The sequence below is a fragment of the Eulemur rufifrons genome, chromosome 7 (assembly GCF_041146395.1).
Source record: "Eulemur rufifrons isolate Redbay chromosome 7, OSU_ERuf_1, whole genome shotgun sequence".
Taxonomy (NCBI): Eukaryota; Metazoa; Chordata; class Mammalia; order Primates; family Lemuridae; genus Eulemur; species Eulemur rufifrons.
In genome coordinates this window covers 88,873,982-88,946,070 of record NC_090989.1, presented here as the reverse complement: position 1 = coordinate 88,946,070, position 72,089 = coordinate 88,873,982, and the positions used below count along the sequence as shown (strand labels likewise).

Sequence of the window (72,089 nt, the reverse complement as noted above, 5' to 3'; positions counted from 1 at the left end):
TTTTAAGGAGGTGATGACATAATTTGTTTAGGTTTGCATAGTGTCATTCTAAATGCAGGCTGGAGAATGGATTAGATGAAGGCAATATGGATTCCTGAAGATCAATTACGATGCTATTCTTAGAAAAAATTTTGAGAATGTACTGTGTGTCAGGAATGTACTGTGTTGCTAGATGCTAGAGATAGATTCATGCACAAGACCTGTAAGGCTCTCATAGAACTGAAAGCATATTGATTCTTTCAAAGACAAAACATATATGCATTACTAAAAAAGATATTGGTACTTTAATATATATAAGATAAAATATAAATATTGATAATAATAATAATATATTAATGGAAATAAAACTTTTGATCCTGGTTTTGTTGCTAATCAGTTACCTGACCTTGGTAAAGGAATGTAACCTCTACGTTACTGGCCTTGGTAAAATTCATCTGTAAAAAAAAGAATGAGACTAAGGAGCTGAGATTTTTTTTCCACATCTGAAATTTTACTAATCAAATTACATAATTTGAAATTTACATAATTTGAAATAATGGCCTCATCATATTTAGAAACCTCTTGCTCCATCAAGGAAAGCTAATTCTATTTTTCTAAGCAAAACTTTAAGTGCCTTGCAAATCTGTGTCAAGTGATTTATAGCCTAATGGTTCATATGAATAAAGCAACAATTCCTATACTAATTACTGACTATTGAAGTGTACAAAATAGCTTCTTCTGGCTCACAGTGATTATAATTTCTAAAGCTTGTTTAACAGTCACAAATGACAGGTTAGAAGATGCTATATTATAACCAACTTGGAAATATGACATTTTAATTGGAAAATGTTAATAATTCCAAAAAGGACAGAATTTCATGGTTATTCATTAAAACTGTTGAAATAAAAATCTTAAATGGTAAGTTCTTTCAGGGACTAAATCTTTGTAATTGCACCTAATGCCACATTATATACACCTATGTACTTTATAAATGCTTTGAGGGGTAAGGGTGGAAATATAGAAGAGAAAAACAATTACATGAGATCTATGTGACATTATAATATTAATGTTTAGGTACAGTAAAACAATCCTCTGATGAAAGATTTAATCTTACTATAAAACAATGTTACTACTTGATGATATAAAATTTCACATTTTGAAATAAAATCTAGAAATTATAACATATTTTGTCATAACTTTAGGTAATAAAAACAAAGCCCACCACAATAAATGTTGGCCAGATTGTCTTGGCAAGAAAGTTAATAATTTTTCAAATATACCAGTTCTCATTAGTAGATTATTAATAGGACTAACTAGAAAGGTGTGAGAAATCTTGTTCACTCTGATTTGAAGAGTGATTGCATTGGCAGTGTGCATGTTTGTGAATGAGGGTGGCTGAGAGGTAGAGAAAGATATTCCATACCAAAAACTAACTTTCCTAAATTCCCCATTCTCTGTTGCCCTGAAGGAGTAAAGATTTTAAAAGAGAGAGAGAGAGAGAGAGCGAGAGAGATATGGAGATGGAGAAGAGAGGGTAGAAAAAGGGAACATAAATAAAGAAAAAGAAACAAACTGAAGAGGAACAAGCATGAGATGGGAGTCAGGAAGCATGGTTCAGAGTGTCACCCAACTGGGAGAAGGAGATGGACAAGCTGATCCTCCAAAGGAAGAATCTCAGTAGTTCTATCCTCCACGTCACAAATTATTTTATTGCTTGGGGAAAAATACACTCTTTAATATACTAAGTACTTAAATTTAATTCAATTCCTTCACTATTTTGTGTGTAAAACATGTTCATTAAGCATCTTAGGTATTGTGGGAGGCACATAAGAATTTTTGAATGGTTCATTCTTTCAAGAAACTTTTCATTGCAATAAACTATGTATATCCCATACAAACTTTCAACAGCTTTTGTCCTCTTGACATCTGAATTCAATAACGATAATATTTCCAGTGAAGGGACCTAGAAGAAGAGGCTAACATTTAAATAAGGAATCTTGGGCTAGGACCTGCATTGGAAAGGGACAGAAATCTGACCAGAAGCAGCAGCAAGGGGGCCACATCTTCCAGACAAGAGGAGACAGCTTGGGCACAGCAATGTTTCCCTTAAAGGAGAAGAGGGAGTGTAGAAGTAGGAACAGTGCTCCTTCTGGTAGGAAAACAAGACAATGGAGGTCTTGCCTGCATCGACCTTGGTGTGGTGGGGGCGGGGTTTGTGGCTGGGGTTGGGTGGGGCAAAGGCAAAAGCAGCATAGGTGCCCTTGCTCCTGAGCTCGGAGATGAGAAGGCAGCGTAGAGAACCATCAGCTCCATCAGGCAATTACAGGGCCTCAGCTGAGATATCAGTACTAGTAACAGCGGAAGCAACTGCAGTAGTAGTGAAAGTGTAGTAATACTAACAGTTAACATCTATTGAATATTTACTATGTGCCAAAATATGTTTTAATTACATATATTTTTATTTTATTTTATTGTTTTTAGAGATAAGCTCTCACTCTGTCACCAAGACTGAAGTGCACTGTGACCTCAAACTCCTGGGCTCAAGCTATCCTCCTGCCTCAGCCTCCCAAGTAGCTGGGACTACAGGTGCATGCCACAACACCCAACTAATGTTTTTTTTTTTGTAGAGATGGGGTCTCGCTATGTTGCCCAGGCTGGTCTCAAACTCCTGGTTCAAGCACTTCTCCAACCTAGGTCTCCCAAAGTGCTGGGATTACAGGCTTAAGCCACCATGCCCAGCCTAACTACATCCGTTAACTCCTTTAATCCTTTGAGATAAGTACTATCATAGCCTTTTATAAAAGAAACTGAGGCACAGAGAGGTTAAATAACTTGCTTAACGTCATATGGCTAGGAAATGGAAAAGCCAGGTCTGCAACCCAGGGAATCTGGCTCCATATTCCAAAGCTATAGAGCCTCTCAAGCAGACAAGGGGAGGCCTATCTCAAGAAGTGTTCTGGGACCCCAGTGTGTAAAACCTCTGCAAAACATGGTGGTCCAAGGAGGAAGAGGCCCACCTGGAAATGACAACATGTATCTGGTGCACTGCAAAAGGGGGTGGCTGGATTAATGGCTAGGGAAAGAGACCAGGAAGGGGGATAAGAAGTGGGGAGCTATTCAGGCTGAGAGACTAGATAGACTATAGCTCGGCCCCTCACCTCCACCCCCATTCCCCAAACAGCTGGTGGTGTTGTCATACATATAATTGTAAGCATGCACTGTGTAACTTTTTCAATTCAAGTCTCTGAACAATTAATACAACAACAGTAATACGTAGAGAAGGAGTATTCATGGCTACTAATTTAACAATCTAAAAAAATGATGTAGAAACCCTAGCCTCTGATATAGGAAATTAGATATAGGTATAAATCAAACTACTGAAAAATCTGCTTATCTTCCTTCCTTCCCTCTTTTCCATAATATTTATTGAATGCACAAGTGCCAAGTGCTAGGGTACAAAGATGAAGAGGATATGGTTCTGCTCCCTATCCTTGAGTATCTCATATTTTAGTAGAGGAGACAGCCATGTTAACCTATATTGACAATACAAGGGGACAGGAGGCATACTGACATATAAACAGTGTTGTGCTCCTACACAACAGAAGGAGCAGTTAACTCTCCATGGGATAGTCAAAGAAGGCTTCGTCGAGCTGATATTTGAGTGGAGTCTTGAAAGAATAGAAATTTTCATGAAGAAAAAGGGAGGCAGGACAGGTGGAAAAGCAAATGTAGAGGTTTATGAAAGGGCCTGGCATGTTGGTGGGCTGATGAAAATTTCAGTATGACTGAGCACTGGGTTATATATGGTGGAGGAGGATGTGGTAGGAAATAAGGCTAGAGTCATATTGGGAAGGATTTTCTACACTGTACTAAGGAATTTGGGTTTTTTTCTTTTAAAAAACTCTTTTTCTTTTTACTATAAACTCAACCAAGTAGTATTTATTAGGGAATTTTGACTTTGTTCTGTGAGTAGTGAAGAAAACATATATTTTTGGTTTCATTTTGTTTTTAAGCAGGGAGAGACATAGTCACGTTTGTTATTCTAAAAAAAGATGATTCTGCAAATGATGACTGGGAATAGAGAGAGATTAGTTCCCGAAAGACCAACTAGAAGGCTGTTGCTGTCATAGTGAGGATGAGAAATAATGAAGGCCTAAACTTGGGCAATGGACTGAAAGAGGAAGTTTCAGATTTTAGAAATATTTTTCAGGTAAAAGTGAAAGAATGATGTTGCAGGGTGGCCATGCAGGGAGACAGAAAGGATGAAGGGAACAGGAAGATGACTGAGAGGTCCAACTTGGGAGTCTGAGTGAACAGGGATTCTGTCACTCGAGAGAGACATACAGGAGATAAAAGAGAAAGGGATGAAGAGCTGGGGGAAAATAAGGAATTGACTTCAGCACATGTAGAGTTTGATATGATCGTGGGTCACAGGAGTAGAGACATTTGGTAAATAGTTGGCTTTATAGAGTGAGTTTCAACAGATTCTCTCTCTGTCAGGTGCACATCACCACGCCTGGCTAATTTTTCTCTCTTTTTTTTTTTTTTTGTAGGGACAGGGTCTCCAGGCTACTCTCAAACTCCTGGGCTCAAGTGATCCTCCTGCCTCTGTCTCCCACCTTGGTCTCCCAAAGTGCTGGGACAGCTGTGAGCCGCTGTGCCTGGCCTAGAATGGAATATTTGAAGCTAACATTTCAGAGCTAAAGAAATTCTAACTGTAAAACATTTAGGATATGTCTGTCAGAATGGATTGTTGAATTGAGGTTTTGGGATCCAAAGAATTCAAGGAACTGTGAATCTAGTTGGCTGGTTCCTCAGTAAGGATACTGGAGTAACCTGGGGTGAAAGCAGGTACTGGGGAAGGAAGGAAGACAGGAAACTACAGTCTTCTGAATTAGGAAATGGTTCTATTTTTTTTTTTAATGATATGGCTATTTTTCCAGTCATTCAGATGGGTATAATAATTTTATATTTTTGCATATTTTTGATTCTTCTCTCATCCTCTGTATTTAATCAGCTACCAAACCTACTCATTTTTCCTGCTCTATATCTCTCCAACCCATCTTTTCTATCTTAGTTTAAACTATCATTTCATGTCTGTTCCAGTTCAACATTATTCTCACTGGTCTTTCTTGTCTTTCATAGCTCCATTTCAAGTGAAATTCTGTTGCCATATTGTTACTGTTAAAAAACACACAGACTATATAACTTCTTTGCTTCAAGATTTTTAATTGATCTTCAGTGTTTTCAGCATAAAGTTTATCACAACACTGGAGCTCCTCCTGAGCTCCTTCTAACCTACTTTTGTTTAGTTATCTTCCAGTCTTCCCTTCATGTATATTATGAACCAGACACACAAAACCATTTATTGTTTCCTATATGTATCCTGAACTTTTTTTTTTTAAATTTTTTGAGACAGTGTCTCACTCTCCTGCCGGGTCTAGAGTGCTATGGCGTCAGCCTAGCTCACAGCAATCTCAAACTCCTGGGCTCAAGCAATCCTTCTGCCTCAGCCTCCCAAGTAGCTGGGATGTGCCACCACGCCTGGCTAATTTTTTCTGTTCTTAGATGTCTGGCTAATTTCTGTCTATTTTCAGTAGAGACTGGGTCTCACTCTTGCTTAGGCTCGTCTTGAAGTCCTGACCTCAATCGATTCTCCCCTCTCGGCCTCCCAGAGTGCTAGGATTACAGGCATGAGCCACCAATCCCGGTCTATTCTGCAAGTAAACAAGGTAGTATTAGAAATTTATTTTTTTAAAGTTCAAGGATAATATGTCATTCAATTCAATTGCCTATGCCCTATAAATACAATATTAAAAAATTATCATAATGCTGATCCTGAAACACTATAGCACTTGAAACAGCTCCTGAATCAGAAAGACTGTTATTTTCATTATTCTTTTGCATGTATTCAAATTCTGTGAAAATCTATGTGTAGAATAAAGTTTCACTACAAATAGTGCTCTTCCATTAGAAGGTAAGTGCCATGAGGACAAGGTCCATGTTTGTCTTGCATAGCTGTATTCTTGGCGCTAGCATAGTGCCTAACTGGGTGCTTGTTACTGAATGAATAATTTGTGACTAAGTTGACCAGAATATTCAATCACCCCAAACATTGTTGATATACTTGGATCTAGCTTATACATTCTGTAAATATTTATTTGGTACCTACATGTGAAGATCACTGTTTCTTAAAGAGCAATGTGTAACATTTGCCTTTGCAGTGCTGGCTTTTTAAAACTGCAAATACCTAAAGATTAGGGATCATCTTTTACTTTACCAGACACTTGCAGTTTGCTAGGTTCAATTAAGTGGCCTACAAGCATCTTATGCACACGACTGTCTGAAATACTCCCATCTACATTTCTTTCATTGAGCCTTCGGACAGATCTACATTGGATTTTATTGACACTCATCTATTTTTTCTGGGTTCTAATGCAGGCTATAATATTTACTAGGTGACCTTGGGTAAGTTACTTAAACCTTTCCAAAAGTTTCCTTATTTGTAAAATGGGGCTAACGATGCCTCCTCATGGTCTAAGGATTAAATATGGTAAAGTGCATAGTAAACTATCAATATGTGTTCATTTTCTTTCTTTTTTCTCTTGCGTTGTAATTATTTGCTTACCTGCTAATTTCCCTCACAATATTGTGTGGTCTAGAGAAGCAGACATCTATGTTTTATTAATCTTTGTACCCTCAGCAAGCACAATGGCTGTCTTACAATTAATAAATGTTTGCTGAATAAATGAAGACCCAAGAGAGTGAAAAAGGTGGTATTGCCTATTTATTTGCTAGTCAAATTTGCCCCATATCACTTAACAGAAATCAGGTACAGCTTTTGTTAGGCTAGCTGAAATTTCATGTAGTGATACCATACATAGTCAATCATTTAGACTTAGGTGGCAAGCCTGTTGAATCAGGAGCAGTGCACAGAGGAAATGGGGCTGCTTTCCACAGTACCTTAATATATTTTCAGTAATGAGATTCTTGGAATGCTAGGCACACCATGTTTGGATATGCAAGCATATTTCAAATGGAAATTTCAATTACTGTTTTTTTTTTCTTCTGCCCTAGTGGTTATCACAGCATCAGAATGAAGGGCTGACTGTAAATATTGACAAGCAGGGAAACCAATAATCACCAGACTGCTTTCACTCACTTTGAGGACTGCATTACAAACTTTTCAGGCATTCTAAGGTTTTCTGATAAAATCAGGAAAAATTGTGAATTCCCATGACTCGCTTGATATGTTCTTAAGTGTTCCACTGCAAAGTACATGTTTTCCTCTTCTTATCGGGATTTAGGGTTCTGGCAATGGATTTCCCTTTTTGCCTTAATTTAAATCCGCCATCAGGTGGTAACTATGCAAAACCCATCTGGTGGAGACAGATTTCTTAAGAGATTGTGTTACATAGTATTATATTTAGAAAATGAAGAAAATAATTTTGTTTTCATAATAGCAATATTAATCACAGGAAAAAGTTGATAAATTCTTGGCTAGACTTCAGAGGAAAGCAAAAGTTCTCACAGTAGGAGGATGGGAGCAGCCAGGAGGCAATTTACTCTGGCTCCAAAAGATTCTACAATCTTGAGGCGCATATATTTAATTTATTCAAATACAAGATTATATTTAAAAAAATCCGAGAAACACTAAGAATTTATTCTAATCACCCGTGATATTCCCTAGACCAGAGCGCAGTGCTTTACATACAGCAGGATCTATTTTTATTACTTGTAAAAATTTTCTCCACTTTTGCAGGAGTATGCGGCAGGATTTAAATAAGCAGTTGCTGACTTGAAGTCCAGCCGGGAAGCCCGCCTTGCAGGCCGGCCCCTTGGCCCTGACACGCGCCAAAACAACCACCAAAGTAAAAATTCCTTAACTCAACTTTAAATACATTCCTAAAGCAGAAAGTATTCCGGCAGTAAAATCTTACAGCTCACAGCGACCGGTGGGAAAAAAAAAAATCATCTGCGGAGGCACAGATTTTAGCTTAAACGATTTGTTAGCGCTTTAAAAAAAAAAAAAGTTACGGTTGGGTAGAAAGAATCCACCCAAACTTTCCTCAGGAAATTGGATGTTTACTGAGTAAACAAGCGGTAGTCACAGAAACACCTGCAGATTCCTGAGAAGCTCAGGAACCACCACCGCCACCTCCTGGCCACATCCGGGCATTTATCTACAAACTCCTGACGCAAGAGCCGTTTGGCTTATTTGAAACACATGCACAACCAATCAATCGGCGCCTGCGGGGAGGCGGGTGGAGAGCAGCGACCAATCACCGTCCCTCTGGAGACTCCAGCCTATGGGAAGGAGATTGACATCACGCGCCAATCGGCATGGCTCTTAGAGAGAGCGGCTCGGTTTTTGAATTGGCTGTGGCGGTCACCGGCGAGGAATGGCGGTACCTGTGAGAGAAGTCGGACTTTGAAGAGCTGGAACTCCCAGGGCTTTTTTTGAGAGTGGTGAGGACTCTGTGTGTGAGTGAGGGAGGTGGAAGTGGTCGAACACCCCCAGAACCGTGGGCTTCTTTGCCTGTGGTCTACATCCCCGCCCCGGTGACCGCGAATTCCGGAGCAGCCCAGCTCAGGCCTCTGGGAACTCCGCCACCCTTCCGCCAACAGCCGGGCCGTGACGCGGAGGGGGAGCCCTTAGTCCCCAATATTACTGAGCATCTACACCCCACACCCGGTTGGATCTCTTTAAGGAAGAGTGTGTTTGAAGGGAGGGAGTTGGGAAAGGGATTCTGGCAAGCTGCGCACAACTCTGCGGCTCTGGGGTCCGGCATTTGCAGCCTGTAGTGACTTATCTCAGTATATAGTGGTTTCACTGTAAGATTCATCTTGGCCTTTCTCCAGAAAGTTTGTAACAGCCAGAACATTACCCACCGCCCCGCTTCCAGGAGCAGATATGTAGTGGTTAAAAGCACAGCCTCTGGAATCAGCCAGGCTTTGAATCCCTGTTTTACCACTTACTAACAGTGTGACTTATGGGAAGTTACTTAACCTCTCCATTCCTAGGTTTCTTTATCTATAAAATGAAGATAATAGTACCTGCCTTTTAGGATTGCTGCAAAGATTAAATAAGTACAAGTAAAAGGTTTAGGACAATGTCTGCCACATACTAAGGGTTAAATAAATGTTAGTTGTTAATCACGTTATTGTTAATAACACTACCAGTATACCCAGGATTGCATTTTGGTCCCTCACTCTGGAAGGTGATTGCCTAAAAAATAAGTAAAAGAAAACCTAAAGTGAATATTTGTTTAAATGACAAAGTTTATTTTGGGGATAAAAGGGGGACATGTGTTAATAGTGTATTTAGTCAGAAGCTCCTTGAGTCTGTTCTTGGGTGAGTAGTAAGCTGTATAGGTTTATGAACATTGATTATGTTGTAGTTTATTTTAGTTTTTTTTTTTTTTTGGAAACAGGGTCTCGCTCTGTCACCTGGGCTAGAGTGCAGTGGTGTCATCATAGCTCATTGCAACCTCAAATTCCTGAGCTCAAGTGATCCTCCTGCCTCAGCTTCCTGAGTAGCTGGGACTACGGGCCACCACGCTCAGCTAATTTTTCTATTTTTTGTAGAGATGAGGGTCTCAGCTCTTGCTCAGGCTGGTCTCAAACTCATGACCTCAAGCAATCCTCCCACCTTGGCCTCCCACAGTGCTAGGATTATAGGTGTGAACCACCACACCCAGCCTGTAGTTTATTTTGAAAGCTTCTGGAATATCAGAATGTGAAAAAAAAGTGATTGGTGTATTTGTTTTTGTAATCGGACTGTTGGATGTTAGCTATGTCATTAACTTACCATTCATCTCTTTTTCTCCATAAATTTTGAGGCTGTTTTGGCAATAAAGTGATCATATACCATATCATTTTTAGAGACAGGATCTTACTCTGTCACCTAGGCTGGAGTGTAGTGACATGATCATAGCTCACTGCAGGCTCAAACTCCTGAGCTCAAGTGATCCTCCTTCTTTAGCCTCCTGAGTAGTTGGGATGCATGCCACCATGCCTAGCTACTTTTTAAAGTTTCCTTTAGGGACAGGGTTTTGTTCTGTTGCCCAGGCTGGTCTTGAACTCCTGGCCTCAAGTGATCTTCCTGCCGTGATCTCCCAAAGCATTTGGATTACAGGCGTGAGCCACCATATCTGGCCAACAATTTTAATTATTATTATTATTGTTTTTTGGAGACAGAGTCTCACTCTATCTCGTAGGCTAGAGTGCACTGGTGTCGTCATAGCTCACTGCAACCTCAAACTCCTGGGCTCAAGTGGTCTTCCTGCCTCAGCCTCTATAGTTGCTGGTACCACAGGTGCATGCAACCATACCTGGCTAGTTTTTCTATTTTTTTGTAGAGATAGGATCTCGTTCCTGCTCAGGCTGGTTTCAAACTCCTGAGCTGAAGTAATCCTCCTGCCATGGCCTCCCAGAGTGCTAGGATTACAGACATGAGCTGCTGTGCCTGGCCAATTTTAATTATTAATTAGCTGTTTTGATGGTCTTTAAAGAGGGAGGCATAGGAGAAAAATGTAAACATTTTCAAATGGTGTTTTTGATTTATTAAAATCTCCGCCTGCTTTTCTAATCCTAAAGCAGGTTAGCTTATCTCTTGACTTTATTATTTTAATGTTCTTTTTAGGGAACTTTGAATGAAAGTCTTTTTAAGGCTTTTTCTTATTCATTGGAAATGATTGAGTGTAGAAGATACAAACAACAAAAAACAATAAGGGCTGCATAGAATTTATTGAGTCTAAATTAAGATTTTACAACTATTGGAGATTTTTTGAAGAGCCTTAGAATAATGATTGACATGGATGTATGGTAAGACAATAAGAAATATTCACCTTGTGAATATTACATGAGAATTAATATTCAACCATTTTAAGACATCATCTATTCAGTTTTCATTACAACTGCATTTGAGTTGTACTACTATGTCTATTTCACCTACGTAGAAACTGAGGCTTAACCTACTAAAGTGCAGAGCTGAGACAGGAAACTGAGTTGCCTGGCTTTGAAGTGTGTGACCTAACAACTGTGCTTCAGTCTGTTAATGTGCAATTTTCACACTACTTATTATCACCATTCAGAAATGATACTGATGATACCTTATTATTTCTCCATAGCATATAATTTAAACTACTACTTTGCTAAGAATCTGGAAGAAGACATTTGTATATTTTTTAATCTGAAGAAGTAGATCACACATGTACTTCTAGATAAAGGTGGGGCCTCCTTTGTATTTGCCTGATATTTTAGAAGTTAACTTCAAGGTAATCAATTTATGCAAAAGCTTACAAAAATTTGAACTGATGAAAGCCTATTAAGCTTTTTATTTATTCCCTGCTTGCCTAACTTTTAAAGTCCTGGAAAATTTAAAGGATTTTCTTTTATAGTCCAGAATTATATTGGCATTAACGCGTGCATAGTGGTCTTGTTAAATCTTTTAGAGGAGAGATATTTTTAAAGTAATATGAAAATACTGAAAGGACCAGTCTAGTTATACATGAGAAGTTCAGAGACATCCACAGAGTAGGAGTCAAGAGTGGTGAATTGAGGGCTTTGAAGCTGTGCTAGTGAAGAGTTGAGCACTATTTATGTAAATAGTGTGATTTGCATTTGGAAAATGCTGAGAAATTCGTTGTTGCTGTTGCATAGATTGTATGGGGATTGTGGGAGTTACTTATAGGTGATGCAGCTGAAAAGGTAGGCTGGGACAAAACTGTAAACTTGATGGGAAATTTAGACTTGGTTCTAAGGAGGGGTACTCGTGGAAGGTGTTAAGCAGGGAAATGATATGGTCACATTTGTTTTTAGGAGCATAACCCTGAAAACCAGGTGGAGAGTGATTTCTGAAGAAACTGATAATAAAGTTGTTTGGAGCTATTGTATTAGACCAAGTACCACTGTGGCTTTGGGCATAGAGAAGAGGGGCCAGCCAGGTCCCAGAGATACTTAATGGCATTGATAGGAGTTTTGAGGAGGGGAATGTGGTACAGGAAAGAGTAAGGAGGAATCCAAGTTTTTGGCTGGCATTATTGGGGTGGGGGTATTATGGTGATATTATAAATGAATATAGGAAGAGAAATAGGATGGTTGAGGGCAAAGGTGTGGAGGGAGGGCAGAAGGTAGGTTTATTACATGTCAGGTAATGTTCTGTGTGCTTTTGCATTATATTATTTTTAGTATGTTCTTGTGGGTCAGGTGTTAATGTTTATTTTTACAGAAAGGAAACTGAGGCTCAGAGAAGTTGAGTGACTTTCTTTGGTTCAGTATTAAGAAAAATGGGTAATAATTTTATAAATTCTAGGTATAAAAGTAGGGCTTCTAATGCTTATTTTTGCCTAATGATCATGTTTGTTTAATGCATTTTTCAAATTTTATTTTTTTAGTCAACAGAGAGAATTGAAACAATGGCTGAAAATAGTTTATCATCATGCACTGGGAGGACTAGCTTGGCAGAGTCATCCATTTTTGATTCTAAAGGTACTGAAACTTCCAAGGAAAACTTATTTATTGGATCTGCTTCATATGTTGAAGGTAAATGTACTATCTGCTTTTAAACACTGAATTGGTATTTTAATCCTAAACTTACAGACTACTGATTTTCTTATGATTTAACTGTAGTATCAACTGTTATGCTAGAGTAAAGGTATTGAATAAATATTTTGTTGACACAATCCCTTTACCCGATGTAGATTTTCTGATTATCATTTGGATTAATGCTTTCTAACTTTGAAAAGGTGGAGGCCTCTTAATGTTGGTTATTGCTTTTTCTGTATGTGAGGGTGATCTAGCTGCAATTTTTTCACTAGAATTTTTTCAGTTATGACTGGTTAAGTGAAGAGCCACTTCTTCCCTAACTGCTTTATAAATGTGTCCTTCCTAAAGTTGTATGCACTGTTGAAGAGGATGGCTGTGCAAGATAGTGCTTTCTTTGGTTAGCAGGAATGCTGATGTTTGTATACCCTGCTGCCATATGTTTTCTTTTTTTCTAAAGTGATATATGGCCAAATATTTTTTTAATAAGTTGGAAGTAAGTCATTTTAGTTTTAGGGAATTTAGTTTTAGATCCCCTCAAAGACAGAAGACATATCAGATAAAGACAAAAAAGTGATTAGGAACTACTGATCATGATTTTAGTGCCTGATAAACATATCTAAACATTTTAAATTTCAACAGAAGAAATGCCTCAGATTGAAACGAGAGTGATATTGGTTCAAGAAGCTGGAAAACAAGAAGAACTTATAAAAGCCTTAAAGGTACAGAGTTTTAATTTTCCATTTTTTTTTAAAAGAACAATTTTTCTTCCATCAGTGTATAAATAGTTTCGTAGCTTTCTTAATCTCATACTTAAGTCTCTTTTCCACAGACCATTAAAATAATGGAAGTCCCTGTTATAAAGATAAAAGAAAGTTGTCCTGGAAAATCGGATGAAAAATTAATAAAAAGTATTGTTAATATGGTAGGTCACACATCTCATTGCATGTGGCATGCTGCACTTCCCTTGATTGTATTTTTCCACTTTTTGGTGATTGGAATTAGGCACAAGGAGTATTTTGTGTACTCTGAAGCTTGGTGGATAGAAACTATTTTATACTTTTTAAATTTGGATATATCTGAAACTCAAAACTATAGCATCTGTTCTAAATAATGCCAAATTACTTTATAAGGACTTCATTATTTAAATTTAAATGATGTAAAATTTACAAAGATCTGACAATTTTCTTTAAACTCTTTAGCTTCTTTTTCTTGTTAATTTTTTATTTAGTCTAAATTCTTGCTGTGTTTCCAAAATTATAAATTATAATAATTGCTACTCATCAGGGAATTTGCCTCAGCATATGAAAGACATCTAATTCTCTAGTTCAGCTATTTTAGTTTGCTAGAGCTACCATAACAAAGTACCACATACTGAGTAGCTTAAACAACAGAAATTTATTTTTTCATAGTTTTGGAGGCTAGAATTATAAGACTAAGGTGTCAGCAGGTTTAGTTTTTCTTGAGGCTTGTCTCCTTCACTTGCAGATGTCTTCCTTGCTGTGTCTTTACATGGCTTTTCTTCTGTGTGTGCTCACATCTCTGGTGTTTGTTTTGCATGTCCATATTTCTTAGCTGGGCTCCTGTGAACCCAGCTACTTGGGAGGCTGAGGTTGGAGGATCACTTGAGCCTAGGAGTTTGAGGCTGCAGTGAGCTATGATTGTGCCACTGTACTCCAGCCTAGATGGCAGAACAAGACCTCATCTCTAAAACAAAAAGGAAAAAACCCATAAACTTCTTATAAGGACACCAGATTGGATTAGGACCCACCTTATGACCTGGTTTAACCATAATTATCTCTTTAAAGCTCTTATCTCCAAATATAGTCACATGCTAAGGGCTTCATTCTTCATTTTAGACTAGGGCTTCAACATGAATTTTAGGGGCATACAACTCAGCCCTGATCAGCCTTGCATATAAAGCCCAAATAATTTATCGACCCACTCTCAGTTTTCTTTTAAATGGTTCTGTTCTTTTCATACAGGAGTTACATAGATATTTAAGTATCTTCATTCTTTTTCTTGGAGGGGTGGGGAGCCTGTGGCCTTCTGATTTCAAGATTGTTCTTTTTTAAGCACCAAAGGAGGCCAGAAAAGCTTCGTCTTTCTCTGCTGCACCCTTTTTAATAAAAGGATTTGTTCTGTAAAATTTGGATTCAATCAAAAGGGTGCACTTAAGGACCTACAAGGCCACATGTGGCCTGAAGGCCGCAGGTTCCCCACCCCAACAACTTGCCTTTTTATATCCTACATTAGCCATGCTGCAAATTGCCTACATATTTCATCTTTCTCCTTTTTCCTACATGTTTACTGAAATGATTGTTAATCTTTCTTTTTTAAATATTAAGTGCTATAGTATTTTTTTCTTATTTTTCTGAAGATAGTTGATTTGTGGAGGAAGAACTATATGTATGGTATTGTTTTCTAGGTCAGAATAAAAGGAAATAGTGGATGCCTTTCTAATGAATGCATCCTACTATTAAAATTCATGTACTTAAAAAACTTCATTCAAATTTTATGGAACTTAATGTGCCATACTAGATAATTCATAATGACTACTAAGTAATAAATCAGAAGCTTATTCTTTCATAATATTGATCTTTAAAATTTAAGATTTTAATTTGGATGGAAAAATGTATATATAAAATACAAATAAGTAAAGAAGCATGGTTGTTCTCTATTAAGTGTAATGATTATTATTGTATCATTTAAAACTTAAGTTTTCTACAAATATGAAAATAAAAATGTTAAAAAATGTTTATTGAATTGATTTTTAGGCCTTATTTAGAGGCATGAATTAATTTATATGATATATCAATAATTTTTATTTCTAATAACTATATGAAAAAAATCAAGGAAATTAAAGTACACTTTGTAAAGATGGAATCAATGGAAGAATTTGAAGGCTTGGATTCTCCAGAATTTGAAAATGTATTCGTAGTCATGGACTTCCAGGATTCTGTCTTTAATGACTTATACAAGGCTGATTGTAGAGTTATTGGACCACCAGTTGTATTACACTGTTCACAAAAAGGAGAGGTAAGAAATAATACACATATATTATGATTTTTCAAGGTTACATTTTTATTAATTTTTAATTAGCAGAAAATTCATAAGTGGAAAAATCCCATTAATTGTGGAAAGTATGAAATATTTAGAATAGGAATAACGGTGGCTACTTTAATGTAGTCCTTTAGTATTCTTCCTGTTGTAAATTTTAGCTGTGAAAAGCTGAGGCCTTTGAAGGTTAAACAGTGACAACTGTATATATGTATATACACAGACATACAATCTCAATATTGCAATGTCTTAGAAATAATTTCCTTAGACTTGGGTTCCAAAAATGTATATACATATATAAACTTTTATTTTCCTCTACACAGAACAGATATCATGTTTCCATTTTTATCAGCTACTGCATGATTTAAAATTAGGAAAATTATTTTAGCTTTTTGTTTTTAAACGGTATTTCAATATAAGGGTTGTAGCAGAGTTAGTCCCTGTTTGATTTTGTTGCTATGTTTTGTCATTCTTCTTTTTTTTTTTTTTTTAAGGCAAGCATGAAAATGAGGTTTATTGAGGAGAGAAAGATAGGATTATAGGGCAAGAGCAAGATATAGGTTTACACAGTGTGATACATACCATACCCTACGGATGACGACTGGACCCATTGTCTCAGCAAAGGGATAGCAAAAGGAAGGGTGCAAAAAGGGCTGTTTGCCATTCTTAAGCTTGCCTTATTCACCTAAAATTGCTTCTGTTGTTATAGATGCTAGTAATAAGCTTATGATAACCTTTAATTCTCTAATGTTTTGATTCGGAAGTGTTGCTCTCAAAAAGCAAATAAACTTTTCAGAGATCAAAATTATGCAAAAGAATCTTCTTGCATAATGGTGGCAATCAAATATGTTCTTTTATTATTTTTAAACCATTCTCTGTCTTTCTGATGTGTATATAAATATTTTATTATATATATACATATAAAACCACTGGGTAAATTATTTACTGAATATCTCCATTTTTTTAGTTTAAAAATTGGAATCATATTTGGCTTAAGTGTATATATTATGGTTACCTAATGCTTATTATAGAATACCTTTAATCTGTTTTAATAACATTAATTGGAATCATTTACAATAGTGTATGGAATCTGAAATTTTTGCTTATAGACAATATTTTATGTGTCAGAGTATGTTTTCAAACAAAAAGTTTGGATATAAATATTTTCTTAGATTGCTGATAGTAAAGTATGTTTAGATTATGTTAAATACTATTTGAAAATCATGGGAATTTTTTTATTGTGATGCTTGCAATCCATTTCTTTGCTATTTTTTGTTGGATATTGAAAAACACTGGCCCGGAGTGGTGACTCATGCCTGTAATCCTAGCACTTTGGGAGGCTGAGGCAGGAGGATTGCTTGAGGCCAGGAGTTCAAGACCAGCCTGAGCAACATAGCAAGACCTCTGTCTCTACAAAAAAATTTAAAAAATTAACTGGACATGGTAGCATGTGCCTGTAGTCCTAGCTACGCCAAAGGCTAAGCCACAAGGATCACTTGAGCTCAGGAGTTCGAGGTTGCAGTGAACTATGATCGTGCAAGTGTACTCCAACCTGGGCAACAGAGTGAGACCCTGTCTTTAAAAAAAAAAAAAAAAAAGAAAGAAAAAGGAAAAATGCCAATAAATCTGTGGATTGGGAAAGTTGATTGGCAAGAGAGGAAATATCTTTAGAGTGAGAAAGTTGTATTGTATTTTCTACTAAAAAGAAAGCTCACAGATTTAAACTTGTTGTATCCTCAGCCTTTGCCATTTTCATGTCGGCCATTGTATTGTACAAGTATGATGAATCTAGTACTGTGCTTTACTGGATTCCGAAAGAAAGAAGAACTAGTAAGTATTATAAAACAAATTCCATTAAAAGCATATTTTTTCCAGCAAAATAAGTTTAAATTGGCTTTTTATTTCTTTTTAGTATTATAGTTTTACTTTAAAGATGTTAAAGGAGAAAATGCTATGGCTATACCAAGGTTTAAATTTTGTGCCAAAATAAATTCTGAAGAGTCATGTAAAGAAACATGTTTTGTGTAGGATGACTGATAAGAATTAACACAAAAATTTCATAACTCTCTTCTGCTTAACTGTCAAGTATCCTATCAGCTACATTGGTTATTTGAAGTTTTTGTTAATACACTGCATTTTTTTGTTATCAAGTCCAGCCTCAAAGTTATTCTTATTGCCCTAGAAAATTCATAGAAAGTTCTTTTCTTTGTTTCAGTGTATTTTGTGTATTAGAGCTAATGGGTATTACTCTAATTTTGTGGGAAGAATCTTAGTATGCTATGACCAAGCATGAAAATGAGGTTTATTGAGGAGAGAAAGATAAAAAACAAAACGCAATATATTTAGGCAGTATGGTATTTAAAAAAGCAGCAATAGATTTAGTCAGTATGAAACCCAGTTGTTTAATTAACTTAGTTTTGTGTGATGATCTTTACTAAGGTCATCTCTACGTGTAATTTTGCCCATGCTAGCATACAAACAAGTCTTTTTTTAATTTTTATTTATTTTTTATTTTTTATTTTTTTTTTATTTCATTGTATTATGGGGGAACAAAAGTTCAGGTTATATATATTGCGCATGTCCCGCCCATCCCCCTGAGTCAGAGCTTCAAGCGTGTCCATTCCCCAGACAGTGCGCATTGCACTCATCATGTAGGTATACACCCATCCCCTCCCCCCACCCCCCACCTCAGTCCAATACCCAATTGGTGTTATTCCCAAATGTGCACTTAGGTGATGATCAGGGAAGCCGATTTGCTGGTGAGTACATGTGGTGCTTGTTTTTCCATTCTTGGGATACTTCACTTAATAGAATGGGTTTCAACTCTGTCCAGGAGAACAAAAGGGATTCTATATTACCATTATTTCTTATAGCTGAGTAATACTCCATGGGATACATATACCACAGTTTACTAATCCACTCATGAATTGATGGGCATTTGGGTTGTTTCCACATCTCTGCAATTGTGAATTGTGCTGCTAAAACAAGTCTTTTTTTAATGCTTTTTTTTGACATAAAATTTAACATCTCTATAAAAATCTTATATGCACCTTATAAATAGAAAGTATTTACTATTAATAAATGCTATATGAATTCATTCAAATTATGAAGTCAATGTTGCTTAATTTTTCTTTTGAGGTCAGATTGGTGACATTGGTCCATCATATGGGTGGAGTAATTCGAAAAGACTTCAATTCAAAAGTTACACATTTGGTGGCAAATTGTACACAAGGAGAAAAATTTAGGGTATGTAAACCTGGATATTTTTGTATATTTCAATATAGCATTATTTTTGGATGAGTTTAATAATAGCACTCTTCCCCTATTTCGCTCCAATTTATTGTGGATCAAAAATTCAATTTTTGCTATGAATATATTTAGTAAAAATATTAACTCATAAGAGTGGTTAAGTTTTAAGAAAGCAATGGTACTTGAGGTAGGCATTGAAAGATGAGTAGGATTGTGGGAGTTGGTAGATGGATAGCATGGTATGAAATTTGGAAACAGATATTTCACTCTTGTCTAAGTGGTCTTTGTTTTTTTTTTAATTTTTATTTTTTTTCCCCAGGTGCCCACTAGCAAAATCTAAGTGGTAATTACAAAAACAGCTCTGCTGTTATAAAATGGTTCTAAGATTTAACTTCTTAATTATAAAAGAACAGGAGAAAATACTTTTATTAGGATTGAAATCTTAGTTTAAGATTGTTAGTTGAATATTTAAGCAAGAGTTTGTCATTTGATCTCACCCTTGCTTGGTGTATTTATGAAGCAAATGGTAATTTTAGAGTACTCTTGAGTTTCCCCTAAACTTTTCAACTCATAGCTGAGGTTTTAGTGGCTTAATCAGTTGTTTTCTTCTGTAGTGCCATCTTGGGGGTGGTCAGTACTTTCAAGGAAGCAAATGTGAAGAAAGGAGAAATAGAAATTTAACAAAGATGAACTTAATCGACTCATATTTATTTAAAATAAAATAAGGAAACAGTTTGGACATCATGGAAATTGTTTTAAAGTTATTTTGACCTAAGTTATGTGATTGAAAGACAGTTTTTTCTCTTTTTTCATTTATATTTTGTTGCAAAGCAGATGAATGGTGATCTGTGTGAAAAAAGTATGTAATTGTTTAGAACTTCCTTAAATGCAGTTATTTAAGGAGAAATTCATTGTAATTAATGTTTATATTTTTAGGTTGCTGTGAGCCTGGGTACTCCAATTATGAAGCCAGATTGGATTTATAAAGCTTGGGAAAGGCGGAATGAACAGTAAGTGTTTAGGAATTCAGTAGTTTGTTATGTAAATTAAATTGTTATGTTTTCAGGATAAATCCATGTGCTAAAAAAATCTAAATTCATAGATACTATAGAAAAAAATGAATTCAATCTGGGTATCTTAGGGAATAAAAAATCTAGGAAGAACAAAGTTATCAAAAAATTATAAAAAATTAAAAGATATTTGTGATATCTTTGGATTTGATCTTGTGAAGTTATTTTGATTATCAAAAACATTCTAAAATTATTAGGTAATAGCTTAATGAATTTGGGTATTTGGATTGTTAAATTTTTTTTTGTTTTATATTTGTCTGATTACATTTTAATTGGTATTTGCAATTCATTAGTTTTGCTAAGCTTTCCAATCTCAATTTCTTGCTATGGCACTCCATCATTACTTAAGATTTCCTGAAACTAGAAAACCCTGGAATACAGTTCACATAAAATTTCAAATACAGAACAAGGATTTGAATCCTTATATAGGTTATCTGTGATCACATTTTTTCAAAAGTTACTTCCAGGTTGAGTGATGATACGTCACTTTTTTTTTTTTTTTTTTAACTGAATTTTTTCTGAATGTTTCAGGACCAGATGTAAAATATTTTCAATAAATGGATTATGCTAAGACCTTGAAAATTACTGCTGATTTGTAAATTGATATGCCTAACTTTTGAATTTAAGTTAAGCTGGTTCTAGAAGAGTATATTTTTGTTTTCAGGGATTTTTGTGCAGCAATTGATGACTTTAGAAATGAATTTAAAGTTCCTCCATTTCAAGATTGTGTTTTAAGTTTCCTGGGATTTTCAGATGAAGAGAAAACCAATATGGAAGAAATGACTAAAATGCAAGGTAAAATTTAGCATATTTAAAAGTTATTTTATTTCCTATGCCTGCTTACTCACATCCTAGTGAATATGCCCCTTTAAAAGTTGGGGTTTGGAAATAAGTAGTTTGGCTTATTTATTCTTGTTTGCATTCCTCTTTAGGAGGTAACTATTTATCAGTTGGAGATGAAAGATGCACTCACCTTATTGTTGAAGAGAATATAGTAAAAGAACTTCCATTTGAACCTTCGAAGAAACTTTATGTTGTTAAGCAAGAGGCAAGTAATTCTTGAATGAGATTGGTTTTTTTAAACATTAACTTATGGCTTCTCTGAGGTAAATTTAAACTCTTTATTAAAATGTTTTTTCTCTTACCTAGTGGTTCTGGGGAAGCATTCAAATGGATGCCCGAGCTGGAGAAACTATGTATTTATATGAAAAGGTATGCTTTTTGGCCCATAGTCATTTATTTTGTGAACTTGCTGTATAGAAACAATACTTTTCTATCCAAAAATTTTAGAGAGCATAGTATAATTAGCATATATATCTTTTACATAATGTTTAGGATTTTCAGAATAATTAAACAATTGGATGTTGAATAATAGCCTACATAGATTTAAGTGAAACTCTTAAATGTAATGTATATTATTTTAATCTAATATATGTTGTTCTGTGCTAATTCTTGGTGATACCATTATGAACAATAATATCTCTGTCTTCAGAAACTTAGAACTTTAGTAGAAAGATAGGTTTGCAAAGTTATGATGTAGAATGATGCATCCTAAAATTGAATAATGTATTCTAGGTAGCCTTACTCTTTTCTTAGAGACTTACGCAGGATTGGAAAAGGCAAATAAGTGTTGAGCCAACTTACTAGACTAAATAGGTAAGGACAATCAAGTTAGAACAGCAGATGGGAGAGGGTATGAAAGCTTGAGAATACATTAAAATATTAAGTAATTTAGTATGGTTTTAAAAAAGTATGGGAAAGAAAGACAACAGGTAAAACTTAATAAATAGGTAGAATCAACAAGTTTTTACTATGTTAATGAATTTGGATATAATCCTAGAAGTATTGGGAACCACTGAAAATATTAAGAGGGGAGCTGTCATTAAAAAGATGACTTTAATAGTAGAATGTAGGCAAGGAAAATCTAGCCATGATGATGGAATTTGGTGAAGAGTGATATTTACCAAAGTGGCATAAAGGTATAGAAGCGGGCTTTAAAAGAAGATTTACTTCAGTTTGGGATTTAATAATTTCAAGTGGAATATTGAAGATGAGGATTATTCTTTCTATAAAATCTAAATAGGTACCAACCATATTGTGCTCTCTTCAGACTCTTCTAAATGTAAAATTCTTAAGATAAAGTTTTAAAGGTATGCTTTAGGTTTAGGGAGAGAGCTCTTAAAAATCAAGTGTTATTCAGCAAATATTGTGTCTAGGCACTATGCTAAATACTAGAGATACAGTGAACAGAATATGAGTGGTCCCTGCCCTCATGGAGTTTATGGCCTAATGAAGGAGTAGATAGTAAACATGCTTACAGATGAAAATGTAATGTTGTGCTATGAAGAAAAAAATGAGATGCTTGGGATTAGACAATTATTGTGGTCTCTTGACTATTATGTTTTATGAAGCTTCTGAATTGCCTGACACTGTAGAGTTGTAAAATTATTGTGCAAAATCCAGATTTTGTCAGACTTATAAATATATTTTTCTCTTGTTCCTGTCCCAGTAAAGAACCATGGAAGTAAAGTTGAGCTTTTGTGGTTTTGATTACAGGCTAACACTCCTGAGCTCAAGAAATCAGTGTCACTGCTTTCTCTAAATACCCCAAACAGCACTCGCAAAAGACGTCGTTTAAAAGAGACACTTGCTCAGCTTTCGAGAGAGACAGACATGTCACCTTTCCCTCCCCGTAAGCGCCCGTCAGCTGAACATTCCCTTTCTATAGGGTCACTCCTAGATATCTCCAACACACCAGAGTCTAGCATTAACTATGGAGGTAAGTCACATTTTAAAATACTGATCTTTAAAATTTAGTGGAATGGAATAACTGTTAGAATATAGATATATCTCTACTAGAGTAAATATGAACAGCTTTGCCTTTAATTATCTTTGTTCTAGCTGAGGAGAAATGACACATGAAAAGTTAAGCATAATATGTCAATTTAATGATTGCTTCCTACATGCTAAGTGCCTTATATATTTTGTGTATTTATAGTAGGTCTTATTATCCCTATTTTACAGATAACTAAACTGAGGTACAGAGAAGTTAAGTAACTTGTCCAGGGTCACACAGCTGGAGAGTGATAGAGCTGTTCAAAAAGCAAATTTTTTTTTTTTTTGAGACAAGGATCTCACTCTGTTGCCCTGGCTAGAGTGCAGTGATGTCATGGTAGCTTACTGCAACCTCAAACTCTAGGGCTCAAATGATCCTCCTGCCTCAACCTCCTGAGTAGCTGGGACTATAGGTGTGTGCCACCGCACCTGGCTAATTTTTTTTAGTTTTTGTAGAGAGGTCTTGCTATGTTGCCCAGGCTGGTTTTGAACTCCTGGCCTCAGCCTCCAAAGTGCTAGGATTACAGGGGTGAGCCACCACGACTGGTTCAAAAAGCAAATTCTTAACACTAGCTAAATAAAATCACAAATGTCACGTGAATTATGGAGAACATAGGTAGAATGAAGTCAGAGAAGGGTGAGTTCACTTTGTGCTGAACTGATAGAAGAAGGTTTTTATAATTCCTCTCTTGATTATCAGTATTTCCCTCTCCTATTTTTTTGTCTGCAAACAAATATATATTTTCTAGATTTAAGAAACAAAGAATCAAAATTTCCATTGATTCCACGACACTCTCCACTTATTGTCCCATTTTTCTGTTCCCTTTCACATCAGTATACTTCAAAGAATTATCCTTAATCCATTGTCTCATTTCCTTGAATCTCATTGTCCTTTCAACCCATTCCTACTGAGCTGCAGTCCATACTACATAAAATTGCTCTTGCTGGGGAGAGAGACAATAACAGTAACATTGAACACATGACTAGCTACTCCTTCATAGACACATTTTTTTTCTTGGCTTTGTGATATCACTCATTTCTCATTCTCCTTTGCCTAGCTTCTCTCTTCAACTCTAAATGTTGTGTCTTCCTCCTGAGTCATTGTTTCTTCTCTATTGTATTCTCCCTAAATGATCTCAGTTAATTCTATAGTTTTAAAAAACATTTATTTACTCCTGACTCAAATTTTTCTCCTTCCCTGTCCAAGTGCCTACTTGATACCTCCTTGTCCATGTCTAATAGACATCTTAAAATTAACGTAACTGAATTAGAATTCTTGATTCTTTCTGCTACTGCCAACTCCTCTGTTACTTTGACACTCGTTTTTCAAATCAGTCTTTTCTGTAAAAAGGATCTCTCTTAGGTGATTGCAGTAGTCTTCTAAATATGGTCTCTCCATTTTAATTTTTGCCTTTCTACATGCAGCACTTAGAGAAGTCTTTAAACATATATAAATTAGATTATACCACTCCTCTGCTTTAAAGCCATTCAGTGGTTTTGTATTACCATAACTTTTAAATCCCTATGTAATCCTGCCCTCATCTACCTAACCTCATGTGGTATTAAGTTCTCTAATATCTGTGCTCTCTAAGCTTCAATCATGCTATCTTTGTTATTCTTCAAGTATTTCTAGTACATTCACACCTCAGGACCTTTGTACTTGCTTTGTCTGCTTCAAGGAAATCTTAACTGGCTTTTTTGTAAAGTTAAGTTTCTCTTTTATCACTCCTTCCTACCAACGCCATTGCCTGGTGGTTGTTTTCAGTAATAGTTATCATTGTTAGAAGTTATATTTTTTGTTTAATTTGTTATTATTTGATTCGCTTCACCAGAATGTAAGCTTTAAGAGAGCATGAACTTTGTCTATCTTATTCTCTAAGTGTATTCACTGAATGTCATGGAAAGGATTGAAAATGAATGAATTTAAGGTTGGTCCAGAAAATTGAGATGGATTTAAAAATATAAAGTGGAGCAAGTATGCAGATAATAGTATACAAATTAGGTTTTTAGGGAATGATGGATAGGTCAATTTGCTTGGAATGTGGAGGAGTAATAGTTAAATTAGGAAGGTTGAGGCCTAATATTAGATAACTTTGATATCAGATTGGCATGTCTAAACTGTATATTGTCATTAACAAGAAATTTTAGAAACTCTTTGAGTAGCACAGTAATTGAATGGATTGAATAGATAAGTCTTAGTGGATTCTTTTGAAGAATGATTAGAAGGGCAGTTTGGAGACAGGCATGACATAATCTACCACAGTGGCTTGAGTCATTAGATCAGGTGATGAACCAGGATACATGGTGGTTGGAAAGAAAAGTAAGACTCACTGAGGAAATATTGATAGATTGGAGTAATAGGAAGGGAATAAGAGGAGATGAAGGCAAAGTATTTCTTTAAATGAAAGAAATGTTGCTTTGGTGTAAATAGGAAGTTTATATTTTGGGGGAAGATAGTACAGTTTTGGAGAAATCCAGGTTACATTTTGGTAGAAATGTCCATAGGCATTTGGAAAAGTTGGCCCAGGTGCTGGAGATGGGGATCATGATTAGATAATATTGATTTGAGAATTTACTGGTTCCATATTCATAATGGACGAGGGCATGGGATGGTAAGAACTGATCATAAAGGACTGAAACTTGAATATGCATTTTAGGAGACAAGAGAAGAAAATAAACCACTGAAGAAAACAGACATGACAACTGTACTAATATATTAGGTACTCTATCAAATAGAATCTTCAGTTTGTAGATCATTACCTAGACACAATATAATTAAATTAGATCAGAGTATCTTAATTTTTTTCCCACTGAAGGATATTCTCTAATGGCATAGGCTTCTGGATCTGATGAGTATAGCCTGAAATAATGTATGGTAAGTGGAAAATCCTTTGAAGTCTGTTATCTATGAAAAAAAACCATCCAGAGCACCATGGTACACATGATTGTTTTAATATAAAAATGTTTAAAATTATTTATTGAGTACAATTGATATGTTGCAAATATCCATTATGTTTTATGTGTCACACATTCCTACTTGATGTCATATATTCCTTTTCCTATTGAAAAACTTGACATTAGAAGATGCTACATATAATGTTAAAGTATTCTAACCATAGTGATAGTAAGAAAATGTAAAGATTAAAAGCTATTATAAATTTTTAAAAATTTTTTCTTCCATGAAATACGTATAAAATATACTAATGCATCCTCCTTCCACTCTGGGTTGGACTGGATTTATCATTATGTTGCGATAGTGTGAACTAACAGTTTTCAGTTAATGTTGGGCTTTTTGAGGGGGGCTTCCTGTATATATATGTGCAAAGTTTTCTATTATTATAATTGTGTAATCTTAAAAACTTTTTCCTCCTTTTTTTAACAAGTGTTTTTACATGTTGCTTTCCATTTTATTTTATTATTTTAACTTTACCAAGATTCCTTTACCTTCTACTCAGATTTCCCAAATGGAAATATTCTGCCATGTTTGCTTTAGCATTCATTCAGTCAAAATCTCTCTTTTTCTAAACATATACACACACATATTCTTTTATATCTATATTGTTTGAGAGTAAGTTGCAGATGTGATATGCCTTCACTCTAACTACATTCTAATTATTTTAATGCGGAAGTTAACATTAATACTATGAACTGTTCAATTAATATATACTTCACATTTCACTAGTTGTCCCACTAATGTTCTAATGTCCTTTTTAGCAAAAGAAAAAAAAGTTCCTTTTTTTTTTTTTTTTCCCCGGTCTGGGATCCAATCCAGGATCACGTGTTGTTATGTCATCTCTTCCTATTCTCCTTTAATCTGCAGCAATTCTTTAGTTTTTCTTTGTTTTTAATGACCTTGATATTTTTGAAGTAGTACCAAATAAATGGCCTGTGCTATTGTACTCTTAGTTCTACTTATTTAGTAGAAATTTTTTTCTGGCCTTACTCTATGAGGAAATTTTATTTTAATGGAAATCTATATGGTGGTATTATAAGAGTAGGTTATCTCCTCCCCCACCCTTTTATCCTGTTAAGTCTGTACATTTGGTACTTATATCTGGCCTCCATTAAATCTTTTCTCCTTTTTACCTTTCAGAAACACCAAAGTCTTGTACCAAGTCTTCTAAAAATTCCACTCCAGTTCCTTCAAAGCAGTCAGCCAGGTGGCAAGTTGCAAAAGAGCTCTATCAGACTGAAAGTAACTACGTAAATATACTGGCAACAATTATTCAGGTAAGTATGAGTTTGATGGTAAAATGATTTCTGTTCCACTGTTCCTAAGTAAAAAAGTCCAAGTGATCCTGTTTGTTATAAGAAAATTATATAAGCAGATAATTTGATCATAAATATTAAAAATGAAAATCTATGACAAAAATTGCTATTAAGAGAATGCCATGTAGTATTACCTTTTATTCATCTGGAAATAGTACCATTTTAATAATGACTTTAAGAGAGAACAGTCCTCAGTAGATGATCTTAGAAGAGATTGAGTTTAATTCAGAACTTTGCAGGTTCCTTGTCAAGATGCTGCATTTATATTTGGAAGTGGTAGATAACTTCTTCTGAAAATATGTGTTCTAGAGTCATTACTTTATTTAGTACTGTATATATGTGAAAAAAGATTGTTTAAAAATAGCAGTGAAGCATAACCGTGTCGATGTTAGTAATTTTTTTAGTAATCCTTTTAATGTGACACATGAAATATGCAGTGGTTAGCCATAAATAAATGTTAACTCATTGCTTAGTAATATTAAAATGTACTATGAAGTTATTTCTGAAGAAAAGTCAATTCTAATGAATAATCTTTGTAGGATGACATTAAAGAAATTAAGGAATAAACTGAAATTTAAGGTTCTGAAAGACATAATAGGGCATTATTTTGGTATCTGTAGGAAGAAGGAATAAATTTGTTATTCTGTTATTTGTTATTCTGTCATCATAAGAAAATGATGTTGTTACCACTAAGTTTATCTTTCAGTAGAAAAACCATAGGGAGTTTCTATCTGGGTTTAGTTTTTTTTTTTAGACAAAGTCTTGCCCTGTCACCTGGGCTAGAGTACAGTGGTGTCATCATACCTCAACTGCAACCTCACATTCCTGGGCTCAAGCAATCCTCCTGCTTCAGCCCCTCAAGTAGCTGGGACTATAAGCACATGCCACCATGCCTGGCTAATTTTTCTATTTTTTGTAGAAACTAATTTTTCTATTTTTAGTAGAGACGGGGTCTTGCCCTTGCTCAGGCTGGTCTTGAGCTCCTGACCTCAAGCATTCTTCTCCCCTTGGCCTCCCAGAGTGGTAGGATTACAGATGTGAGCCACTGTTCTTGGCTGGTAGTCAAGGTTTTTATAAGGCCTCTGTTGTATTAAATTCTACTTGTTTTTAGTCAGGTTTGCTCTTCTTTCTGCAAGGAAATCAACCTAGATGAGTTTCTTGTTGAAGTTTTTATAGTAAGCCAAAATATGGTTGAGTAGCAGAAAGTCCCTTTGCCATATACTATCCATGTACTTTGGTAGCATTCATTGCTTAGAAATGTAAATCTTTTCAGGCCATGGTAAAATGCATTGAAGTTTCAGAATTCTAATTTGCACGTCAATTAAATTCACTAAAACTCCATTGAAAAAGCCTATGAAATTAGTAGGCTGGAGAAAAAGTTTCATACCACATTGCTTAATATAAACTCATGAAAGGTTTTATTTAAAAGATTGTGGCCTAAATTCATGATAGTGTTTTCTTTAAAGAGCTTTGTTTTAGGACTGTTTTCTTTTTTTGGAATTGGATTTAGAATAACTAATTGTATCTTATCCCCCAAATTAAATGTATATCTAGAACCTTCTTTAATTATTGCATGTAATACTCAGGTGCCCCGTTAATAAAAAGTAGTGTGCCAGGTATTAAAGAAGATTCTCATTTTAAAGAAGATTCTCTTCTTTAGAATGGAAGAGGAGATAAAACATAGACAGTTAACTATAATACCAAGTAGAAGATTATGAGCATCATGAGTGAGGTTTAGTAAAGGTATTAGATTTGTGAGATGGGTTTTACTACTCTTTCAGCTTAGGGAAGGAAGGGAAAAAGTGTGGTAAAGTAACAGTTGAAGTGAATTTTAAAATGTAAATATGATTGGTACATGCAAAGAATACGGGTGAAAAGTCTGAGATTGAGTAAATGATACAGATGATTGAAGAGGTGTGTCATTTAAGGTATTGTGAGTAGTAAGGATAGTGTAGGGGAATGGATACAGTGAGAGCTGAGATAAGACTGCCTGTGCCAGACCAGAGAGAAGGCCCTTGATGTGCTATGCCATGTGTAAGCTATAGAAGAATTTTTAAATGGGAAGGGGCATCAATGATATCATTTGAATTGCCTTTCAGAAAGATAACCTGGTTCACTTTGAAGGGAGGTATTGAAGAGGGGAAACTGGGGTAGCAAAAGACCAATTTGGAGGCTGTTTCAGCAGTCCTTAGAAGAGATTTTGAGGCTCTGAACTTTTTAGGATAGTGTCAGTGAAAATGAAAAAAGAATAGATTTGAGAAATATTGGAAAGGTAGACTCAATAGTTTTTAGCTACCTAATTTTATACGGAGTACTAAAGCAAGCACAGCAGAACTGTTTTAGAATAGTTCAACATGTCTTAAGGCTACAGAAAGTTTTTAATGAACCTTGATGTATTTTGATTGTCTGAATATTTTTGTGTAGGGTTTTTAATAAAACATTGACTAGATGAAGGAATGTTTACAGATTATTACAAATATCTTTGAAACCTCTATTGTGTTTTTCTCCAATCCTATTTTCCCTCCTCTCAGAGATAATCATTATCTGAAATTTTGTACTTGCTCATCACCGTTTCCTTTTTAGATCTATCACAAATGTGTAAGAAAATAAGCTATTATAATTATAATCATGTTACGTATTTCAGTAACTTATTTTTTTCACTGATAGAAATGTTCTTGTGGCCGGGTGCAGTGGTTCATGCCTGTAATCCCAACACCTTGGGAGGCTGAGGCAGGAGAATTGCTTGAGGCCAGTAGTTCAAGACCATCCTGGGCAACATAACACGACCCTGTCTCTATAAAAAATAAAATTAAAAGATTAGCTGGGCGTGGCGGTACATGCCTGTAGTCCTAGGTATTCAGGAGGATGAGGGAAAAGAAGTCCAGGAACGTGAGGCTGCAGTGAGCTTTGATTATGCCACTGTATTCCAGCCTGGGTGACAGAGTGAGACCGTGTCTCTTAAAAAAAGAAAAAAACACAACAACCAAAAAACTCTCTTTACCTAAGTCTAACTTATGAAGATTTTCTTCTGTGTTCTCTTCTAAAAAGTTTCATACTTTTAGGTTTTATATTTGGGTCTGTGATCCATTTTGAGTTAATTTTTATATAAGGTGTTATGTTTAGGCTGAGGTTTATTTTTTGCTTAGGGCAGATGGTATTCTAATACCATTTGTTGAAAGACTGTCTTTCCTCCATTGCATTGCTTTTGCACCTTTGCCAAAAATTACTCTACCATATTTGTGTGAGTTTGTTTCTCAACTTTAATTCTGTTCTGTTATTGTATGTGTGTTTCTCCCTTCCCTAATACCAATACTATACGGTATACTGCAGCTGTATAGTAAGACGTTCCTTTGGCTTTTTATATAAAATTTTAGAATCAAGTTTTCTATACCTACAAAAAGTCGTAGAACTTTGATTGACATGTTAAATCCATAGATCAATTTGGGGGAGAATTGACATTCATACTGTGTTTGAGTTTTTCAGTTGCTGACTGTATATCTTCATTTATTTATGTTGTCTTTGATTTCTTTCAGCAGTATTCTATAGTTATCAGCATCATATACATGTTTTACATATTTATACTTAGGTATTTTTATTTTTTATTATAAATAATACTGCTTTTTAAGTTTTTTTTTTCCATTTGTAAATTACTGGTATATAGAAGTGAGATTGATATGCATGTGTGCACATGTGTGCATTAACCTTGTATCCTGTGGCCTTGCTAAACTAATTTATTAGTTCTTGGAATTTTTTTCTTTTATTTTTTTAGATTGATACAAGCAAGAACATGGAAACAAACAGATCTTCTAGCTTCAAGTCCAGTGTCTTTCCCCTAAACTAAGTTTTACCATTTCTAAAACATTTAATACTTCCATTATGTGTCTAGAAATAACTGATTGCTTATTGCTTTCATCCTTGACTTGAATAAAAGGTTATCTTGTACTAACAATTTTAATGATTGATTTGTAGAACTGTGTGATAAACTTTTACTAGCTTCTAATGTAACATTTCATGACAAGAGTATATATATATACATGCACACACAGTGTATAAATAAATAGTATAAGCAAATAAATAGAATAAAAGAGAAAATGTTAGAAGAAAAAATTTCTTAAATTTAGGGAGAATTTTTTTATTACTTTTTTCTTCTCCGTCAACATCTCATCTCTCCTTTATCATACGCTATCTATATTTTAGCTTTTTCTTTTTCCTACAATCTACTTAAATTAGTCTTTTTTCTCATTTAGTTATTTCAGGTACCACTGGAAGAGGAAGGACAACGTGGTGGGCCTATTCTTGCACCAGAAGAGATTAAGACTATTTTTGGGAGCATCCCAGATATCTTTGATGTACATACTAAGATAAAGGTAAATTTATGTATATTAGGTTGATAGTAATGTTTTTTGGTTTGTGTACATTTATTATCTTTCAGGTACTTCTGATTAGCTAAATAAGTTTTGTACCTAAAACTTCTTACTTCTTCATTTATTCCTTTGAATCATTTGTCACTTTGTTCCAGTGCCTTATTAATGTTTGTTGTTTGCCTACTTTTTTATTTCAATTAATGCTAAAAATTAATAATTAAGGCCTTATGAAATCTTTTCTATAGAGATGTGATTCCTAGTACTATTTTTCTTATGTTCCTACTGTTATTACTCTTGGGTTGTATATTTTTATTTTGACTTGCTCAAAAAACTCTAAAGCTGTATGGACTTAAAGGCCATTTATTCTATTCTCCATTTATAGGCAGATAAATGTCAAAACCATACAAAACAGTACTATCTTTTTAATAATTTTTCTTTGATGAAAGAGCCATGGTTTCTAGGGTCGATCTCTTATGATAAAGTAATTTTTGGACAAGTATAGCTGAATTCTTAAACTACTGACTTAGAAAGTAATTTAGCTTTATTTCCTCTTATTTTTCCTATATAGTACTTAAATTTATCAGTTTTCTCCTCAAAATAACCTATATTAATGTTTATTCTACATTCGATAAAAAAATCTGAATTACAGAATATGTTCAAGCACATTAAATTGCTTTTTTCATTTTAGTGCACATTATAAACAAAAATATAGAAGCTCTATAAGTTAGTGAAAATACAACTTAGCAATTGCTTACATTTTGTATTTTATCAAAATCTTTGATCATATTTCAGTTAAATTCTAAATCTAAAGGGAACTCCAAGGGAATCTTTATTTGTTCAAAAAGTTTAAGAGGCTACAAAGTTTCATGCTAGTTTGCCTTTGTTTCCAGTTAGTATTCTGAACAATTGGAGAGGGAAGTACTTTTGAAATATTTTTTGTTTTATACAAATCAATAAGAGGAACAAAAGTAGAGTTGAAAAGTCAAGTAGATTTTCATCTTGGTGTTCTGCCACCAACTTGTGTATCAGTTTGAATTTGTGTTAGTCATTTAGTTAGTTAGAGATTCTTCTAAGTGTTTTACAAGCATTAACTCATTTAATCCTCTATGGGGTAGGAATAATTACTCTCATTTTTCAAAATCGGAAACTGAGTCACATACAGGTTAAGTAACTTGTCCAAGGTCACAGAACTAACAAGCCCTAGATCTAGTATTTAAATGTTGCTAGTCAATGCCAGAATTCATTATATTGCCCCAAGGGTAGACACACTTATAATCTTTTTCTTCCTTTTTTTCCTTTGAACTGTAATTTTGAATAGTTAAATCATCCTAGTTCTTGACACGTGGGCTGTTAAAGTAGTCTTGCTCTGAGTTTACTTTTATGCTATTAAAAGTAGTTTTTTTCCCTCTTGAACTTTTCTGAATCTGCTAGTATAGGAGAGTGGTTCTTGAGTTATTTTGTCTCAGGATACCTTTTCATTCTTAAAAATTGAGGCTCTTTTGTTTATGTGGGTTTTATATATTGGCAGTCACTGTATTCAAAATTAAAACAAAATTTTAAAATGTTTTTTAAGGTCAGGTGCAGTGGCTCATGCCTATAATCCTAGCACTCTGAGAGGTTATTGGTTGAGCTCAGGAGTTGGAGACCAACCTGAGCAAGAGTGAGATCCCATCTCTACCAAAAAAAAAAAAAAAAAAAGAAAAGAAAACAATTTAGCTGAGCATGTTGGGGTGTGCCTGTAGCCCTAGCTACTTGGGAGGCTGGGGCAGGAGGATCACCTAAGCCCAGGAATTTGAGGTTGCAGTGAGCTATGATATGATGATGCCCCTGCACTCTAGTCGGGCAACAGAGCGAGACTCTGTCTCAAAAAAAAAAAAAAAAAGTTTTTTTAGATGTAAAGCAGCTTTATTGAGGTACATTTTACGTGTTTTTAAATTCACCTATTTAATATATGCAATTCAATTATATGAGTAACTTTACCAAGTGGTGCACATCACCATAAATCTGCTTTAGGACATTTTCACTCCCTATTCCCAATAAGATGTCCATTTTATAGTTAATCTTCATTCCTAGCCCCAGCCTTAGGCAGTCACTAATCTACTTTCTGTTTCTATGAATTTGCGTTTTCTGGACATTTCAAATATTTATACATTGATAGTGCATATTTATATGGTATTATAAATGCATTAATACAGTATGTGGTATCTTATGTATTTCTTCTTCTTACTTAGTATGCTTTTGAGGTTCACCTGTGATGTAGCATGGTAGTAGTTTGTTCCTTTTTGTGATCAAATAATATTCCATTATATGACTATACTGAATTTTTTATCCATTCATCACTTGATAAACATTTAGGTTATTTCCAATTTTTGGCTATTATGAATAATGCTGCTATGAACATTGTGCACAAATCTTTGTGTGAACGTACATTTTCATTTCTCTTGAGTAGACACCTAGGAGTAGAATTGTTGGGCTGTATGGTAGTTTTATATTTTAAAGTTTTGAGAAACTGCCAGGGCTTTCCATTATTTAAAAAAAAAATTTTAATTAATTTTTTTAGCGATGGAGTCTTGCTATGTTGCCAAGGCTGGCCTTGAACTCCTGGTCTCAAGTAATCTTCCTGCCTCAGCCTTCCAAAGAGCTGGGACCCATCCTTTTTTATTCCCACCAGTAATGTATGAGGGTCTCAATTTCTCCACATTCTTGCCAGCACTTGTTATCTTTTTTTTTTTTTTAAGTTATAACCATCCTACTGAGTAAAGCAGCATTTCTTGTTTTAATTTGTATTTCCCTAATGATGAAAGATGTTTATTAAAGATCTTTTCACACGGTTGTTAACCGTTTGTATATCATCTTTGGTGAAATGTCCACTTAGATCTGTTGCACATTTTTTGGCTGGGTTATTTGTCTTCTTACAGAGTTTGTAACTGTTCTCCAAATTCTGATTGCAAGTCCTTTTGAAGTACAAAAGTTTTTTAATTTTGATGAAGTCCATTTTACCTAGTTTTTCTTCTGTGGGCTCTGATTTTGGTGTCATATTGAAGAAATTTTTGCCTAACCCAAGATTTTCTCCTATGTTTTCTTCTGAAAGTTTGTTTTTTTTTTTGAAGTAAGGGCTTAAGTTTATCTTTTTGCATGTGGGATATCTAATTTTATATTCATTTAAAATAACCCATTATTTGATTAAAAAAAATATGAATTACAGAATATGTTCAAGCACATTATATTGCTTTTTTCATTTTAGTGCACATTATAAACAACATGGCAACATAAATAATATTCTTTATGAAAACCAATTTCTAAAATAAAGATACTTGCTAAGAAGAGTGGTGATATTGTCATTTTTTTTACTGTCTGGCTTAATAGAAGACTGATTATTATATCTGCTTCTGTATTTAGTCTATTGTGCTATCATACATCATGTAGCCTCTACAAAACTACTGTATACTTGTGAGAGAATGAAAAAGTTAAATCATGCCTTACTATTATAATGAAAATAGTTGAAAAAAATTTTTTTTTTCTTTTTTTTTGAGACAGAGTCTGGCTCTCTTTAGAGCACAGTGGCGTCATCATAGCTCACTGTAACCTCAGACTCCTGGGCTCAAGCGATCCTCCTGCCTCAGTCCCTGAGTAGCTAGGATTACAGGTGTAAGCCACCACACCCAGCTAATTTTTCTATTTTTTGTAGAGACAGGGTCTTGCTATGTTGCTCAGGCTGGTCTGGAACCTCTGGCCTAAAGTGATCTTCCTGCCTCTGCCTCCCAAAGTGCTAGGATTATAGCACCATGCCTAGCCTGAAAATAGTTTTAATCTCATGGATCCTACTAAAAGGGTAACCCAGGAATCCTCAGATGACCTTTGAGAACCTCTGGTGTAAGAGCTTATTGATTGATTTCTACTTTAAAATCACTTACAGTTTCAGTTAGATTATGTCATTTCATTTTGTCATCTGATTTTTGTGTTATAAAGCTTTTAAATGTCTTCTAAATTTGTACAAAGATGTAATATTTTAGAATGAGGAATTTTATAGGAGGAATTTTTTATAGGAGGAATTTAATTGATCACAGATTAGGAAACTGTGGTTCATGGGCCAAATCCAACCTACTGCTTGTTTTGGTAAAAAAAAGTTTTATTGGAACACAGCCACACTCATTCATTTACATATCGTCTATGGCCTTCCACGGTACAAAGTTGGGTAGTTGTCACAGAAACTCTATGACTTATAAGCCTTAAAAATTTACCATCTGGGGTCCTTTAAAATTTGCTGGCCCCAGTTATAGATTATAGGCTTTTTTTCTTTTTTTTTTGGAGACAGAGTCTTTCTTGCTCAGTTGCCTGGCTTAGAGTGCCCTGGCATCAGTCTGGCTCACAGCAACCTCAAACTCCTGGGCTCATCTGATCCTCCTCCTGCCTCAGCCTCCCGAGGAGCTGGGACTACAAGCGTATGCCACAAGGCCCAGCTAACTTTTTCTATTTTTAGTACACATGGGGTCTCACTATCACTCAGGCTGGTCTCAAACTCCTGACCTCAAGCAATCCTCCCGCCTCGGCCTCCCAGAGTGCTAGGATGATAAGCATGGGCCACTACACCCGGCCTAGATTATAGATTTTAATGACTGATATTAAATAAGATGCTTCAGCTGCCAGATTGAAAGTAGTTTTCTGTAATTAATAATACCAATTAATAAAAGATATTAAGCCTAGGTGTGGTGGCTCACACCTGTAACCCTAACAATTTTGGGAAGCTGAGGGAGGAGGATTGCTTGAGGTCAGGAGTTTGAAATCAGCCTGAGCAAGAGTGAGACCCCAACTCTGCAAAAAAAAATAGAAAAATTTAGCTGGGCATGGTGGCACACGCCTGTAGTTCTGGTTGCTCGGGAGGCTAAGGGAGGAGGATTGCTTGAGCTCAGGAGTTTGAGGTTCCAGTGAGCTATGATCACTCCACTGTACTCTAGCCTGGCAAGACTCTGTCTCAAAAAAGAAATAAGAAAGAAAAAAAAAAGATATTCAACTATTACATTATATTGGGAAGTTAGGCTTAGTCTTATTGACTTGACACTAGATTTTATTATTTATTTTTCAAAGGATATTTTCTTTGTAGTCAAAAAGTTAATTCTTCATTGAAGAGAAAGAATGGGATATTAATTATTTTGCACATCAAGTTAAGACACTTTTTAAAAGCACTTCTTGCCAATGAATATCTTGGAAATATTAAAACATATATAAGGGGCCATCAAGTTTAATCTTAAATGTTTAAATTTGTGCTATTTCAGGATGACCTTGAAGACCTCATGGTTAATTGGGATGAGAGCAAAAGCATTGGTGACATTTTTCTTAAATATGTAAGTATTTTATTTCTTTTTTAAGTTTCCAGATTAAAGTATCATCTCAGCAAGGGCTGCCAAGAAGTAAAATTTACCTGTTTAAATGGGAGAGGTTTTAAAACTTTGACATGGTTGTGTTTATAAAATATATTGGAAATATTCTTATCTTCTGAAACATGCTTTCTATGTACAATTTGATACTTTTTTGATAGCTCAAGATCATCATTAGAAGAGTGCTAATTATTGCACTATGCTATGATTGTTTTATTATGTGTAAAGTTATTTCCCCTTCATAAATGGCTACAGATTAATGATTTTTTGAAATTTTCTATACTTAAGTTTTTATTTTTCTGTTTTCTTAGTTGATAACACTTTTTGCTGTCATTATGTCATTCTGTTTAAAGACTTCTAATGAACTGCTTCTTTACTAGGATGAGAACCACACAACTTAAGTTTTATAAAATAATTCATTTCCATGAGTTAGCATGAATAGGATTTATAAGTTTCTTTGAATCAGTTTTGTATGTTTCAGTGCCTTGAGTACTGGCACATATATTTTGTTTTGAGTCCTCTCGCCAACCTTCTTCCTTATCAAATAGTCTCTGAGGTGTTTTTGTCTGGTTGGCTGAGAATTCCAAATATATAAATTATTGCCATGTCTTTTTTATACCCATTAGTTTCCATTTTGCCAAGATATTTTTCCTTTTCTTGCTTGCATTTTTAGATAATAAAACTGATCTTTTAATGGTGGTTTGGATTCTTTAATAAATAATAGTATGCTCTTGGATTCTATATGGATCAGATCTAATTGAATTGCCATTTTATGATCTTACAGAAGTTTTCTTTGTCATGTTTGTGTCAATACAATAGGCTTTAATATACTTTTATTTCTTTCTGGGTCTTTATTTTCAGTTTTATTTCTTTCATTTTAATATAGAGGGGTGGGGGGTTGTGAGGAGGGGTGCTCTGTTGCTTTGGTTTTTTTTGTTGTTACTGTTGTTGTTGAGACAGGAGTCTTACTCCATTGCCCTGGGTAGAATGGAGCAGTGTCTTTGGAGCTTATTGCAACCTCCAACTCCTGGGCTCTAAGCGATCCTTGTGCCTCACTCTCCCTGGTAGCTGAGACTACAGGCTTGCACCACAATGCCCGGCTGGGTTTTTTTTCCCTTTCCTTTTGGTAGAGATGGGGGCTCAACCCTTGCTGTGAGGCTAGTTTCGAAGTCCTGAGCTCAAGCAGTCCTCCCGCGTCAGCCTCCCAAAGTGCTAGGATTACAGGCTCTAGCCACCGCACCTGGCCTACTTTTTAGTTTTTATGCTTATCTACCAATTGATGCATTTTGTTTAACAATTAAGTCTTTACTAAGAAGTTTCTAAGATAAATTTTTGTGTATAATTCGAGAAAAAACTTATTTTTAAAAGCTTTATCTTAGACTTTTTTTTGCACCCATATGTCAGATTGTTTCACTGTCTTTAATGGTGACTTGCGTAACCAATTAATGGGTTTTTTCCGTCTTTATTCTTTCTAGTCAAAAGATTTGGTAAAAACCTACCCTCCCTTTGTAAACTTTTTTGAAATGAGCAAGGAAACAATTATTAAATGTGAAAAACAGAAACCAAGATTTCATGCTTTTCTCAAGGTAATATATATTTCTTTCAAATAAAAATCTGAGAATCATTTCTGAAGGAATTTATTAAAATTATGAAAAAGTTAAGTAGATTATAACTTTGGCAAAAATGTGTCCATGTAAGAACAGCTTAATGTTAATCTGTTAATTTTAGTTATACCTGTGAGTGACAATGATGTTTAGTTTTAGAATTTTGATATATTAGGTAGTAGGAACCAAGAGGCAGCTGAGTGAATCAGAATGTTTTATGTAGTTATTTAAAAAAAGAAAAAAAAAGTTATATATATGTTAGCTCTCAAAAACACCTACAGATTTTCCAGTGAAATTTTGTTTCACCTTTAATGATTTTTTTTCCCTTATAGGTGCCTTACGTTGTTTATCCAATGGTATCAGCATAATTAATATTTTAAAAATTTTTTTCTTGTAAATGATGTAGACTAAAGAGAAACTTAAGATGAGATATATGGGGTGTGTAGAGGAACTCACTTTCTGTGAAAGTGTTAACCCTTGGCTGGCCAAGAGGTCATTTTTGGCCCTGGAAGATTATTCAACCCCAGTAATTTGCCAGAGAGTAACCAACATCCACCTCTTCTCTATTAGTTCTTATCAGGGACACTAGTCTAATAAGTGTAGGGTGTTTAATCTTTGCAGTAAACCTTTTTTTAAGTTGTTGAATAAATTAATTCCTTTCAGATAAACCAAGCTAAACCAGAATGTGGACGGCAAAGCCTTGTTGAACTTCTTATCCGACCAGTACAGAGGTTACCCAGTGTTGCATTACTTTTAAATGGTACTTGTCTAATCTGTTTTCAGACTACTTTAGATAATTTCTTAGAACTGTTTTTTTCTAAAAAAGTTAAAATTATTTTCATTTTTGTAGTTTCTTAGATTTCAGCATTCAAGTTTATATCTATCTTTTACATAGTAAACATCTTTATGGATAATATTAAAAAATAGTTACTGGCACTACAAAAATTCAGTCTGGCCTGAAATGCTTTATTTGTTCTGATACCAGTTACATTGACTGTGATTATAAGTACTTTTGTCTTTCCATTTAAAAGTCTTACATTTCATGGTGTGTCAGTAATTCAAAATCAGTTTATATCCAAGTATTTACAAAAGTCACCCACAAAATCACAAGGAGAGAACTGATTCATAGATAACAAGTTTTTTTAGTCTTTTTCTGAATTTTAGTAAAATTTTGTATACTTGGTCTTCTGCTTATTTTTTTTGCCTTAGATTGTTCAGAATACTCTTGAAACATAACTATTTATTCTAGAGCTTAAACTATAGATATCAATAGAAGGGAATTTTATAGTAGAGAGTTGTTATAAATAAATTTTGCCTGTGGTTATAGAAAAGCATATGTATATTCCTTTACATTTAGCTGATTAGTGTTTTTAGAACATGTCAGTTTCTATTTTTATTTTTTTAGTTAAGTATGAAAACTCAATTATAAGGAGGAATAAGTCTGTAATAAAGCATTTTGATACCTAAACTTTAACAGTAGTACTATGTATAGCAGACAAGGAGGCTAATTTTGTGACTGTTTAATCTATTTTTTTCTGTAAAATACTTCGATTAGTGCATGAATTATTGTACCAACTAAAAAAATTGACATTTTTGTTTTCTTTAGGTTATCTAATGTAATTGAGAATTACCAGCCTATAAAATGATTTCCCTACTCTTTAAAGTTATCCTATTTTACATATTAAAAGGAGAATATATGAATAAACTTACAAGTTTCCAAAAGATTGTATTTTTTTTTGATCTTCTTATCTTCATTATTGTTTCATTAAGGACTTACAGAAATCCATAAAATGTTGTCATGACTAAAATGAACTTGATTTCTGAGTTTTATTCCTGTTATTCCACATAAACAATTAGGTGGACATGGTACTAGATTGAGCCTCAGTTTGGTAAGAATGTGCTGAGGGTGACAGAGGGAACATAATAAACAATCTGGGTAAGAAGAGTTCATCTATTAAGTAGGAATCTCTAAAATAACAAAACCTGTGCTTAAGGACACCAAATGCTCTCTGTCATGTAGCTATGGGCCCCAATATGAAATATAAAATGTGTAATCATTTCTGAGCTATTTGAAGATCATGTGTTTTCATTCAGCACCATGGAGAGGATTTGAGGACTCTAGGACAGCAGTGTAAGAAAATCTGTTATGTATTCTGAAAATTTACTCAGTAAAAAATGTGGAAACCTTAACATGTATGCAATAAGAGATCTTTTTAGGGAACATTGCCTAAAACTGTTTAGTTTTGGTTAAGTAAAGATTGAATATTATCTTTAAAAATTAATCAGCTTATATCAAGATGGATGGCATTTTTAAGTCATAGATGGGGAAGCACTGAATTCTTTTTAATCATGGAAAAACCATTTTATTATTATAGATCTTAAGAAACATACAGCTGATGAAAATCCTGACAAAAGCACTTTAGAAAAAGCTATTGGATCACTAAAGGAAGTAATGACGTAAGTACATTATTTCAATTTTTGATTGTTCCTTAGATTTAGAATGGAATTGATAGAACAATTAGAGTCATAAATGGAGAGAAAAATATCAATGGCAAATTTTTGTAAAGTAATATCTGAAATATTTTTCTAATAGTGTAGTTTCACATTAAAATGATGACAAGTATTATAAGAATACATTGATTAATCAAAATATTTACTTCTGAAGGTATTAAAATATTAGATAGAATAATAATGACTTGGAATCTTGAAAATGTTACAAATGCATAAATAGACATTTTCTTAATTTACTTCCAGTCATAGCTTATTTTTGTCTTCATATTTATATGAACTGCCTACATGTCACTTGGGAATTTGACCATGTTAAATGAAAATGTATATTTTCACTTTTACTTTTCACTTTTTGTTTTTTACCTAGAATTTTATGGAATTAGCAGGATTGGCTAGTGATGTATAAAAAATACAAATTCAATGAAATTGATTTGGAGAGCTTGATCATTAATCTTAGGCTGTTTTACTCTAGGTCTAATTTGGAGATAGGTCTGATCTGATCAGAAATAATCTTCTATTATGATCAGAGTAGAAAACTGTTGCCATTAACTGTTATGCCTCATGGGAAAGCACTTCAACTCTTTGAGTTTTACATATTAGTGCATTTAATAGATATAATTAAATGATTTCTGATATTCCAAGAGGTGCTTCTATATGAAAGAGTTTTTTTAAAATACTTGCATAGGATATCTGAGAAAAACTTTACTAGCTCCAGAGAGAGGGTCCATCAAAGACCTCTCTCTTATTTGAGAGGATAATGCTCAGTAATAATAATACCACCTTCTGGTGCTGCTGAAAGGGTTATATATACAGTTGTCCCTTAAAGGCCGTTATAGGATTATTAACTGGCCTAATTTCAATATTGTCTCAGGGAACAGGGGGCACAAAGACAGAGAGAGAGTTGGAGGAATGGCTGTTTAGTGGAGGACTCAGAACACATATATTTATTGATTAAGTTCGATGTCTTTTTTGGGCACTGTTCCTTGCATCCCACAACAATATAATAGTAATGTCCAAGATCACTGATCATAGATCATTATGATAGATTATAATAATGAAAAAGTTTGAAATATTAGAAGAATTAACAAAATGTGACAGACATGATGTGAGCATGTGTTTTTGAAAAAATGGCGCCAATAGACTTTCTTTATTCAAGATTGATAGAAATCCTCAGTTTGTAAAAAATGCAGTATCTGGGAAGCTCAATAAAGTGAAGCACAGTAAAATGAGGTATACTTATATGTACATTCTAGGATTTTATTTAAATGGAATCAGATGGTATAGTCTCTTTTCTCTGGCTTTTTTACTCAGCATAATTATTTTGAGATTATTTCTTATTTTGCTTATTTCAATAGTTCATTTATTTCTGTTGTTTTCCATTGTGTGGCTATATCACAGTTTATTCATTTTCATGCTGATGGACATTTTGATTGTTTCCAGTTTCTGGCTATTCTAAATAAAGCTGCTATGAACATTTGTGAAAAAGTCTTTATTTGGACATATGCTTTTATTTCTCGGGGATAAATTCCTAGGAATAGGAATGGTGAGGTTAGATGGTAGGTGTATTATGTATAACATTCTCTAAGAACCTGCCAAACTATTTCCAAGATTGTTGTGATATTTTGTATTCCCACCAATGTGTGGAGTTCCAGAGTCTACATGTCTGTACCCAATACTTGTTGGGGGGGGTGTGTGTGTGTGTGTGTGTGTATTTATATATAAAATGTCAGTCATTTTAATTTCTGACAATCTAATAGATGTATAGACAATCTAATAGATGTATAATAGATGTATGTAAACTACTCACTGTAGTTTTGATTTGCATTTTCCTAATGACAAATGATATTGAGCATCTTTTCATGTGGTTTTTTGGTATCATGTTATCTTCTTTAGTGATATGCCTTTTCAAATCTTTTGTCTATTCATTTTAAAATTTGGGTTGTTTTCTTATAATTGAATTTTGAGAGTTCTTAGTTAAAAGGATTTGTCAGACATGTGACTTACAAATACTTTCTCCTGTGGCTTGTTTTTTCTTTCTGTTAACAGTTTCTTGTAAAAACAGGCAAGAAACTGTTTTGAAGTCTAATTTATTAATTTTTTAAAATGGTTGGTACTTAATCACTTTATCTAAGAAATATTGGTCTAACCCAAGTTCACAAAGACTTTTTCCTGTTTTCTTCAAGAAAGTTGATAGTTTTAGTGTTTAGGTAAAAATCACTTAGGTCTATGATTTATTTTGATTTAGTTTTTATATATAGGGTATGGATCAAAGTTAGTATTTTAAGTATGGAAATCTGTTCTAGCACTATTTGTTGAAAAAAAATTCTTTCTCTCCTGAATTATTTTTGTACCTTTGTTGAAAATCAGCTAACCATAAATGTAAGAGTTTATTTCTGGACTCTCAGTTCTATATCATTGATCTATGTCCATGCTTATGTCAGTACCACACAGCCTTCATTACTTTGCTTCAAGTTTGAAATTGGGAAGTGTCTTCCATCTTTGTTCTTCCCTGTCAAAATTATTTTTCTTATTTTGAGTCCCTTAAATTTGCATATGGTTTTTAGAATCATCTTGTCAGTTTCTAAAAAGCAACGGCAACTACAAATATTGGGTAATTTGAGTAGGGATTTTATTCAATCTGTAGATCCATTTGGGAAGTATTGTTATTTTAGCAGTATTAAGTCTTCTGATCTGGGAACGTTTATTTCCACTTATTAATAGTTAGTTCTCTAATTGCAACTATATATTATAGTGTTAGAGCATAAGCTTTGTGGGGTTTTGTCTGTTTCTGAAGTATTTTATTCTTTTTGCTGCTATGGTAAATGGAATTACTTTCTTAATTTCATTTTTGGGTTGATTATTGTGAACGTATAGAAATACAATAGACTTTTATATATTGATCTTGTGCCTTACATCCTTCCTGAACTTGTTTATTCTAATTTATTTTTAGTGAATTCCTTAAGATTTTCTATAAATAAGATTATGTCATCTGCAAATAGAGATAGTTTTACTTTTTCCTTTCCAAGCTAGATGCCTTTTATTTTATTGTCTTACCTAATTGCCCTGGCTAGAAGCTGCAGTACAATGTTAAACAGAAGTGATTTGAGTGCACATTTTGTCTTATTCTTGATTTCAAAGGGAAAGCATTCAGTGTTTCCCTACCATGTATGAGTTTTTGTAGATTACCTTTATCAGACTGAAGAAGTCCCCTCTTATTTCTAGTTTGTTTTGTTTTTATTATGAAAGAAATATCATTTGGTTTTTTTTTTTTTTTTTGAGACAGAGTCTTGCTCTGTTGCCCAGGCTAGAGTGCCATGGCGTTAGCCTAGCTCACAGCAACCTCAAACTCCTGGGCTCAAGCTATCCTACTGCCTCAGCCTCCCAAGTAGCTGGGACTACAGGCATGTGCCACCATGCCTGGCTAATTTTTTCTCTCTATATTTTTTAGCTTTCCAAATCATTTATTTCTATTTTTAGTAGAGACGGGGGTCTCGCTTTTGCTCAGGCTGGTCTCGAACTCCTGACCTCGAGCGATCCTCCCGCCTCGGCCTCCCAGAGTGCTAGGATTACAGGTGTGAGCCACCACGCCTGGCAGAAATATCATTTCGATCCAACTGTCTTATAAACTGATGAGTTTATGTTTTACTATCTTGTTACTAAAATTCTAAAATAAACACTATAAGATCTTTTGTGTGTGTGTGTGTGTGTTTACATATATGTACATGTATTAGTCTATTAATATATGTTGTGTCTACGTAATAAAATCTGGCATAGTCAGAAATCGTGTTAAGAAACTTTATTCTATTCCATTGGTTTAAATGAATGAACATGCATATAAAATATAGTAAGCCCAATTAAAAAAATTTTTAGTTTATATGACTTATGCAAATCTTTGATAAATGAATTGGTTTTAAAATTGTTACTAAGATAAAATTTAAAATGTCTTCAAAATTGTGAACATAAATTTTTACTTAGTTTTATTGGACAGTTTTAAATTAGTGTCTGCTAGATGTTTTGAGGGCATGAAGCTATAAATGCAGACTGCAACAATGGTTTTTGTGCAATTCTTTGATAAGTGAGAATAATATTGTTGATTTAATAAAACAACTGTATCTTCAAAGTTATTGACAACATACCTATGTATTTAACTTTAAGGTTCTTAGGAAAACACCTGATATTAACAGGCTATAAGATTGATTAATAAAAAATTAACTTAAAATAGTGACTAGCTCTAATATCTCAACTTTCATTAGTAATCTAGGTATAATTGTTAAAAAATAAATTAGGTAATTGTCTCCCGTCCAAGTACTAACCAGGCCCAACCTTGCTTAGCTTCCAAGATCAGATGAGATCTGGTTCAGGGTGGTATGGCTGTAGACTAAATTATGTAATTGTAAATGGGATAAACATTTATAAATAGACATTACATGTAATTTGAAATCTTAAAGTTATGTCGTATTAAATGTCTGGGTTATATCTAAATACGATAAAAAACTAAAACCAATCACTGAATAAATGTTCTTGGCTTCTTACATTTTATAAAAATACTAAACATTTAGATCTATTAATATGTAAATTATAAAAAGACAAATTTTTTTATTACAAAATAATTTTGTCTAATTTGGAGGTTATTTAAAGGCTGTTTCAAAATATAAATTTAAGAAGAAAATAAATACAAGAGAAAAAAACCCAGTAAGTGAGAGAGAGAGATGTTTTAAAGAAAGTTATGGATATAAAGATGTATTTTTGGTTAAAAAAAGTTAAAAAAATAATTCCATTAAAAGATACTCTTATGTGATAGCTTTTTGTCCTAATGTAAAATGATTGGTTGTTCCAATGTGCAAAAAAATTATAGGACTAAGACTGGGGGTTTAAGAAAATGATGAAAGGTATAAATAAGTCAAAGAGGATTTATGAAGGGTAAGTTTTATAAAGGAAGGCTTATGTGTTCAGGTTGGCTGGAATTGGAAAGAAATTCTAATTTTTTTCTAAAAATTAAACATTGGTGTCAGGTGTTCACTGATACAGTACCAAAATCCTTTGTTTAAAACAATGAGGTTTTCTTTTTTTTTTTTTTCTTTTTTTTTTTTTTTTGAGACAGAGTCTCACTCTGTTGCCCGGGCTAGAGTGAGTGCCGTGGCTTCAGCCTAGCTCACAGCAACCTCAAACTCCTGGGCTCAAGCGATCCTCCTGCCTCAGCCTCCCGAGTAGCTGGGACTACAGGCATGCACCACCATGCCTGGCTAATTTTTTGTATGTATATATTTTAGTTGTCCATATAATTTCTTTCTATTTTTAGTAGAGACGGGGTCTCACTCTTGCTCAGGCTGGTCTCGAACTCCTGACCTCGAGCGATCCACCCGCCTCGGCCTCCCAGAGTGCTAGGATTACAGGCGTGAGCCACCGCGCCGGGCCGAGGTTTTCTTGAAGTATTGATGTGCTCTTAATAAAATTACAAGATGTTTTCATTTTTAATTCTAAAATCTGTTTCTTTAATAGCCATCTTCTAAACTGCAGACACTTTTTATTTTTTGCCCCATTTTTTTCCTGAGATCTGTTTAATTTCCCTTGATTCAGGTTAAAAATGTCCTCTTCATCTAAAATGATTTTATTCTTATGGTAGAGTTTTCCTTTTGAAATTTCTCAGATTCATATCTCAGAGATTCAACTTTTGCTGTATCTTGCAGCACACATTTGCTGTATCTTAAGAGGTCATATATCACTCACTGTCTTTAGCTTTTTCTCCCCTTGAGAAACCTTGGGATGATAATGTGTTTCTTCAGCTTGGCTGCTTCTGCAATTTTTTTCTCTGGCTCCAACTATTGTTACTGTCTGACACTAAAATGTTTATCTTGAAGGCCTTGGTTTTGTATTTGTGGCCTTGGTTCTGTACTTGTGGTTTTTCTTGATCTGTCTGAATTGTTATACTCATTGTGTAACATTCTTCTTGTGTCTGTTTAAATTTGGTTATCCTTTTCTTCAGGTTCAATTTTGAGGTTATCTAAATGAGCTTCTGCTAAGGAGAAACAATCATACTACAGAAGGTGTTTCTTTACCTTTTTGGTAGCTGACCTAAGAAACAAAGAATTTACATTTCATCAAGATGATTTCCTGTGTTGCCTTTAGTAGGTTTTTGATTACCTGGAGGAAAAAAATGCCCTCAGCTTTAAAAAGGTGTTTTTTTTTTTTTTTTTAATCCACGTAGGTAGTTCTCTGTATTGCTTTTAAAGTCTTTTGGTTATCACTCTGGTTATATAAATGACTATTACTTCACAAGTGACCTCTGATCCTATTTTGATCAAGTGTTTTGAGACTTTTTGTTTGTTTGTTTGTTTGTTTTGAGACTTTTAACATCTTTGACAAGCTTCCTCAAAATCAAATTCTAATTTAAGTCTTTTTAACTTAAAATTAACTGAGATTTTCGAGGTAGGCCCTTGGAAAGCATCTAAAGATACATCTCTTCTCTTGTAGAAATATTTACACATTAACTGCCATGTGAGTTGTATTTAACTCATGATAGTTTTGAGCGTGGGGCCTCATGAAGCATATATAACTCACACGTCTCTTTACCTTTACCCTTATGAACTATTTTTCAAGTTGCATATAACTCATGCACAGAAAAGAATTAAAAATAACAAAATTTTCATTAAATTAGAAAGAATCATTTTGTTTTTGGAGTTTTTGTTCTATTTTCATAATAAAACACTGTGGCCCGAGGGAAAAAAATTTTTTTTTCTAGTGTGGCAGTCAATGTGTTAAATGGTTAGGTTTATTTGGTAAATTATATAAAAAATTGTCCAGTGATAGATGATACTTCTTTTAGCTGCAGTTATGAGTATATTGTTGATATAAATGTTTCAAAAATTATATAAATTCATAGAAACCTAATATATTTTTAGTAATAATTTTGGTTATCTTAAATGCTATATGTAATAGCATTTCCTTGTCAGTTGTAAACTTTCATAAGAGTTTTTAACCATGGCTATTCTAAGTTTTTTTTATCCACACTTATGTTTTGAATTCTTCTCTAGAAACATTTATGTTCAGATTCATGAAAAAGACTTGTTGACAAGTACTCTTAAGTACAGGTTTCTAATAAGTTTAAGATCAGTGGACTAAATAAACATTTCCAGAGCTCTAATTTAAGAAACCCAATGGATTCATGAAACTACTAATGGAAATCAAGCAGAACAAAATTTATTAATAATTACATAACATTGCATAACTGATGAAGATAATGGTTTTATGACTTTATTTGAAACATTGATGGTTCTTTACTCAAATATTTTGTTTTCTGGATTTATGACAGTTTTTTCTCTTAAGCTATCTATAATTTACAACAATTTGGTCAAGTATACTTTTGTAAACACAGATAAAAATAATTTGTTTTTCTTTCCCTACTTGATTCTTCCACAATTCAAAGAACTATTTTTGATTATTTTTATGGCAATATGGTCATTTACAGAAGTCCAATAAAAATCTACTTGCTCTTAATAGCAGAATACAATAGAAAACATTGGTTATACTACCAAAGCTTTGACTGAAATGTCATATTTGAAAATATGCATAAAATGCCTGATTTCAAAAGTTCCCAGCCTTTCAGTGAGTAAATAAAAAACTGTCATTTACTGGCAGGCCCAGGAACCTTAAGACTATAAGTAAAATCTAAAGTCTGCTTTGGTTTGGCTTCCTAGCCTCAAGAAGTTTTTAAATCTGAGATTTCTATGTGATCAGTGTAAAAAAAAAAAAGTTATATTTCCCATAAAAACCTATACAACACCTGTTATTAGATTTTAGCTCTGTTTATTGTTTTTGAGTTCCTTTTACCTACCTATAGACTAGACTAGATCCTAAATTCTTCTAGGTTCCTCTAATCCAACTTTCTTCTATAAAATTAATAAAAATGGGAACTGTCTTGTACCTAAAGCCCTATAAACTGAAACTAGATAAATTTTGAGAAAAAGTCTTGTGCCTGATGTATAGAGCACACAAAAAGTTCACTAAACTGCCTGATGCCGTAACTGGAGATATTCAAACTGCAAACTAGGATAAGTTGATGTTTTTCATTCTGTTGAAAGCTTTTTCCAAGGCATCAGAACAACACTCCATATCATAATGAGACTCTTACCCTTCCTAATGCCTACCTTTTTCACTTGACAAAATAATGCTATAATTAAAATTTCACAATCAGTAACTGCTATAAATAACTTGACAAAACCTGACCTAAGAAATCCTTTTAATCTACCTAATGGGTAACTTTAACAACATTTCTAACACAACTTTTTCTTCAAATTGTACTGGTGGTCCCTTTTGTAAAGTTGGCACTCTCTTTGATTTAACCCAGTCATAAAATACTACTCAATTACAACAGATCTCACCCAGTTTCTGCCATGGTCTTTTGATTTGCTTAGTTGGTTGCCCTCAGGCTTGTGCTCTTGGTTCAAAACCATTGTATAACTAAATTTATAATGTTGTTTAATTATTTTTTGTATTACGATTTTTAAGACTTATTCTTATTTCCTGTTTAATCTTTGTAAAGCCAACTTTCCCAACAGGATAATGTTAGCTCAATACTTTGTGATGATTGCTAATACCTATGGAATTAGCAAGATGGAACTTGCTGCTGGACTCCAGGAAAACCTGCCCTGAGAAAATTTTTCCTACCGGCCTCTTTGTTACTCAAGTGTACTTACATGACTGTAAGACTAGTTTTACCCACCATCATAGCTCACCGATCCGCTTGCCAGCTCCTGGAAACTTTACTAGTGCTATTGAGCTTTCTTAATAAATAGTACAGTTACATTTCTCTTTCTAATAGAAGTCCCAACCTTCTTTTTGTTCTTTGAACATACCAAAGACCACCCAGGCTGTGTATATGGCCCAAAATACAGTTCTTCCTTCCCAAAATAAAATGCTAATTTTAGATATTCATCTCTAAATTTTATCTCTGACTTTGACACTATTGCTGTCTTCAATTTTACTAATCTTTTCTTTCACAGTGTTTAATCTGCTGTTATTCTCATCCAGTGTATTTTTCATCTAAGACATTGTAGCTTCCATCTCTAGATGACTGATTTAGGTCTTTTAAAAATATGTTCTATTATCTTTGCTTAATATGTTCAATCTTTCCTATAGTTTTTTGAACCTACGAAGTAGGTATAATAACTTCAAATCATTTGCTGATTCTATCGTCTGTATCACTTGCAGGTTTTTTTCCTCATTATGAGTCATATTTTCCTGTTTCTTTGCATGCCTGGTATTATTTTCTTGTATTCTAGACATTGTCAGTTTTATTTTTCTGAGTACTAGATATTTTTATATTCCAATAAACTTGAGATTTTTTCTGGGATGCTGTTAAGTTACTTGCAAACAATTTGATCTTTTCACAGCTTGCTCTTAAACTTTGCTAGGCAAGATCAGCATAGCATTTAGTCTAGAGTTAATTTTTCCCACTATTGAGGCAAGACCTTTTTTAATACTCTATGGCACATGAATCTTGAGTTTTTCTACTTTGATTGATGTCACTGTTCCGTGCCATGTAAGCACTGGACACTGTTACCTCTAAATCTTTTGGATGTTTCTTTCCCTTTCCTTACACCCATGCAATGATGAGTTCTCAACTGAGTACACAAGGAAGCCATCCCTCTGCAGATCTGTGGAGTTCTCTCTGTGCAGCTCTCTTTTCCCAGTAATCTCTTCTGCAAACTAGCCACCATTCCTCACTGGACTGCCATCTTTGCTTCTTTTACTTAGGGATATACCTGGGACTACCTGTGTTCTTTACTCATGGAGGAAACTTTCTCTAAGTTGTAAGGCAGGACAATTGTAGGGCTTGCCTTGTTTCCTTTCTCACAGAAATCAATGTTGAGTGTCTTGAGGCGACTTTTCAGTTCTCTCTCTCTCTCTCTCTCTCTCTCGCCCTCGCCCCACTCAGAACCCGTTATCCTCACTCGGCAGCGCTCCAATAAAGCCTCTTTACTTACCCTTTCAACTCTGCTCCTCTTTCTCCCGCGCTGGCCAATCCAAAAAAACCTTACATTTGGTGCCAAAACCCGGGAGGGCCGTTTGTGCCACCCTCTTCTGTGAACTCTGGCATCTTTACTTATTCCTTTAAAAAAAAAAAGTGTCTTGAGAACACTGCTTCTTTTTTTAGTTGTTTCAGGCAGAAGAGTAAATCTATTTCCTCTTATTCCACTTTGTCTGGAAGCATTCATCTTAGTTTTTGTTTCAGTGAAATGATTAGCATATGACTTGGAAAAGACTTGCATAAAACCATAATTGAACTTATATTTAGAACTTCAAAATTTTGTTTATTTATCTGAGGTTTGTATAGGTTTAATGTATTTTATAAAGTGTGTAGTGAGTAAAGAAACACTGTAAGGAGTATAATATAATAGTAAAACGTACTTTTCTGAAGGATTCAATGGAATTTTTATTTAATGTAGTGGGATATTTTCAGGAATATTTTAAATGATTCTCTTATCAAAATTAAGACAGATTTACATGAAAGGACCTTTTTTTGTGACGTGAGATTTGTTATCAGTTTTCATGTTCTGTTTTAAAAATAACTATTAATTTTCAGGCATATTAATGAGGATAAGAGAAAAACAGAAGCTCAAAAGCAAATTTTTGATGTTGTTTATGAAGTAGATGGATGCCCGGTAAGTATTCTTTTTTGACAATTGTGAATTTATTTTCTCTTTCTTGTTAATGAGGTTTCTATAGTTTTAATGTAAACAGAATCTTGGCACCACTTTCTTTGAAACTACAACTTCTTAAAAATTACTTGATACTAAATGATCTTTTTTATTCATATTTTCAATCTATATAGGCTAACCTTTTATCTTCTCACCGAAGCTTAGTACAACGAATTGAAACAGTTTCTCTAGGTGAGCACCCCTGTGACAGAGGAGAACAAGTAACTCTCTTCCTTTTCAATGACTGCCTAGAGGTAAAGTACTTTATATAGTATACTGACACTGCTGATTTTTGTGACTTCCTTGAATATTTAAACCAAGCTTTGATTGAAGTACAATGTAGAAGTTTAAAGTAAACTCAACCACTTTCTTAAAAAACTGAGACCAACTATTGATTTAATACTATTAATAAAGTATTTTTAGGAGAGGGTCTAATAGTAAGAAGTATGACAAATTTCTATGATTTCAAATCCAAGTCAAAAAGAAAATTTATTTTCCTGCAAATAAATGCTTAGGTTAAGAATTTTGGTTAAAAATATATATATAGAAAAAATTAGCCAGGCATGGTGGCGCATGTCTGTAGTTCCAGCAACTCGGGAGGCTGAGGCAGGAGGATCGCTTAAGCCCCGGAGTTTGAGGTTGCTGTGAGCTAGGCTGACACCACGGCACTCATTCTAGCCCGGGCAACAGAGCGAGACTCTGTCTCAAAAAAAAAAAAAAAGAAGAAGAATTTTGGGAACTTGTTTCTATTCTTTATTTATTCAAGATTTACAAAATAATTAAGAGGTTTTCTTTTTGAAATTTAAGTAGATTTTTCCAGCAAAGATGAAGTCACTATTTTGTTGAAGAGAAAGATAATATGATAATTTAATGCTATGAATTCTTTATGATCCCTTGATTCTTCCTTAAACCATCAGGTTTTAGAGTGAAAGAGTGGTCAGTATATCAGATGGGGTGTAATGATTTTAATTCTAAAATTCTTATTTATCCAAGTTAGATGTTTTCCTTCCTTATTATCTCTACAGAAAATTGAATTATATTTGTGTGCTTTTTCAACTCTTTTCTTTCATTCTTTTAGTATGTATTTTTAAACAACTAAACAGTCTAGTAAGAGATAACAAGGAGTGCATTTTCCTTCATCTTAGAAGAGAAAAATGTTCATTTTTGATAAAATAGACATTAACAAGATGACCTATTTGACTTTCTGTTACTAGTGACTTTCTTTTGCCTTCATCAGAGCTATTGAAGGGTTTCCTTTTTCTTTAAAGTCTATATTCCTTCCTTTTATCCTTCTCTACTTCACATCTCTTGAAGTGCTGCCCTCTTATACCATATACATGATTATTTATAGTATAACATACAAGGGAATCTTAGACAGCAAGCCATGTGCAGAACAGTTACTGGTACAATAAAATCTCACCAAAAATTCACTTGTGTTAAATGTAGGACATATCAAATGATATTTTCATTTGATCAGTAATGTTACAAAAAGCATAAAAGTAAAGACAGTAAAAATCCCATATACAATTGATCATATCCTGAAGTGAGAAAGTGAAATCATGGGCAATAATTTCCAACTACTTGTCTCTCCCGTAAGAACCTTAGCCTGCCCTGCTTTTGAGAACAGGGGCTAGGTGAAGGAGTTAATTTTCAATTTTATCTGAATTGTATTATCATGGAGTTTTACCGTACATCATTTCTCTGTACTTTTATTTGTTTGCGTCTATTAAAACTTTTTTAGGTTTTTCCTGTTGAAGTCCTTAGGTCATCTTGTTCCATTCATCTATTAATGATAGGTGAGGTTATCTGTATTTCCTTGCCAATCCATTCAGGGTTTTATCTCCTTATTCCTGATAGAGCTGTCCCTTACTTTAAATTTTTGATCTTACATCCCCTCCAAATTCCTTGAAGTCTTATGTAATGAGTTCATGAGCTTCCTTTCTACTTTAATTCCTGTCGTTGGTCAACCCGTTGCTTCCAAATCCCTGGCCTCTCATTTCGTTTGCCTTCTTGAATTTAGTGGCTTTTTGTTCTATTCTCTTTTAGTCCCCCTGTCTCAGAATCACTTCAATGGAAACTGCTTTATTTCTAACATTAAATTTGGACTTCAAAATTCATAATCAATAAAAATTAAAAAATAATTCTAAATTCTAAATGAATTCCTATTCTTTAGATTGTTTGTTTAAAAAAATAAACAAATTTCTTAGCAAATTTGGAATGAAAAGTATGGTACTTCCTTGACTGATAAAAACCTGTGTATGGCAAGCATCATACTTAATGATAAAAATTAGAAACATTCAAAATGGGTAAAATCTATGTTGTTTCGTCTTTAATACGACTGGTGATATTTTAGTGAAACTAAACTAATTTTAGATTTGAGGGGATATATTTTCCTTTTACATTTTATATGTGTTTTTAGTTTTTTTTACCTTGATATACTAACATTTGTGTCTTCAGTATTAACACTTGTTTTTAAAAATAAACCTTAAAATCATTTAATTATTTTGTTTAGTCAAATTAATTTATAAGCATATTCAAATATTACAGTGGAAATAATTATTTTAAGAGTCTTTATTGCTTATTTTCACTATATTAATATAAATGAACTTTTAATATTTGGTGTATATATATTTGATATGTAACATAGACCTGTTTCATATTTCTGCATCAGTGTTGATATGATATACACACTAGCTTTTGGTCTTTTCTCATTAGCCAACAAAACTACATTTTTCAGCCATATTTTGTCATATTTATGATGATGATCAATCTCTATTAAGTAATTTAAAATCATTTTATGTTAATGTACTTCAGCTGATAATTATCATTACAAAAGAGATGTTCTTTTAAAAAGGGCAAAATAATATAGTAGGCTTTCATGGAAGTAAAAGCAAAAAAATGTAAAGACCTTATAAAATTCACAGAACCTAATAAGAACATCAGGAATCACAAGGTCCTTTCTGGTTTTTCTCCTGTCTTCTCCATTATTACTTTACCTATCTCTTTCATTTGCATGAGTTCTCAGGTTAAGTAAAATTGTATCCTAACACAACACCTTGAATTTATAATTTGTATCATTTATTTAATGTATTGTTTAATTACTTTTTAAAATATTTCCCTTTCTCAGTAGTGTATAAATATGACAGCAGGAACCATTTATGTTATTTGCTCATTTATCCTCAGTGCCTTGCACAGGATCTGAAATATTGTAAATTCTACTCTTAAGCTGAAATTAAATATCTGTTGAACCCAAAAGAAAGATGCCAGAGCAATTCCCCTTCTGAACTCAATGCCTTTTGTTCAGGATTCCTACATCATTGGATTCTGTTGCTTCTCACAGTGCTTCTAGTTCTTTCACACTTCTGGGACCTTTTGCATATACAATATCCCTTTGCCTGTTTTCCCGATTTTTAAGTTTTTATATAAACATGGGCATTTCTGCTACACAATTTTATGTATGATTTTGTAACATAGTAACTCTGCTTCTTATAGCAACTTGAGAATGACTTATAGTTAAATACGTTATATATAGATTCATGTGTTTAGTGCTATTTTAGTTTTAAGTAGTTGGTCTTTAATTGTTTTTATTCATACTACTGACCATTACTGTTTTATTTTCTATAATCAGATAGCAAGAAAACGGCACAAAGTTATTGGCACTTTTAGAAGTCCTCATGGCCATACACGACCCCCAGCTTCTCTTAAGCATATTCATCTAATGCCTCTTTCTCAGATTAAGAAGGTGCTGGACATAAGAGAGACAGAAGGTATGCTCATTGGATAAACTATTGGTTAAATAAAAATAGTTTATATTCGTTGTAGGTTTGATTCACTCCATTATGAATTTTTTAAACTGGTAAATTATCTTTAAATATGGTTGGTCAAAAGTAATTGTTCCTATATTACCTCTATCCCAAATCCTTCTCTAGGAACGGACTTGATTTTTTTATTTTTTCAAATGAAAGTGCTATTTCAAACTATAGGATATTCTCATTTGTGAGGGGTCCAAGAGCTTTTAAATGGTTATGCATTAAAATAGTGCCATAGCTTAGCCTATTTTCACACTAAAACTTGACCTTTGTTCCTTCAGATACAGAAGAGATAACCAGTCTATTACCTGCACTATATATCTTAACAACCTTCCTGTTGCCAATGGCTGCATTTTTAGGGATATGTTGAGGATATGGATTAGGAATAAATGCAGGTGACATAAATATACCAAAGTAACTGATAGACTTGATATGGGGTCAAATGTGTATTAAGGAAAGTGTTTAATCTCACCTTTGGTAGTATTATGGAGAGAGTAATCTAAAGGCCTGAAATTGCCAAAAATTTATATTTCCCTAAAACGATGTCATCTATTTAGCTGTGCACACCTAGTACTGTGTGTGCACAGCCATATTTTGGATGTCAGCTTACAGTGTAAGCTCTTTTCCATTACTGATTCCACTAATGATGAAAGGTTAGAGTTCATGATTCTTAAAGAAAACTTGAACAGTAATTTATATTGCTGTTTTCACTTCTCAAATTCTGGATTTATTAAGGGTTACATAGTATAGTTGACCCTCAGTATCCGTGGGGCATTGGTTCCAGGACTTCCCATTGATAACAAAATTTGTGGATGCTCCAGTCCCTGATATAAAATGACAAAGTATTTACACATAACCTATGCATATCTTCCCCTATTCTTTAAATCGTCTGTGAATTACTTATAAGTGTAATGCTATGTAAATAGTTGTTATACTGTAATGTTTTGGGAATGATGACAAGAATAAAGAGTACATGGTTCACCACAGATGCAATTTTTTTCCAAGTACTTTTGATCAGCAATTGGTTGAATCTTCAGATGTGGAACTCACAGATACGGGGGAAGACTTTTTATTTAAATCATCTCCATTTTTGGGATTTTAATTATGGAAGATTTCATCTGTTTAAAATAGCTTCTATTTTAGCGTCTTGGTCACAAAATTTTTTTTATCAATTTTAATATTTGGATGTTATTTCTTTGAACATGATTTAAGTAGGCTGAGTTATTGAATTCTTATGCCATTTTAATTTAAAACTTAAATTCTAGAATTCTAAGAAATATGTAATTTTTTTTGCTTAAACTCATCATAGAAAATATTAAATATTGTGGAAATACTGCTTACTTAATGTCATTAAGTTATCATTATTAGTTCCTTACATGGTGTACTATTACTAATTCTTTCCAATGCTTCAACTTAATATGGTGATATTCTTTGTCTAATTGAAAATAAAGGGGAAGGGGAATGTAGAGAAGTAATTAATTTCATTGGAATTTTGTTGCTCTAAGGGAACTAAATTTGTATAAATCTGCCATTTTCCAAGGAGTAACACTTAATGTTTATGGTTATTCTGGAACCCTAGATTGTCATAATGCTTTTGCCTTGCTTGTGAGGCCACCAACAGAGCAGGCAAATGTGCTGCTTAGTTTCCAGATGACAGCAGATGAACTTCCAAAAGAAAACTGGCTGAAGATGCTATGTCGACACATAGCCAACACCATTTGTAAAGCTGATGCTGTAAGTTCTTAAACCAGTATTATAATGAAAGTTTAAACTCCGTGGCAATGCATTCAGACTAAACCTGTACTTTTCTTTTTTTAAAGTTATCTTTATTTTTTAGGCTCCTGTTTTTCACATTGATAAACCTGTACGTTTCTAACGACTCGTTTATTATGAATGTAGGAGGGTTTTAGTTTTGTGTGTATTCAGAAAAACTGGTTTAATAAATTATTTTAGAAAAGATTTTTAAACGTTTTGGCACAAGAAACATTTCTTTGAGTCCCTGGTTTATATACAGATACACCCTCATAGTCTTATAGCTCCTATGGCTTGGATTTAGTGAGGCTTTTGGGATTTTTTTTATAATGTACCCCGTGATATTCATTGTTCTCGTAGATGTGGCTATTAGTAAAATAGGGGTATTTTGTTCTTTTGTTTTTTCTTAATCTTATTGAAAACAATAGATGGGTTGTTGCCTGTTGCTTTTCCTATCAGGGCAAGTTGTGAATCCATTTTTCTCATGCCAGCCTCTTAAAATTGAATGCCATTATGAATATATAATTACCATTATACCATACAGATTAAAGCAAAAATAGATGACAAATCAAAATACTGAAGTTAAATGACTTACCAGAAATCAGGTATTGTGTGTTAGATCTTGGAAAAAATCTAGATCCCCTAAAATATAATTTGATTTCTTCATCTACATATATGAGAGAGACACATAACAGACAGACATAGACCCCTTACTCTGTGCAAATGACATAGATTGAAGAGAATGTGTTGACATAATAGATGACCCTTTTCAGTACACTAGTGTTGTAACTAAGATTGCCTTGGGCATTTTTGTGGGAATAAAACATTTTATCATAGTTAAGTCTGACCTTGGAAGATATTGAGGTATACTGTGGTTTATAAAGTAGATAATCCTTGATTAAAACCCCATACCAGTGTTTAGAACACTAATCAGACTTTGAGATTTGTTTGGGGTTTTTTTTTTTTTTTTTTATTTCTGTGGGCTACAGATATGTTGTTATAAATAAAAACTTATTTTTTCACAAAAGCTTCATGGAGGGAAATAAAATGCTAGCACATACAACATAATGCTAGCCAGAAAAATGGTAGAAATAGCTTTTGTTATGAGGCCTACAAAATTGCTCATTATAAGAAAGAATTTTTTTCATAGTTCTAGGTAACCAATGAGCTTCCTAACAGTGTAGTGATTGCTTATTATAGAAATAACCTCTGCATTTATCAGGATGTCAGACTAGATGAATTATATAATCCTTTTCATAAGTATAGCCCTAATACTGAAATGTAAAGTCAATGGCAAATTTCTCTTAAAATACAATCTGTTGAATTACTAAGCCACAAGATTGCTAATACTAGCATTGAGATATAGACAGTGAATGGTAAAATTTTATAAAGTAAAATTAGCCACAAGATGGCAGCAAACATTTAACTATGTTCTGATTTACACTGTCTTACACCACAAAATTCTTTCACTATGTTGAAATTTTATTCTTAAGAAGTATGTTTATAAATTCAGGTAATTTATAGTGACTTCAGTTGAGTCCTTTCCTGCATTTACAGTTCTACACATAGTAAATTTTTAAAAAGCTCTGAGTCAGTGTCTTATTTGAGAACACTTTCCCATGTTGAAGAGAAAGTGTTTCTAAATATATGTACAAAAGATATAAAAGATATAAAAATCTGATTCTTTGAGTTATAGCTTTTGTCTTTCTGTTGTATTTTTTTGATATCCTAAATAATTTGAACTTGCTTAATTAAAAGAGTCATGTAAATACAACTATTTTATTTTATATTATTTCATTCATCATGTCCATTTGTAAATCACTTAAGAATTACAATTTTTAGGCTAAAAGAAAATTTAATATTATTTTACATGTAAAATTAAGGCCAAGAGCAATGACTGATTAGTATAAAGCTAATAGTAGAATCCAAGTATTCTTATTTTTGGTCAAACCCTCTTGATAGTTTTCCTCTCCATGGATACCATGTCCCCCATATTCTGTTATTTCAGAATTTAAAGATTAAAGTTTAAATTTATTTAAAATCTTATCTTTCAAAATCCATATATATATATGGTTTTTTTTTTTTTAATCTCTTGCCAACACCTAACTTCTAATTGCATGGTTTGCACTCTAAGTTTCATATGTCGCCTGAGGTCAGATGGTAGCTTTGTTGAGTCCATTACAAATTTCTACCCTCTAATGTCAAAAGTATAATTTTAATGACAAATGAATTTAAGCAGTGATACCCTCTTTCCCAATTTGGTAAGTTTAGATGTAACTTAATAATTAAATGCCCTATGGTACAATTCAGCACTTTTGCCACTATTTACATTTCCTTTAAAAATCACTTATCCTACATATTGATCAAATCGCCACTGGCTACTTATGAATAAGCTTTTAAACTTGTAAGTAGAATCTCTAACTGCATGAGGAATAGACTGAAGATAGAACATATATGAAAAGAGTTTGTGCTTGTGAGCCAATAATACTTATAATGAAGTTAATATGATTTGTATTTAAAATTATAATTCTGCTAGTTATTAGGTATATATAGTACATTATGAATATAAATGTCTGTTATCGGTACTACTTTTAATTTAGCCATATCAGAAACTCTAAGCCATAGATTACAGAGTTTGAGGAAATCACTGAGTTACAGGCTGAGGGAGGGGGCACATGGTAGTAGATATATTTTCTTTAGCATCCAGGAGTGTGAGGACTAGGGGGAGAGGAGAGCTTAGGGAGAGAAGGGAAAGAAAAAGGATCTGATAATTCACAAGTAGACATTGGCTTAAGATGTCAAATGCTAGAAAATGTCCTGTGAATTAACACCCACAGATAGGGTTCTAAAATCTATAGTTGAGGTTCAATTTCTCCTGAAATTAATATTCTAAAAATCTTAATGGGAGGGATTGATTACTGCTTTTTAATCTGAAACTCATCAGGTATGTCTTCAGAACTAGGTGAATGGGCCGCTGATTGGAAAAACTCCTGCCCTTCCAAAGCTTCTTTAATGCTTGACATACTTTGAAGATGTCAGAAAATGTTTTTAGAATTGTTTGTTATTAAAAGTGAGTTTCGGTTATGCTATAAATTTTATTTTTATTTTGTTTTAGAAATTTAGAGGAATAGATTAAAAAGAAAAAAATTTTTTAGGAGAGAGAAGGGAATTATTGAGGAAAAAAGTAACTGAAGTGTAGGACTACTGAAGTTTCTCCCACTGTACGCTTTTGCCTATGATTTACCCTGTTTACCGTCCTCTATGCAGAGGGAGAACTAAAGTACTTCATGTTTATATCTTAGCCAACAGTTTTATTGTATTTTTAGGCACTAGCAAACTGTCTAGATGTTTACTCCTTCAGTCATTCCGAACCCAAAATCTTTTGGGAATGTAAAAGATCTTATATCTTTCTGCTCCCCTAAATCAGAAGCAATTTAGTTATTCATGGAGAGAAAACATGAAGGCATCTCCTCCCTTTTCAGTTCATAGGTGGTTATTCGTGCTTAGTTAAGACAACAGGAAAAACTGAGAAGCCGTTTTCTTTATTAGCATCTGCTAAGGATTTAAATTTAGGGGCCTTCATTATAAAGAACATTTCATCAAAAATAACCACACTTGGAGTTTATTTTCATTAGAGATATATATAAATTGATACATTTTGCTGGCAAGCGCACACGCCTGTAGTCCCAGCTACTTTGAGCTGAGGCGGCAGGGTCACTTGAACCTAGGAGTTCTGGGCTATAGTGTGCTATGCTGATAGGGTATCAGCACTAAGTTTGGCATCAATATGGTGACCTCCCGGGAGTGGAGGACCACCAGGTTACCTAAGGAGGGGTGAAGCGGTCGAGGTTGGAAACTCACCCAGCAGGTCAAAATTATTGTGCGGATCAGTAGTGTAGTCAGGCCTGTGAATAGCCATTGAGCTCTGGCCTGGGCAACATAACGAGAACTGCCTCTTTAAAAGAAAGAAAAAATTTGATACATGTTGCATCTAAACATTTTATTCAAGGAGTAAATTTAAGGTACCAATATTTAGTTTTATATTTATGTTAAGATTTTTACCATCTATTTTAAATTGAAAGATAATATTTGTACGTAAGGAAAAAATACACAAGAGGATACTGTAGTAAAATATAAGTTTCATACTTAGGTCTGGCCAGTCTTTGTTTTCAGAGGTAGGACTTCTGATACTTTCTTAGGTATCTTTCTAGAAATATAAGAATAAAGTTTTCTTCAAAAACATGCAATTCTTATTAGATTTATTCCTAAGCAATTTCCTCTTTATAATACTATCATAAATGAATATTTCAGGTGTTTCTAAGTTGTTTTCTGTTGTTTTATAAATAGGTGAATCTTTGATATAGGTATGTTAAATTTATAACCAGTCACTTTTAATAAATTAATTTTCTTATTGTTTCTAATCATTTTCCAGCTAATTCTGTTGGATTTTTCAGCTTTTAGTTTTTAAAAACATATAAGTTAACCAGTTCCAATGAGGACTGACAAATCACTTCGTAGTTTAAAAACAAAACATAACAGAGGAAAATATACTTATTTATTTTTACTTATTTTATTTATAATTGACATAATTGTACATATTTATGGGTACAGTATGATTATGGGGTATAGTTTCAATGCATGTATACATTATATAATGATCAAGTCAGGGTAATTACCATATCTATTGGTTTAAACATTTATTATTTCTTTGAGGAAAATACATTTAAATGTCAAAACATTATTTTTCTGAATTTATATTTTATGGACATAAAAATTTCTATCAAATAGTAGGTTTTCCATATATATTTGTTGATTGAAATAAAAATTAAATGACATGAAAATTAAGTTCACAGAAGTAAAGATATAGCTGTCCTTAGCCATATGTACAGCAGTATAGAAAATGTGATTCTTCTACTGTGAGAAGTAAGAAATGTTACTAATGCAAAACCTTACCACGTGTGTATTGATAGGGATGAAGGGAAACTTGGGAATAGGCAGAGTTTGGATCACATTCCTAACTGCTTAGTTTCTCATAGATTGGCAAGAAGTATTAAGTATTCAGAATTATTTTGTAAGACAATTGACAAGAACCAACTGAAAACTATTAGAACTTATAACAGTTTATTAAAGTAGCCAAATAAAATATAAATATATAGATATCAGTAGTTTTCCTTTATGCTGGTAGTAACCAATTAGGAAGTACAGGAAATGAAGATCTCTTCTAATAAAATTTTATAAAAAATATCTACAAATACCCTCATAAGAAATACATGAAAGCTATTTTAAGAAAACTACAATGCTTGAGAGACCTATGATGTTCCTGAATGAGAATGCTGACTAGCACAAAGATGATGGTCCATCTTTAATTAACTTACAAATTTATTGCTGTCTGTATAAAATCCTATAGGGAGCTTTTGGAATTAGAATGATTCTAAAGATGATTTTTAAAGAAAAAGCAATAATACCTAAGAAAATTCAGGAAATAGTACTTACTTTATGAGATATTAAATTGTACTTTTAAAGTTACAGTGATCAGAACATTGCACTGATTCAAAAATTAATAGGTGGACCAGTGGAAAAGTTAGATGGCCTTGAAATAAGACTTTATTGTATGATAAATGTAGAACCTTAACTAAGGTTGTTAATGCATGGTGCTAGGACAATTGGTTAAGCATTAGAGAAAATTAGATGTATTATAGATAAATTTAAGAGTTAAATGTGAAAAACTGAAATTGTTTCAAAAACCCATAAAAAATGTAGGTGTTGAATATTAGCTCTTTAAGTAGGAAGTACTTTGTAGGCATAGAAGCAATGTAAGAGTAAAAAAATATGTCTATAGCATCTAACAAACGGGAACATCTCTATGTTAAAATAATTAGGATTATAAAATTACAGGCAAAATAAAATTTGGGGGAAATATTGGCAAAAACTTGACTAATTTTTCCTTTCATTAAGAGCTTTTCCATAATTAAATAAGAAAAACACTAGTATTCCAATTTAAAAATAGGCAAAGTATATAAATAGATAATTTTCAAACAAGAAAGTTTTAAGAACCAGAAAGCATAAAAAATATATACCTCAGTAATTTAAAGCACTACAGATTGCACTGTAGAGCAATATGTCAATTTTTTTTTTTTTTTTTTACAAACCAAATTGCAAAAAATTTTTTAAAGAAAACTATTGAAGGCTGGTGAGGCAAAATAGAGGTTGAAGCAGTATACCTTTTTGGGAAAGTAGTTTATCCATCAGGAGCTTTCTTCATATTCTGCTTTTCAACTTCTAATGTTCTAGCTTAGAGACCACCAACATGTGGTTTTTATATACATAGACATATACTTTAGCTTATTTCTTTTTTTATTATGGTAAAATGTGCATAACATAACATACACCAGTTTTAACTGTTAAGTGTGCAGTTAAGTGTCATTAAGTATCTTCACATTGTTGTACAATATCACCACCATCTCTCTCTAGAATGTTTTCATCTTCCCGAACTAGAACTCTGTACCCATTATCTCCATTACCCTACTTTAAATACTCAAAAATAGTAGAATCATAAAGTTAATTATAGTATAATCAGAAGAGATTTGTCAGCTGTTCATTAAGAGTAATTTCTTTGAATATTTAATGACTTAAAAATATAGTGTACAGCTCATTGAAAAACATAAGATACAAAACTGAATAGTATGACTCTAATTTTGTTATAAAAAACATTTATTCATGTAGAAAAATACCTGAAAGAAATATACCAAAATGTAAATATTAATTGGTTAGCAGAGTTAAGGTTGGTTTATTTTATATGGTTTTATTTTAAATTTGTGTGTTCTAGATTTTTTTTTTAACTCAAAAAAATAATAATGTTATTTTTAGAAGATACGGACAGTTGCAAATACTCTTACCTGATTGGGATTAAATAAGCAACCAAGAGTCATTTCATAAATGGATCAAGTGGAAAGAGCAGGTCTGGGGCAGGCAGAGGGGATTTGGTTGTTCAAATGATGAAATTAGAAAAGCTTTAGAAAAACCAAGGCTGTGTATGTGGGTATCAATGATAGAGAGCCAAAGCAAGCATTATAATTGTAGAATATAATATTTAACACCTTGTGTTTGTAAAGAGGCTTAACATGTCATTTCAAAGTATTTCTGTGTATTATCTTGTTTTAGCCTTCTGATTACTATGGGTTAGGTATACCAGATGTTTTCCACATTTTGCAGATGAGAAAATTTTTAGAAAAAACAACTTTCACAAGGTTGTATAAAATTATCTCTAGCCACAGAATGATAGTGCTGGAGAATAGTATTATAGTGCAAGGCAATTTACTAATTCATGGTCTAGATTTATAAATTTAAAGTGAAAATTAGTTATAGGACTGTGCAAGAACATTTTGTCTGACTTATTTTCTTGAGAAAGCCCAACCATACTGAACAAGTCATATTATGAATTGCTTGGAGGTTAGTTACCTTATTTTAGTGGTTCTTGGCCTGTATGAGGTGTTTTTTTAAATTTATTTTTAATTGACACATCATTGTACATATTTATGGGGTATAGTGTACACATGTTCAATACATATACGTTATATAGTGATCAAATTAGAGTATTTGGCATATCCGTCACGTCTTACATTCATCATTTCTTTGTGGTATGAATATTTGAAATCCTCTCCTAGTTATTTTGAAATATACACCATAGTCACCGTACTGTGCAGTAGAATACCAGAACTTATCCCATCTAACTATAACTTTGTGCCCATTGACCAGTCTCTCCCCATCGCCTATTTCCTCCAAAGCTCCTTACAGAGTAGATTAGTGGATATATGAGGTCTTTGACTCCTTTGGGAATGTGATACAAGCTGTGAACTCTCTCCTCAGAAAAAACGCACTTTGCACATGCACACAAAAAATTTTGAACACAATTTCAGGGGAGCTGCATATACCCTATTTCTATCCATTGTCACCCTGGGAGTTCTTGATGACAAGTTTGGAACCTCTGATTTAGAATCCTTACAGATGCTAATTGTAGAAGAAAGGATAAAGTAGGAGAAAGTCTAAATCTTAATTTGAGGTTATATCAAGGAAAGTATTTGTGATACTGATTTTGTAATGGACTTTATACTTAAGCATTAAGTTTAAGTCTGCTAAATTTCTAAATTTTTAGTTTTTAGAGTTGTTAATAGGATTTAATTTTTTTAAATTTTTTCTTTTTTTTTTATTATTTAGGTTGGGGACTGCTGCTTTTTTTTTTTATTTTTTTAAGACAGAGTCTAATTCTGTTGCCCGGGCTAGAGTGCCGTAGGGTCCTAGCTCACAGCAACCTCAAACTCTCTCATGCGATCTTCCTGCCTCAGCCTCCAGAGTAGCTGGGACTACCATGCCTGGCTAATTTTTTCTATTTTTAGTAGAGATGAGGTCTGGAACTTCTGAGCTCAAGCAATCCTCCCACCTCGGACTCCCAGAGTGCTAGGATTACAGGTGTGAGCTACCTCGCCTGGCTGTTAATAAGATTTATATTGAGGTCTATTTTCAATTGCTTTGGTATCCATGGTACTTGCAATGAATTATTCATTTACTGAGTGCTTTTTTTCTACTATCTTTAAATTAGCACATTTCAGAATAGAAATTATATCAAACATGATTCAAGCACATCAAAAATCTTAAGTAGTTTCATTTATAAATACTCCTATATGTATAAATATCCTTAAAGGTTTGATTTTTAGAAACAGTTGTGTTTTTTTATTCTAAAACAATAAAAGAGTATTATTTTTTAATAGGAGAATCTTATTTACACTGCTGATCCAGAAACCTTTGAAGTCAATACAAAAGATATGGACAGTACATTGAGTAGAGCATCTAGAGCAATAAAAAAAACTTCAAAAAAGGTAAGTTTTAGTAAATTATTATTTGACATATCTCTAAAATTTATTTTCCAGACTATATTCAAGTAATACTGCCATAAACACAAGTATAAAGACAGTCTATACAACAAAACTGTTCTTTGGTTCTAGGAAATGACCCACAGAAATAATAGTTTTAGTTCAGTGACTTCTTTGCCACAGTAATTATAACTTATCCCTCCTGTTCTTGTCATAGTGATAATATTATGAATTATACTTCAGTAGAAATGTACTGTTGGTGTTTTAGATCTAGATATGTGTGCATTCATCTTAAATATCAACTCAGATATTTTTCAGAAAACGTCACATGACGGAGTCAGGAGACCTGGAATCTATTCTTGACTCTAGAAGTGTGTTTAAGTCTTCTCATGTTGAAGACAACTTCCTTACTTACCTTATCAGAGTTGTTGAGGACTATATAAGTATGTTGGCAAGTAGGGCTTTTTAAAAGAACAACTAGAATTTTAGTGTTCCAAGGGAAACTTGCAACCATATTCTCTACTGTTAGATTTATAAGTTTTGTTTTGATTTCTTTCCCTTTGTGGAAAGGCCTTGTACTTTAATCATCTTTGTATCTACCATTATTTAACATGTATGATGTATAATAGACAAGCATATTAAATGATATTTCCAATGAACTCCACTCTTATAATAAAGCAATGGAGGCTCTGGTGATTTTGTGTTAAAGAACTCATAATTAGACTGGCTAAATTAGAGAAGAACCCAGGTTTCTTCTCTCCAAGGCTAGGTTTTTTTCATTCCACCCTCTTCCATTGGACTGCAGTGCTATCTAAATGCAAGACGGAATAGTCAACAATAAATTTTCCCACTGCTTTGTGTCAAAGAGATTCTAATTCTGCCACATACTATTAGTAGGAAAACTTTTAATATGTATTTAACTTTTTTATTAATATGTCTAAGCATTCTTATCAACCATATTACATTTGTCCAGGCTTACCTAATTGTAACTCTTTTTAATTCTAGGTTACAAGAGCATTCTCTTTCTCCAAAACCCCAAAAAGAGCTCTACGAAGGGCTCTTATGACATCCCATAGCTCAATGGAGGGAAGAAGCCCTTCTAGCAATGACAAACATGTAATGAGTCGTCTGTCTAGCACATCATCATTAGCAGTAAGTGATTTTGATTTAATGGGCTAAATGACTTATTCATATTTACGGAGTTAGTATGGAATTTGTTAACTTTTAATATATGGAAATATTAATATCTTTAATCATTTTTATGTGTCTCTGAACTTCTAAAGTCTTTATTGGGTAAAGGCAAATGGGAAAACCTTACTGTTAATGAACTAGAGACATACTTAATGTGTAGTTTATTTGATATGAAATTATTGTGATATATGTTCTAAAATCTCTAAGGAAAGAAACAAGTTTCAGTGTGGCCTATCACTTTACTAATGTAAATAGCTATGGTTCTGTTTACACAGATTGGTTCCAATAACATAGCAGAATCTGAGTTTTATTCCTTTTGCAATGTCTGTGATGAGTACAACATAATCTCTGAAACTGAATTTCAGAGGATGATATGGGTTCTAAATTCTTGTATATATTTTTAAATGTTTCCAGAACAACCCAAACTTCCAATAAACTCAGAATTATTAGATGTTAATATTAAGGGTCTTTCTAAAATGTATTACTATCACTAAGTATTTGAGTGATACATCTTTTCTTTGTGAAATTATTTATTAACCTAACCTGTGGAGGGTAAGAAAAGCAAGTGACTGTTACTTCTTAACTGTGTGTCCTTCAGCAAGTTTCTTATTCTCTCTTACCTACAGATGCTAGAAAAGATGTTAGTAGTGCTTACTTACCCCAGATTGTTATTGTAAGGACTAAATAATATATACATATTATATAATCACACATGCATATGATGCAATTATATATTGAGAGGCCTTTTGGATAGTGGTTAAGAGCATGAACTCTGGAAACCAAGTGTTCAAATCCTTGGTCTGCTATTTACTAGTTTTATGACTTTTGGCAAGTTATTAAAGATCTCTCTATTTTAATTTCACTGTCTGTAAAATGAGTCCGAAGTGTGTAAGGATTAAATGACTTAATATATGTAAAGTGCTTAGAATAGCACTTGGCACATTGTGAATGCTCTGGTGTTTTGTAAGTGGTTACCTTTTGTTATGTAAAATTTATACAGGCAAGACACGTAATACTCAATAAATATTTTTTAAAAAGCTAGTTAAAGTTTTTAGTTAACACTTCAAAGAGTTATGGCTAAATCCATTAGAATATTTATACAGATTTTTGATCAAGGTTAATCTTAATCAACGGGAGAGAAGTTGTACTTAGTTGATAATGTAAATACATGCAAAGTAATTTGATCAAAATTGACAGAATGTAGATAAACATTCAGTTGTTTATTTTCTGCATCCATAGTAACTATTGTAAATTTTATTGCCTTTCAAATGAAGGTAAATGAATTTTATAGACAATTTTTAGAAAATTTACTATATTATTTATGATTTTATCACATTTATATAGACAATATACATAGGAACACCTAAAATATATTTAAGTCATTCATATGCTCTTCTCAAATACTTGTTTCTGTTCTAACAGATTACCCATTCTGTTTCCACAAGCAATATAATTGGATTTACTAAGCATGTTTATGTTCAGCGCTCAAACTCTACTGGTGGGCGCTCTAAATACTCCTGGTTTCGATCTATACGTCATTCTGCCTCCCGAGCTAGTTTTTCAGAGATACTAGAAGGAAATATTGATTTTTCAAATTTCAAAAAAGGTTCTTTTCAAGTCATCTTTGACATTTGTGAAGAATTAGGAGATATGCCAAGCACTAATGGAAACAAGCCTCATGAAGTTTAATGTGAGCTTATTAGCTATTTGAAATTTATACTTGTGAAAAAAAAAAAGAAAATACTCTTTCTCCACTGAATAACTTACTTATTGGGTGGGTGGGGACTTTGGAAGTCACAACTTTATGTCTGCTTTGAATTCACAACTGTTTAGGCTTAATACAGTTTCTTTGCATTTTGGCACACACAAATATTTTTGGATGTTAATTTACTATTTTTTTTTTTTTTGGAGACAGAATCTTGCTCTGTTGCCCAGGCTAGAGTGCTGTGTGTGGCATCAGCCTAGCTCACAGCAACCTCAAACTCCTGGGCTCAAGCCATCCTCTTGCCTCAGCCTCCTGAGTAGGTGGGACTACAGGCCTGTGACACCATGCCCAGCTAATTTTTTCTATTTTAGTTGTCCAGCTAATTTCTTTCTATTTTTAGTAGAGACAGAGTCTCGCTCTTGCTGAGGCTGGTCTAGAACTCCTGACCTCAAGTGATCCTCCTCCCTCAGCCTCCCAGAGTGCTAGGATTACAGGCATGAGCCACCATGCGCAGCCTAATTTACTCTTCAGTCTGAAAAAATAAGTTACTTTGGAAATTTTTTTATTTAGGACAATGATCATTTTAAAGAATAGCAATGATGTCATGAGTAGTGGATTTTTATTCCAGATTTGATTCTTAATGTTAGATTTATGGCATTTATGTAAAATTCATGATTTTAATATGGCAAATCATAAAAGTTCCACCTGAGGAAAATGTAAACTTTTATACTATTTAAGTCATTGTTTTATTATCATGTGAATGGTAATACTTTGCCAACTCAGCTTTATAAACACTTCATTTTCACCATCTTACTGATGAGAACTTATAGCCGGCTACCTTACTGGTTCTAAGTTTAGTTACAGTTAGACATTCATTTAGTTACAGTTAGACATTCATTTATCAATTACTATTAAGTAGCCTTATAATTTATTTTGATTTACATTCACTCTTGGGTTTTGTATTGTGCATTTTTTTGTTATAGTTATTAATAAAAATTCTGATGATATTTAATTTTGAACTCTGAAACAATAAATTTACACAGTTTATCAATTTCATAATCGTTTATTCAGAAGGATTGCTATTATGCTTAATTTTTGTATGGAGCAAAATTATATGTGTACATAAAATACACACACATGTATACACATGAGTTTCACATATAATACAAATACTCTTTGAGAGTGTATGACTTAATTTTAGAAAATTATTTCCCATGAAGTGATTTAATTGCTCTTAATTCTGCTTTATGAATTAAGAAGAAACTACTAGGAAATGTCTTTTTACCTCAAAAACTTGTTTACTAATTTATAATTTTTTCTTTTATAACCTGAAACACCAAATCATTAATATCTCACAGAAGAAAAAGTTAGATATCACTACTAGCAATAAGCCAATATCTGTTCCATTAGAGTTAATATCTACTTAACTGGTCTATTCATTTGTTTTTTGTTTTCAGAATGCTAAAAATAGTATTAATTGTGTTTTTTCCCTGTTCCATTCCCGTAATTTTAAATTCCTTTATTTAAAGAGTTTAGAATTATCAAATATCTTTTAATTAATTATTATGGTAATTTGTAAAACGTAGAAATGATAGGCATAATACTGAACTGTATGTTACAATTGTTTTTAGAGAAAAACTTAAAATATAAAATATTTGTCTTGTCTTGTCTTTACAGGGTATCCCATCTCCCTCCCTTGTCAGCCTCCCTTCCTTCTTTGAAAGGAGAAGTCATACTTTAAGTAGATCTACAACGCATTTGATATGAAGCCTTAAAAAAATCTTAAATTACAGAAATGTATAAACATCTCATACTCAAATAACAAACTGACTTAAATGGTACTTGTAAGTAGCACTTGCTGAAAGCTAGAAAGAAGATAAATAACACTAAACTATACTATTTGATTTTCTTCTTGAAAGAGTAAGATTTACCTCTTTTTTCAAGTTAATTCATGTAAAAATTATATTGATTTTGATGTAATTTATCTCTTTGTTCAAATCCCTTATTTGAAGACCAATAATTTAACTTATTCATAATATCAGTAGATTTGCAACCCTGATACAGCAAATAAATTTTTTTGGTGGGTGCCAAATACTGCTGTGAGTCTATTTGTATAGTGTCTGGAAATGAATTTATGGAAATAGATATTGCTGTGTCTCAATTTCTGCAAAGATTAAATGATATTGCAGTACTTACTGGATTTAAAAAACTTGCATAGATTCCTGATTAAATAGTGGGGTCTTTTTTCACATGTGCTGTTGGAAGTATTTAACTGCTCCTTTTGCAGTTTATTTTTTTCTCAAGTCATTTCAAGATCTGGCATGTGGATTTTGAAAGATTTACCGTTATTAATAAGAATAGCATTTAAAGGAGATTGTTTCAAAATATTTTTGCAAATTGAGATAAGGACAGAAAGATTTAAAAACATTGTGTATTTTGCAAAAACAAGATTGGTATATATTTGTAGCAGTTTCAGAGACAGTTCTGTTTTTTTTTTTTTTTTTGGTGATTTTAGCCACTAGCAAATCTTGATTTAGTTTGGTAGTGTATGGAATTTTATTTCAAATGATAAGACCATGGGAAAGTTGTGGTAAAGAATGTTTATACCTTTTATGAAACAATTCTAAAGTTGCTATCAGTTTTACAAATCTGCTGTAAAATGCTTAGATATATGTATGGTCAACTTTTTATTGTGGTCTTATAATCAAATGTAAAGTTGAAAATTTATTTGCTATTGTAAAATACATTTGAGAGCTTGATGTTATCTTTCACAATAGCCTTTTTATATAGTCAGTAATTCAAAATAATCAAGTTCTTATGAATAAATGCATTTTTATTTCCTACTTGTTTAGGGAGTACTACAAAATTTAATTGTCACTGAATTTTCAATTATCTGTTTAATAGTTTAACTGACTATAGATTTTTTTCTATGCCACATATTTTCCACTTCTGAGAATAGTATATGACCCTTTGCTATATTTTAAAAGCAGTTGTGTTAGTAAGAACTTTGTAAATAAAATACTTAAAACCTAAGTATATTTTATGTCTCTTGTTTTAATTCCTTCAGATAAATTTTCATAGGCTTAGGTTTAGAATGTGTTGCTTAAGATAAACAAAAAACAAAAAAAATTTTCATAGGCAAATATGAATGCCTGCCTTAACTTATGCTCTTTTATGTATTTGCTTGCTTATTTATTTTGTTTATTCCT

The 72,089-nt window shown here is 33.3% G+C and overlaps 1 protein-coding gene across 1 annotated transcript; it reads left to right on the top strand.

Annotated features, from left to right (window-relative positions):
- Positions 1–12,398: 12,398 nt before the first annotated feature.
- ECT2 (epithelial cell transforming 2) lies at positions 12,399–68,820 on the top strand. Its single transcript, XM_069472926.1, is given in 25 exon segments — positions 12,399–12,525; positions 13,168–13,247; positions 13,358–13,450; positions 15,382–15,564; positions 17,326–17,415; positions 18,724–18,831; positions 19,771–19,844; positions 20,569–20,699; positions 20,837–20,952; positions 21,054–21,116; positions 22,461–22,683; positions 26,833–26,969; positions 31,256–31,375; positions 36,646–36,714; positions 38,223–38,333; positions 39,015–39,111; positions 40,727–40,808; positions 51,442–51,520; positions 51,691–51,810; positions 55,185–55,323; positions 56,945–57,099; positions 65,883–65,990; positions 66,990–67,136; positions 68,598–68,774; positions 68,776–68,820. Coding segments are annotated over 25 exon segments (2,874 nt in total).
- The last annotated feature ends 3,269 nt before the right edge of the window (positions 68,821–72,089 follow it).